We start from the raw sequence: 72,089 nt of genomic DNA, 5'->3' as shown, positions 1-72,089 counted from the left end.
CTGCATTGCACATAAACAATGAGTTATGTCTTATACAATCATACAGATAGTTGAATTATTACCAAAAATATACATTTTGTACTTCTAAGCCAAATCAGGCATTCTTGGCCGAGTGGTTGAATTCGCCTATTTAAACTCACTCGCCTCGCATCTCACCGTTTTGGTCTCCATTTAGGTGTATCACAGGATGTCATTCAACTGGTTGCTGGAACGTCGATGGTTCTACCAAGGTGTATGTCCATATTTTAAATGATGCCCGGATGGTCATTTGAGGTCTTTCACTATGAAAAGCTGGAAAGTCAACATTTTACCTATATTTGTGCAGGGGATGCGTTACACTCAAAAACAGCAATTGTTTCAACCAAATTTATTTGCCGGAAAACACATTGGATATAAAATATCAAATTACTTTAAAGGAAACAAACGCACGTAATTCTTCGGATAGATTATTGTGGAGTGTCATTCTTAATAGTTGGTTTGCTAACTGATATCATCAAGTCTTTCCTTTTCATTCTTTTGGATAAGTGATTTAGAACAGTTTTTTTTGTATGAAAGCACCACATTTCTATTATTTCTTTCTTTCACAGTTTGACCGTGTCCTTCGAATCCCTTCTACTGTACGTACAACATTGTTCAAATTTTATAACGAAATACGAAGTCATTGTATGACAATGCTTAGTTATGCTCAATTGTATTAGAAGGAAGAACGGAGAAAATAGACTTATAAATACAATATTAAATAAAGCGAAAACTTCTTACCATCATTTTGCTGTATGTGACAGTTTATGACATTTGTATTGACTTTTCCTTTGTTTCATTTGTTGAAATGTGATAATAGTTAAAACATTGTGAGGATACAATTGAACTGGTTTCAAATAGATTTTTAAGAACTGATTTAATTCTTGAAAATATCGGGGTCCAGTTGAAAATCTATGGGTTTAACGTCGCACAGACAAAATTGCAAGTCTTTTGGCGAATGTCCGGCTTTGATGGCGAGGAAGACCCCAGGTGCCCCTCTGTGCTTTATGTCACCACGAGCGGGTACCTTGTTAAAAAAAAACATCGGCCAGATGGATGTAGAAATTGTCATCGGAACCTGCAACGGGCATTTCCATGTTTTTCAACTTTATTTTGTATGATGCATCATTCTTACGGATTTTATAATTATGTTATTTTTGTGTGGCTAATAATGTTATTTTCTTAACTAAAAACTAGCTAAAGATTGTTCTTATTTTTATATTGAACAATAATATTGTTTTTGCTTTAATGCTGACTTGTATATCCTGAAAGTGTAATCCATTAACAAATAAATGCAAACTTTATATTTAAAATCTTTTTAGTATGCTTAATACCCGAAAAACCTTATAGGACGACCAATTAACTCTAAGGCAATTCAATGGATTCTTTAAAATAATTAACGATATTATGGGTTTCTGTATTCAAATCTTAACTGAGTGAAAAAACTTTGTTGAAATGGTATGGACATGTATTTTCACGCCTGGTAAACAACAGAGCTACCTCTTTCAGCGGTAAACGGTAAACTTCTGAGCTAGTAAATGTCGCGATAAAAGAACGTCAGCGAAGTCGAGTGTCATCATACCTTTGGTCGTTTTTAAGCATTGTATCCAATATTAAAAATCTGGGAATGGTAGACGATGTAGATTCGATTTAACTTTACAGAATACTTAAAGTTAATGCTGATTTATTGTCGATTTGTGACCGTAGCGATGTTAACCAGCAAGCTGATTAAGCGGTAAACTGAGCCGTTTCGTCATAAAGCACTTTCGTTGTCACATGTGTGCATTTAACTGATATCAAAAAGCAAAACGAGAAGCCTTGAGATAGCTGTAAGCTATACAATGTATTTGGAAATAAAATTTGTACCTAAAACGGTTAGGGTGTAGAAGTGTTGATTTTTTGTAAGAGACCTTGTGAAGGAGATAGTCATGTCACCAAGCAGATAGCTCTGTTTTTGTAAGAGAGCGCTGTGTTAATGACTTTTATGCTATATAGAGATGTTTACAATATTTACGTTGGGTTGTGCTCTTTTGAAATAATATGCAGTCAGTGTTCCATTGAACATACATAATGTATTAATTGGCCTTGACTCGTCTGATGGGTTTAAATAAAAATGGATTGGTGGAAATGAACATAGCAATATTAGAATCCTAATTATACAGAAATATCTAACATTTAGAAGATCGATCACTTTACTCATTTTGTCAGTGACGTTATGTTCATTTGCGGTTGCTATTGCGTACGTTGTTAACACACTAAATAAATCATGATAAGCTTCTGCGAGAACTTGTCCTATAAATTTCATTTAGCTGATAAATCAGCATGACTGTTTAAAACTTCAGAGTTTACATCAAAGTACATTGAACTTACGTACAAACAAACTGGTTGTATCCTCCACGAAAAGTAATTATGGTATCACCGTATTTATATTTTATTTTACAGGTGGAAAACGAGTTGTTAACATGATTCAGAAACAGGAATATACACTTTAATACTTGTTACTGTAACAGGATACAAGTCATCTAGATACTTAACACTATATCATACTAATTTATTTATTTAAATCGCTCTCAAATCATTTCTTTCATATTTTAAAATGTGACAACAAAAAAAAAAAAACAGTTATTTGCTGATTATCAGTACAGGCATTCTATTTTTTAGAAAGACGCTGAATTTCTTTTTTTCTTCTTTTTTTGGCATAAGCATTTTGATGAGGTAAAATGTCATAAACTTGATCTACAATTCACAAAAAATTAGTAATGTTGTGATAGTTTGAATTGCAACGCTTTATGTCTAATAAAAATGTTTTTGTTCTATATCTATTTCATTTAAAAATCGTAATCGATTACTTGCAACATGTGACCGTACCATATATTACCGTATTGGACGAATGTTCGTACAAAACAAAAATGTATTTGTTCCGTATTTGGATGGTTCAACAGTTCCATGTTTAACATACGATAAAGCCCAAAATGCGTTGAAATGTTCCGAATGTAAATCGGGTGAAGTAGGCGCTCTCTGTTCAAAATTTGATTGCCGTCTTGAAATCAGAAAAGGTAGAAATACAATATTCAGTGAATCATTTTCAATTTTAACTAAACTTTAATAGATGTAGAATACTCTGTCTGAGAGAAACAGGTATCTATTTCTGTTGCCAACTTCACGAAACATTACAAAGAAAACATTTGTATGATTGTGTAAAAGGCCATTAAAACACATAAAACGATGTGTTTGTTTTACGCAAAAACTAGAGAAAAGAAAAAATACGGTGGTTTCTTAAGCATGGCTAGCAATTCTAAATTAACAATGTCAGCATGCAGAACGAAAGTACCTTTTGGCTTATTGTTGAGTATTGTGACCATCCATTCGGTTATATTGTAGCAGTGTTTAATATCAGTCAATTGAACACGATACTTGGGTACTGTGTAACATTATATAGCACAATATGAATACGGGCGACACAACGAAAAAAGTATTTCATGGGGGATATTTCTTGTTTCTTGTTTTCTTTTTTTCTTATTTTTGGTTTTATTCTTATTTGTTTTGATAACAAATTTACCATTTAGAATTAGTAAGTATTTTATCAATAAATATCGTCCATTGTGTGCATATTAAGATATTACTTGTATTCTGGCTACATATTCATATGAACAGTTGAGCAGTTAGATTTCGAATAAATATTTTAAATGCAGTATTTGTTGTTGTTTTTTTTTTTTTGTTTTTTTTTTTTTTTTGTTTTGTTTTTTTTGTTTTTTTGTTTTTTTGAGTTATCTAGTGATAACCCGTTTATTTTCCATTCCATATGAAACAGTACATCAATTTATACAATACAATATGTAAACAAGGCTGCGTAGTGAAGAACTTAAGGGCAGAAATAAAAGAAATATTAACAATTTATTAGTAGAGAAATACAATCTTAATCTTAGCCTGTACTGCTTATGGATGGTTGATTTTTTTAAGATCTTAATATTTTAAACAAAAAAAGTACATAGTGAATGAAGTGAATGGAGGTTATATTTAAAAATGTTTCTTAAATACCAACATCTTCTCTCATAGCTCTATACGATCCCATTTCATGCTATGTGAAGCAAGTTTTCCTTTTAATGTCGCAACGTGTCTTTCTAGCTCTTTTCTTTCTTGAAGGAATATTAAAAAGTTCTCAAATCTGGGGACAGTATACGTTAATTTATTTTTGAAAATAAAGTATTTTGATAAAATTATCATATAATTTACCAAACAACGTGTTTGAGTTTGAGGGATGTTAAACAGGCCAAAACTAATACTACGGAAGTTTAAATCGATTTTCAAGTTATGTTGTGAAAGAAAATTTAGCAAGTTTGACCAAAAATTTTGTATACATGTACAATCCCAAAATAAATGTTGAACTGTTTCTACATGCATGTTACAAAAGTCACAGAGACTGGACTGAGAAATATTACATTTATGAAGAAAATTGTTGGTAGGAATAATCCGCATAACATATTTATATTGAAATACTCTCAACTTAGCCTCAATAGTAGTCTTAAAGGGTATCATATAGATACTCTTCCAAATTAAATTTACAAAACATTCGTTCCATTTTTGTTCTGCTGTTACGATTTTATTATTATTATTTTCTAAATATTTATTGTACAAGATTTTGTTAGGTTTTTTCAACTGCATTATTTTATTAATAAGATAGTGTGTTTCTCCCACGTTTTCATTTACCTTTTCTGATTTTATTTTTTCTTTCCAGACAGAGGGTATACTTAATATAAGGGAATTGTAGTGAAGATAATATTTATTTCCAATTCCATAAATAGTTTGAAATTCCTCAAATTTATAAAATCGTTTGTTTTCATAGCTATACAAATCTTTAATCATTTTTATCCCTTTCTCCCACCATGTTTTGTAGAAAATAGTTTTCCCTGATATTTTGATCAACGAATTATTCCAAATAATTTGTGTGGATACGTTTTTAATATTTTTTTCAAAATTAATTTTTGACCAGCTTGAAATAACATTTTTAAGGAAGGTATTCTTAATTTTAGAAGTAATATCGGAGTTCATGAAGTTGCATTCAGAAAGCATTTTTCCACCGAGTTTATTAATTTCCATTAAATAAGACGATTTCCAAGCACCTTTATTGTCTGTGTTTAAAATTCGTTTCACCCAGCTAGCTTTTATTGCATTTACAAATGATTGCACATCAATCATTTTTAGACCACCATCCTTATAATCTTTATAATTGTTTTTCGAGATATTTTGTCTGGCTTTCCATCCCAAAGAAACGAATAGAGGCGTCTAGTCAATTCAGAAAAATAATTATCTGGTGGATTTTCTAACACTGTTAAGGGGAAAACAATTTTTGGGAGAGCAAAAGTCTTTATTACTGTTATTTTTCCTAACAAGCTCAGTTTATGTTTTTTCCATTTATTTAAACATGCATATAATTCTTCAAATTTTTTATCATAATTTAATTTTATTCGTTCAGTTTTTTTAGTTGTAAAAACAATTCCTAGAGTGGTAGCTTGGTCTGATGTCCATTTAAATGGTTTCATTTTACAGAATATTTTTTCAGTGTAACGCAAAGAACCTGCTCTTAACACTGTTGATTTTTTTAAATTTAGTTTTAGCCCTGATATGAGACTAAAATTTTCGATGACGCTGATAAGTGTAGAGAATGACTGGTTTGAGCCATCTGTTATAAATGTTGCATCGTCTGCAAATAATGAGTTTTTTATTTCTTTATCTGCCATTGTTATACCTTTAATATTTTTTTCATTTAAAATGGCTAGAGACAAAATTTCTATTGCAATTATGAACAAGTAAGGAGAAAGTGGACAGCCTTGGCGGACACCTCTTTCAATATTAAATAGTTCTGACAGATGTCCGTTATTTGAGACACATCCTTTTATATCGTGATAAAATGTCTTTACCCAGCATTTAATTGAATCGCCAAAGTTAAAGTATTCTAGTGTTTTCAAAAGGAATCTATGGTCAAGACTATCGAAAGCTTTTTCAAAATCTGCAAAAAATAATAACCCGTCTTTGTTGTTGTCGTTTAAATGATCTATTACATCATATATCAATCTGATATTTTCTCCAATGTACCTACCTTGGATAAATCCTGTTTGGCAGTTACTTATTACAGATGGAATTACTGATTTTATTCTATTTGCTATTGCTTTGGTGGCTATCTTGTAATCTATATTTAAAAGTGATATTGGTCTCCAGTTAGTTAAAAGGTTTAGCTCACTATTCTTTTTTGGAATCAGGTTTATAATGCTTTGTTTTTGTAATTCTGTTAAATTTCCGTTATCATAAGAATAATTGATTGAGTTTATAAATGATGTTTTTATGTCCGGCCAGAAAACTTTATAAAACTCTGTAGTCAAACCGTCAGATCCAGGGCTTTTTTCATTTTTCATTTCTAAAAGGGCCCTTGCACATTCTTGCTCTGTAAGTTTACCTTCGCATGATAATTTTTGTACTTCGTTTAGTTTAATATTATTCTCAGGAAAAAAGTCATAGTCTGTAATATCAATTTGTTTCTGTTTGTAAAGATTTTGATAATAGCCCTTAATTTCTGATATTATTTCATTTGATCCAGTTACCTCTGCACCGTTAATCAAAAGGTTTGAAATGACCTTACTTTCGCTTTTCTTTTTTTCAAGATTAGAGAAATATTTACTATTTTTATCCATTCCTTCAATATGTTGAGCTTTTAATCTAACATAGTATCCTTGAGCTTTTAAAAAAGTAAATTTTTCAAGGTCGCTTTTTTTGCTTTTGATTAACTCTTTTAAATCATTATTTGTTGGATCGTTTGTCAGTTCCTTTTCTAATCTATCAATGGTTTTAATCAGTTCATTTTCATTTTCAGTATCTCGTTTCTTTTTATGTGAACAATATTTTATCGTAGTGTTTCTGATAGATCCTTTAATTAATTCCCATATTACATTCGGATTTGCATTTTTGTTATATTCTTTTATTTCGTTGATGTTATTTCTTATTTGCTGTTGGTAAATATCGTCTAGAATAATCGAATTATTTAGTTTGAAATACCCTGGTCCTCTTTCTTGTTCACACAGATCTATTTTTAGATACACTAAAGAATGGTCGGATCTTATTCCAGTTGTTATTTTACACGATTTAACTTTGTTAATAATATTGGCTGATATAAGAAAAAAATCTAACCGGCAAAATATTGGTATTCTGTGATTAGAATGCCAAGTATATTGTTTTACATTTTCGTTTTTTATTCTCCATATATCATTTAAATCATAGCTGTCCATAATATTCATTAGCTTAGCTCTTGACTGTTTTTTCGTATCATTTCGTCCATTCTTTTTATCTTCACTAAAATTGAGAACTATATTAAAGTCTCCGGCAATAATAAAAGTTTTATCGTCATTGCTTGCAATAAAACGTTCTAATGTATTGAAAAAAATAATGTCATCATTGTTTGGAGCATATACATTAACCAACAGAATTTCCGACTCTTTTATTTTAACACTAATACATTGAAGACGACCTTCTATTATTTCTATGTAGCTGTTTGTTTCAATGTTATCTGACACTAGTATACCTACACCTGTACTGTTTGAGCTATTTCCGCTTAAAAATATTTTCCCGCCCCATTCATTTTCCCAGTTGCAAAAATATTTTTTCTGACAATGAACTTCCTGTAAAAAGCAGATATCATACTTATTTTCTCTAAGCCAGTTAAATATTTGTTTTCGTTTCTTAGTATCTCCTAATCCTTTTACATTAAAAGTACATATTTTATTTAACATGACTTATTATATAGAAGATCAGGCAATAAACAGACACAATGCAACAAAGTATTACGGGATGTATTGAGAGCTGAATTCGGTTTGTAAACAAATAAAGTACATTTATCATGAAACCTCCATTCGTACATACAGGAAAAAAACGTCACTTTCATTAATATGAAGAAAAAGAAAGAGCATTTGGATATAACGTATGGAAAAAAACATAATCTATTAATATCCATTTTTCCTTTGACCATTATACGATAAACATATTAATTTTGATTACAGCAATGTGCATACATATCACATCAAAACCATTCTGTCGAGTCAATATTTCGTTTAAACAATATCAAGTCAGATCGTTTATATGTTCACAGTCCTGTTTTACACAAAATGTTTGTATAAATGTATTCTTCTATAATAGAAGGAAACTTACCGTTTAAACAGATAACCTTTTAAATCTGATTATAAATTATTCTTACTCTTTGTTAAAATTTTGACTTCATCTGTACGCATTAAACGTATATCTATAAATGCTATTTCTACAGTAAAATGATTAAGAGCAAGTTACATATTCTTTTCCATTTGTTGTATCTGAACTTACAGTTACCTAGTTATTTGTGAAAAAAACAACAACAAAGAAAACAACAACTGCGTAATATTAATAGCTTGGCACCTCACTTATCGGTTGAAGAAAATTTTCATTAACTTGTAAAAACATTTAAGACGACAAATATATCAAATTATAGACGGAATACAATAAAATCTGCCCGAAATCAACGTTCTTCAATTATGAACAAAAAAACATCGAAAACGATTAAACTGAAGAAGCTTTAAGTAACAGGCATTTCCATACCAAGCATGTTTACACTTGACCATAATTAAAATATACATGTCTACAGTCTTAGTATATTTGCATTGTCTATATACAGTTATATATCCAGAGGTTAAAGTGTAGTACGTTGCTATTCAAAAGCTTGAAAATGTAATTTTATTTAAGACGATAATATAACTCGTGCCGTGCCGTACCGTGAAACTAGGACATTTCATTTAACCCCTGTATTATTTTTGTCTGAACTTTTTAGGCGAATCGAAAGACTAAAAAATTCAACCTGTATACAGAAAGAACACAACAATTGTTTTATATGATATTAGATAATTCATCAACAAAGAAAGTCCGTTTTTATGAGATAGCCTGCTTTATACATTTGCAGACCTGTATATCATGTTTTAAAATGAACTTTTCAGTAACGAAACTATAATGAAGTACACAACGCACCTAGTATATATAATGGTGGACAAACAAAAAACCTTAACACAATTCACTGTTGATTTAAAATCGGTTTCAAAAGGACATTTATATAAAAAAAGAGCGCTTAGAACCAATCTGGCAGATGTTATAAATGTGTTAAAGATATTGTCAAATAGAATAAAGGAATAGTTTACCTGAGTAAAGTTCAATTCAAAATCAGAGATCATTTCATGGTAAAATTATGTGATGTATGGAACGGTTTTATCTACACAACAGGAAAAAAAACTATTAACTAACTGCAATATAACATAATAGGATACTATACATTTTCTGGTATTCTATTTGGAATGTGCATAACTCATAAATTCACTCATGTATTGATATATACAAAGTTTAAATGTATTTAAACATTATTTAATCCTTTAAAAACAGTCTTCGCAATGACTGAAAGATAAGGTGACAATCATGAACATGCACGTTTCAGCTGTTTATTACTGGCGTTATCAAATTAGTTGTTTGCTTTCCCTGCTTCCAAATGAATTTCTTTCTTTTTGGGCCAGGGCTTATCAAGCCATGACTGATAGTCTTTGTATTGGATTTGTTTCGTGTGGTATCTGTTTTTTGAAATAATAAATCTGGCAAATAGTTTTCCTTCAGAAGACCAACACTTGTCTATAAGTTCTGGCTCCTTGAGTCTCAATGCCGCAAGGACTGTATTGTTCAGTTGTGTTAGGTCCTCGTTTATGTATATGCCACTGTTCGATTTTTTCAATAATCCGCGCCTATTTAAAATTTCAATTTTTGACTGCCTCTGGACAAATTTGATAATGATTGGCCTGTTTTCCATTTCCTTGTACTGGCCAAGTCTATGGGCGATATCGACATCCCACGCCGATAGCTCTAGTTTCAATTGATTATTGAAGACGTCTAAAACCTGTTTTGTTGTTTGAGCCGGCGTCTGTTTATCCGAGTCGCCAATAACACCTGTTATACGGATATTATTTCGTCTGCCATTTGTTGTTAGAGGAATAGGTCCGCATTGTGTTTATAGACTAGTAAAGAATTTATAAACCGAGCGAGCGGGGATTTCAAATCTCTTCACAGGTAAAAACAAGAAGGTAGGTCAGAAGGTCAAGGCCACAGTCAAGTGACCCCTCATTACTTGGGGTCATCAGGTTATTATATTTAAACAATCTAGGAAATATAATCAGATAATTTTTAAAGTAATATTTCCTATATAACTCATACACAAGTGACTCCTGGGGCGGGCCTCTTTTCACCTCAAGGGCATTATTTAACAATCTTGTTTGAGAACCACTAGTTTCAGAACAAAGTGTTTTTTTCTAGATAAGTCTATGTAAAACTTGGTACCCCGGGAGTAAGGTCTCATTTCACACCAGGGATATAATTTGAAAATTTTGGTAAAGCACCATAAGACAATGCTGCATACCAAATATCAAGGGCGTAGGTCTTGTTGTTTTATAGTTTGTTTTCTTAACTCTGTATAAAATTGGGAATCCCGGGGCGTGGCCTCTTATCAACGCAGGGTAATAAATAGAAAATCGTGTTAGAGGACCACCAGACAATGCTATATCTAACGTCTTGTGGATAAAGACAAGAAGATTTTTATAGATTTTTCCTATACATGTCTATGCAAAGCTTGGGACCCACGGGGCGGGGCCTCTTTTCAGCCCAGAGTAATAATTTGAACAATCTTGGTAGATGACAACTAGATAATGTCACATATCTAACATCAAAGCCCTAGCCCCTGTGGTTTTTGAGAGGAAGATTTTTAAAACTTTTTCCTATAAAAGCCTATGTAAAAATTGAAATCCACTTGGTCAAGCCTCGGTATGCATCAGAAAAACAATACCCTTATAGTCCCTATGTATCTGTCCGCTAATTAGACCATTTAAGAAAATCATTGCGAATTCACTTTCTGTTATTTAAATGTTCAAGGTTTTTGGCTTACGTCCAAGTAGAATAGTGTAGCAATGGATCGATGTATCATGCTGTATTTCCGTAGTTAACAACGGTGTTATTTCTGTTGTACTGTTGACACGCTTAATGCGTGAATGCTGCTTTTTATTTTTATATGAACAGTGTTCAGTGAGGGTATGTCTCTCATACACAAGATGACCTTTTAAGAAGAAGCATAGTCTCTAAACATTGCCGTTTTATCTTAAGGACGATATCTGGAGTTAAGCATATATACCCATTCTTGCAAAAAAACAACACTTTTTTCACTGGATCCGCCCATGTATTAACGGGAGAAAAAGTCTTTGCAAACAAGGCAATTCACGTGCTGTTAATACCCGATTTTTATTTTTGAAATGCTTTCCCAGGAACGTATGTATTTCTACGCAGATTGACATCTGGTATCTACGTGTTGTGTATTTCATAAAAACCTCTTTTTATAGCATAAAAGATGCGCTCTAAACCATAGAATTTTTGCTGTATGACTTATCAACGCCAAATGCTCCCCCCCCCCCCCCCCTCGCACACCATGTTCGTACTAGCTTCTTCCCTTGTTTACTCCCTTTTTAGAACTCTGCGTCATTTCAATTTTTGTAGATAGGCCGGTGGTCTAGTGGTAACACGCTTGACTGTCAATCCAGAGGTCCGGGGTATGAATCCCGGTCCAGGAACTGAATATTTCTGAGATGCTATTATGTATCTCCCACCTAACTAAGAGGTCTGTACTGGTTCTTCCCAGGAAAGACGGCTTCGCGTGTTTCTGTGCAGTACACCGGGCACGTTAAAGAACCAGGCTGTCTATTCGCAAAGAGCTAGGTTAAGTTAGCCGGGCAAGCCTGTATCTCTCTCTGTTCTCTCTGTCTGTTCTGGGGGCTTAATCTCACTCTGTCCCTCTGGTCAGATCGCTCGGTGTCTGTACTAATATAGGATAAATTTCGAGCCCTGTGTGACTGCGTTTGTTATATGTAAAGTGCCTTTGAACGTGTTTATCATGAAAAGGGCGCTATATAAATCTGGTAAAATAATAATAATAATAAAAATAATAATAGATAACCGTGAATACTTAAGAATCCCATGTAACTCGTACGATTGTTTCTTTTAGGAATCATATTTATGATTTTGGTAAGTATCAGCCGAGATGTTTTTTTCTAATTTCTGGAAGAATTTATGTAAACAGTTTGACATTATGTACGTACTCAAAATAACTCGAATGTAAAATCATATATTCTTGAAATTGGGCTCCTGTTTCCCAAATGTTGAAGCTATATGAATGCTTTTGTAATTTCATGTTTGTAATAACGGGAGATAAACAAAAATCGTGTAAAAATCTTCACTAGTAATGTAATGTGCTCTTAGTAATGCTGTTGATTTTTGGACCCTGGTTATGGATATTTAAAACATGTTTCCATGAACAACAGACAATACACGTTTGGTCTCGGTCACACAATCCCGTGGGCTTCTGCAGACGTTAATACAAAAAAAAAACGTGTACTATCCCTTCAGTTGTATGTCAGGTAAAAGATATGGGTAGATTTCCTGAAATCGTATAGCACAGAAACACAGCTAGAGAGTCATACACTACAAAATAGACCCGCCTCAAATAGAAACTCTAAAGGAAAGAAAAGGCAAAACGGTGGGTCCTACAGAGTCATTTCTTACAATGTACACTCATGACGAAACAAGCTGGCACATTCCAACTTATTGTGTTAGCCTGTGATAATGCATGCTTTGTCAGAGGAAATTATTTGTAAAATATGTGCATTAAAGATTCCACTAAGTTTCTGATGTCATCAACTTGAAACGAGACTGGATTTCCAGGATGTGTAAACATTGCATCATCACCGTACTATTGTAACAGTGTCAATGTAACACGGTACACTACACTTGTATACTTGTTTATAATTAATAAGACGCAGTATGAATTTTTGTTTCAATTATTTCTTATGTTAGCAAATGTATCTGGTAGTATATAGTACTTTATTATGGCACCCACAACATCTTCGAAGTTATAGTGTTTTCTATATGTTGGTAATATTTGCTTTCTTACTCAAAGCAATCATTATTTAGAATTCTCTATTTGATGGTATGATTAATGAACGTAGACAGAACAAAATAAAGATAACAATCATATTATAGCTAATAAATTTGCTCATTCAAACATCTGCATGCTACCATTGGTTATTTTGTTGGCACTTGCCAAAAAAACTTGCGTAAACCTTGTAAAATATTTTACGAAACAAAAAATCACAATCGATGAGGTCAAACGTGTCAGTATCGTCCTATTAATAGACGTTTAAGTGAATAATATCTTTCGAAAGATCTTCGTAGAAATAGTTTAAAATGTTGGCGTAACCTGTCAAAAAATCTAAGATTGTTGATGTGTTTAAATTTAATCATATCTTTTAAATTGTGACTGACGTATCTTTATCTTTACAGATTCCTAGCAAATGGTCTTTTAGTTGTTGGTATTTTGGTACACGCTTTATACTTTTTTTTCATTTGTTTAATTTGGAATGTAGTTTACCTGCCTTCAGAAACGTACGAATGAGAAAATTAACTGTCAATATCAGTCATTTCGTAAAAGTGCACTTGAACCGACTGCGGTATAATCACCAGCTGACGAAAATATAAAGTAATAAATAAACGAATTAGAACACATTTGTCTGTTATGAAAGATGAACCCCGGAATCAAACAGGTAACAACTGTAATTGTATATACTGATATTGTACTGGTAAGGTTCGTTCGTCTTGAGGGAGTGCACAATAAGTGACGATATGATTGCATTTTAAAGCATTTGTCATAAATAGCTGTTCATGTATTTTGAGGCTTCAATCTTGACGGTTGTGTGTTATATTAAAATTCAACAAAAGAAAGAAACTGTAGTTGAAAGATACAGGAGACGGGTCTAAAATCTATATTAATTTTCAGGTATATGCAAGATTCAAAGATATGTAAGCAAGGTTTTTTTTTGTTTTTTGTTGTGTTTTTCAGGAATAAAATATCTCACAGGGAATAGGGAAAGCAGTGTACCAAAAACGCAGTCTCCCTACACCACAAAATCATAATTTCAAAATATTATAAAGCTATCATTCATATTTATGGAAAGTTCTTTTAAGTTTTTAAACGGACAAAAGATAATCGGTAAGGGTAGATCTCTCGGAAGCACAGAGCATCAAAAACACAGCCCCAGAGCCACGCATTTACATAGTAGGCCCACAACAAAAAGAAGCTGTAATGGAAAAATATTTCAGACGGGTTGCTTCAAACATCCAACAAGTACATATTAATATAAGCTAAATATTGATAAAGGGGAAGGAATTGGTAAGGGGCGAAATGGGGTCGGGTGTGGGGGAGGATTCCGAAGGGGCAAGTTGAACAAGGACGAATATACAAGGGAATGCCATGTTCTTTAAAAAACAGTCGCAGACACTCATATACCAAAGATAAACACACAACGACGATCAACTGAATAACATAAGAAAAACTAACAAGCAACACACAAGAAAACAGTAGGGCACCGGTATAGTCTCACAAGCTTACAAACGCACCCACACCAGTAGGAAAAAACAATCAAGTACCGTCTTGAGATTCGGCTGCCAAAACAAAGAGGAGCCACGAAAACTTACTAAAAGTAAAGGGGGAGAGGATGCAAAAAATAGCGTAAATGCAAGGGAAAGGAAAGGGCAAAAGGGGGAGTGGGGCGGAGGAAAAACGCTTACAAAAACAAGAAACCATACGCAACACACAATACAAGACAGACAAAACAACCTGTTGGAAATAGGGGCACCGCCTTGGAACGGTCAGTAACCTAAATAAAGGAAACTGGAGGTTTAAACGCGTTTAGGACATGCCAACCTCGCACTTACCCTACTTTCAACAAGTTAAACAACACAACGTAAATAAAATCCCCGCTGAGAAAGGCTCTAACATTAGTGCAAAAGTAACAGATAAATTAAGCAAAACATAAAATTAAGGTAAATTTACACCAATATACTCAACAACTTGTCTGAAGTCAGAGCAATAAGAGCCTAACTTTTAAGGGCACGACTAAGAAAACTAAGACAAAAATCAACTTCCTCCGTCCGTTGAATGTAGGATTTAGGAGAAAAGCATCATGGAGTCCTACGCTTTATTGATCATCGTACTATCAAATAGAAAAGCGTAGCAATTAACTGTAGAGTGGTCAATCAATAAACATGCACTGTGCTTCACGATTTTCACATCTTTTGATAAACGTTTTGACCAGTTTTACAAATATTTGATTAAAATAAGGGGTATGTTTAATTTTCCGAATTTTATAAACTACATCTTCATAGTATTCCGGGTGTATAAGTTTTAAAACTGTTTTAAGGGGCGTATTGTATTTTTCTAATAGTTTAGACGATCTGTAGTAAAATTTACTAAAAGCTTTCCGTAGCTTATGATAACGGTAACCCTGTTGTTACAATTTCTTGGTGATACGAAGATTTCTGTCATTAAAATCATCTATCTTTAAAAAACGTTAACCGTTCAAAGTCCTTTTAATTTAAAAAAAAGTTGCTGGCACGCTATCATCGTTTTTAAACAAAAAAGCAGGAAGTAAAGAAATTTATGAAAATAGGAACATTCTCAGTGCATGTAACTGAAGTATTCTATTTCCTTTTTATTTATCCTGATGTTTTGCGGTTAGTTTCAATACGAAAAACGGTGTATCATGACAGTGACTTTAATTGCAGACAGATTACACAGCGTGTTAACATGGACGGAATATCCAGAGAATCTACAATATCCGTGAAAGACTACAAAAGACTTCTAATAACGATCAGGACTCTTACCCTAACTCCATACTTGAATACCTGTCCAGTGGTGAGTTTCGTTTGTTTGTTTGTTTCTATCTATAGCTTTCGGTTGGTGCTGAATAATATAACACTCGACAGGCATTTTTGTTTAATTGACATTCTTTAAACCTGCAGATGTTTAATTATTACTAGACACTGTGTTCGGTATAATAATACGAAATTATTGCAGGAGTTACCTAGTCCAAATTTAACAGGGCTCATAGTAAGAAGAATAAATCCAGAAGAAAGATCTAATAATCATTACCTATATGCAAGACCTAATGGTCACGGAACATGGGCTCCGTTGAGTAATGCTCTACCCGTATAAGCTGATAAAAGAGAACGTGAGAGGCATTGCAAGTCCAGTAACTCTAATAAACATTAAGTTATTAAATTGCTTGGCTGCTAAGTTGACTGCTAAGATTCCAATGGCTTTCGTGTAGATGGGATTGCATCATCGTAAATCGACGACGTGCAGTAACTGATTAAATAAGGATTACTGAGAATTAAGAGACGCATATAACCAAGGCATATAATTTATGACTTCTTTAAAACATTAATACCTACAGACCTGAAAATTAAGACAAGAGTAAAAATATGTATAGTGTGTTTGAATGAAGGTTAAGGCATTAAATAATTTCCTTTTTACACGATGGACAAATATGAGGAGTTATGGAACATTGATAAGGTGTAATTAGGGATCGTTGATTTTACTTTTCTTTGATTTGGTAAAATTTTATGAGTTTTTACGCATCTTGAGAAAACAATTTATTTATTTTCAAAATACTTTCTATGACTCTGTGCATTCAAGAACAAATTAAGGTATTTGTTGAAAAATTCACAGGTATATCTACATTTGAATGAATGAAGCCAGTGAATAGACCCCTACTTGTGAAACACCAGAAGTTACTATATTCCGCCCGTCCGTCTGAGTTAACATTTGCATATTTTGGTAATATATAGAAATTTTAGGTACCAGCACATTTTTTTGCTATGTCATCCATTCCGTAAGCTTGTGTGGCTACTTTTGTTTTACTACGATAAAAAAAAACAAAGTAAACATAAGAGTAGCCACATAAATACCTAAATTTTGGAACGTCCGTCCGTCTGCGAATATGGATCCTGCTTTAACTCAAAAAGTGTTCAAGCTAGGTTCACAAAACTTGGTGAGGGCAATATGTTGATGCACGTACATAACTTTTGCTTATACGTTTCAGGTCAAAGAAACTATTTTTTAAATTCTAGTAAAAACTGTTTCTACCCTATAACCTTTATATGAATTGATGGATTATCTTAGTGCTACACACAAACGTTCCCCGTGATGAGGCTATGAGACTATGTGCCAACGCATGATCTATGATCTATGCTTGTCGGTTAAAGGTTAAGGTCACTTTTCAAAGTCAAACAAAATTTTGTTTCTACTACATTCTTTTAATTTCATTGAAGGATAAATTAGTACTACACAGAAATGTTCCTCTTGATTAGACTATGTGTCGCGCACATGAACCATGTTTGTCAGTCATAGGCCAATATTATTATAGAATGTCAAGTTTTTTGTCACTGGTAGGGGACTTCTGTTTTACACTGCAATCCTGTATATAATTTATAAGACGCAGTATGAATATGAAACAGGTAATGCGTGGGAATATTTTTGTTTCAATTATTTGTTATGTTAGTAAATGTATCTGGTAGTATATAGTTTTTATTATGCCTCCATCCCCTTTCAAAGAATGAGGGGTATACTGTTTTGCAGATGTCAATAGGTCTGTCTGTCGGCCGGTTGGTATGTCGATCGGTATGTAGACCAATCGGTTTCCAGATAATAACTCAAGAACGCTTAGGCCTATGATCATAAAAGTTAATAGCGAGGTTTGTAATAACCAGCAGATGATCCCTATTGATTTTGAAGTTAGTAGGGCAAAATTCATGGTCACAATGACCTGGAACAGTTTCCAGATGATAATTCAAGAACATTCGGGCCTAGGGTCATTTAATTTAATTAAACGTTTGTCATAACCAGCAGATTTCCCTGATTGATTTTGAGATAAGTAGGTCATGGTATAGTGACCCGGAACAGTTTCTGACCGATAACTTAAAAACGCTTTGACCTAGGATCACGAAACTTGAAAGAGAGGTTGATCATGACCATCAAATGACCCTTATTGATTTTAAGGTCAGTAGGTCAAAGGTCAATGTTGCATTGTTAAACCATTACCGGGCGATATCTTGAGGACGCTTGGGCCTAGGGTCACGAAGCTAAAAAGTCTTAATCATGACCTACTGACCTACTTTCTTGTTTTTAAAATTATAGCAAAGAAATTGAAACACATATATAATGTTTGATACAGATTTCAAACTTATCTTGAATAGTTTTAATCTTGCCCTAATGACCTACTTTCTTGTTTTGAAGGTACAGCATAGACATTTGAACAACATGTGTAACTTTTGAAACAGATTGTAATACTCATCTTTAATATTCTTAGCCCTGACCTTCTGATCCACTTTGTTTTTGAAGCTACATAAAAGAGATTTTGAACCACCTTTATTTAATTTTCAGAAGTTATCGTGAATAATCTTTACCTTGATGCTCACCTAGCTTTATTTAATTTGTTCAAGCAAGCAACTTAACTCAGGTGAGCGATAGTGTCCGATCATTGCCCTTTTGTTTAGTAAAATTTGGATATGCCGAGTTCAAAAATATATGTTTGCCATCAATAATTTTATAGGTCTAAATGGCTTAAAAAAATAAGATATTTTTCATACAAATCTGTAAAAGTATCACAGTTACTAAAGATAATTTATGTTTATGTTTTATTAAAGTAATGTGTAACATAGTAATATATTAAATAAGTAACACTTTTCAAAGATAATAGCTTTTGATCTAAATGTGTGCTCATTCAATAGCACAGAAGAATAAATAAATAAGAAGAAAAAAAGTGTCTGTTTTTGCCAAAATGAAATAACTTTTAAACAATAATTATTCATCTTGGTTTTTGATGTATACATTACTATAATTTAATGTTTGGAATCAGTTTACATCCATAACTGTTTACACGTATCATATAGTCATTAAATATATAGATGGAAATATTTTAACCGTATGCTATGCTATCAAAGTTCTATTTCATATGGTAATTTACTGCCTTGAGTTCATGCAGTAAATAATGCTTTTGACACATTAACATAAATCTAGTGCCGAATCAGCTGAGAATCCTACATCCAGATGTACACTTGCAAGCAATTAAATCCATAGAAGCTTAAGAAATGGGATCAAGGTTGATAAGAACTGACTTTATTATTGTAGGGACTCTCATGATCAGTACTTCTGTTAGGAATCTATCCGTCAATTGTATTTGCAAGAAGTGCTAAATACTTTGACCAGTTTCTTGGTAAGAATACTTTCAATTACTCTTCTAACTGGCTGATATGTCCATAAGCGTTGTTTCCTGCAGTTTGATTTAAAAATTATTGAGTAATGTCTTAACGGTCAAACACTTGATCAATTCTTTCATAATTTTTTCCTTTGTTACAAAACTGCATTAACATAGGTTTAAATCGGCATACTGGCTAAATATTTTTTCTCCTTCGTAGTAACGTTTGGCCCTCTTAATGCTGAGCGCCAAGCTAGGAGGCTAATTGTACTATTTTTCTGGTATAAGAGAGTAAACCTACGACCGGCCGCTCTACCACTAGACTACTGAGGCGATCGACTAATAATGATAATAATAGTGTAAGCATTTTCCCTTTTAGATATTATTCAGTAATTTGATCGTGGGCAAAGTAACGCAACCTTGAATTACATTATTAAGCATACACATATATAATTTCTCAAAAGTATTATCACATGAAATTATTAGAAATAATTCAACTCATGTTTATTGTTACAATAGAATATCGCTCAAACCCGTACCCATCAAAAGTGAAATTGGAAGTAGACTCGGGCTATGAATAATGCCAGCCGATGTTTACATTTTACGATTACAGCAAATACCGGTCTTTTGGGATGCATTACCAAGGGTAGCGGTGGACTAGTGGTAAGGGTGTCGGCGGCTCAACCCAGGGGTTTGGGGTTGCGACCATGACTTCTCATATGACACCAGTACTGTTTTTACCAGGAAGCAGATTCGAGAGTGGTTCAAATAAGCTAAAAGCTTTCATCTAAATCGAGCTAAAATAAATAAGTATAAACTAATGTCCCGGTGAGTATTACTGTTCATCAGCAGACATCTGTACACGTTTTCCTATAAGACACAAAATAAATGTTTTTTTTGTTGTTTTTTTGGAACTGCTTAAACGACAGCCCGTTTATTGACGATTATTACATATAGACATATATTTTTAACAGTTTACATCAAGACACTCATACTTTTCTAACATATTCTTCTACTTAAGTTATTTCTTTTCAAGTCAAAAGTGTCTAACAGTACATGTATTTTAGAAAGTCTTTAAGAACGTGTGTACATAAATATTTGTTTTCGAGAAACTTAATAAGTATTAAAATATCGGTATACAAGATATTCCAAATGTTCAAATGTTTCATTCTTCTTTCACTCAAAAAATACGATTTATATTTGCAGTATGAAATTGTGTTTAATAGTAAGTTAATGTCATTATACTCCTTAAGTTCTATCTTATAACCAACTATTATGCTTTTTAAATTTTTGAAAGATTTATTAATTCCACATTTTCTGAAAGTTTTGTCAATTTTAGACCAGAATGAATCTAAGTATTTGCAATTGAGGAAAAAATGGTCATAATCTTCGAATTCATTGCATAATTTGCAACAAGAATTACTTTCAATATTCCATTTAAACAAGTTTGAATTAGTTGCGAGTATTCTGTGTACGGCTTTATATTTGAATTGTTTTATTTTGTTGTCAACATTACATTTATTCAAAATATAGTAGAATGAATTCCAGTTATTTTCACAGGACAGAATATCTTCCCAGTATTTATGTATATATGGTTTTGTAAATTTTGAAGAAACAAAGATATTATATATATATCTTTGTTCGTGGTTTCTTCGAGAAGTTTGCCTTTGGTACGAATATCGTAATATGTTTTAACTTTAGTATGCACAGACGTTTCGGATTTCATATTATGTTCCATGCATTAGGCAAAGATTGTTTAATGATATTAATTTCTGCGATCCAATTTTGCTTTCTGGTAAATTTTTCATAGATAAAATTTGGATCTATTTCGCCATTGTTTGAAATAATGTCATTTACAAAAATCAAATTAGAGTCGATCCACGCTTTGAAAAACAGACACTTCCCTTTGTGTTTAATAAATCTGTTTCTCCAGATAAATTGCTTGCGAATGTCATAAAAAGTGTGTACTTTCTCTGTTTTATCCACATATTTTGTTTTATTTCTATCCAAGTTTCAATTAAATTTTTATAAAATAATGGGATTTTCAAGTTTACGTTTGGAAGGCTTTTAACTGAATCTATGTTAGTATTGAATATGAGAAGATTTTTACCATACTGGTTTAAGAAAAAAGATGGTATTACTTGCCAATTTGCATTTTCTGTTGTTTTTAAGTTTTTAACCCATTTAACTGTCATGGTTTTATAAAAGGAGTAAATATCTATCATATCTAACCCTCCATCTAATCTGTGACCTATTGTTGTCGTTCGTTTTACTTTATCATTTTTTCCATTCCAGAGAAATTTAAAGAACATTGAGTTGAATTCACTTAATATTGTTTTAGGTGGAACTGTATTCTGTAGTAAATATGTTATTTTTGGTAACAAGATAGACTTAATTATCAGAATTTTACCATACATAGTAAGATTTCGTTTATTCCATGCGTTTATAAGTGATTGACATGTGTTTAATTTTGAATCCCAGTTTAACTTGTCACATTCTTTTGAATCATTTCCGAAATGAACTCCTAAAGATTTAACATATGAATTAGTAAATGGTATTTGTTCAAAAAAGTCAAGACTTTTTGTTTTAGAACGTCCTATCCATAAACCATTTGTTTTACTTTTATTTAATTCTAAACCAGAATATTTTCCAAATTCATCGATAATTAATATGGCTGTTGAAATATCAATTTCGTTTTTTAAGAATAAAGTGGTATCATCGGCTAATTGAGTTAATTTTAGAGTTTGGTTAAATTGACTGTCTTTAACGGAAATACCTTGGATATTTTCACATTTTCGTATCTTTAAAGCTAAAATCTCGGCAACGATTATAAATAAGAGGGCTGACAATGGACAGCCTTGACGAATTCCTCTAGATATTTTGAAGGAATCAGATTTCCATCCATTATTTAAAATACAACTTGAAATATTCGTATAAAGCACTTTGACCTAGTGTAAGAATGATGTTTTAAATCCAAATTTTCTAAAAACTGTAAACATGAAATTCCATTCAACCGTGTCGAAAGCTTTTTTAAAATCTAAAAATAGAATAGCCCCGTCAATATTTAAAATATCTGTATAGTCTATAATGTCTTGAATCTGTCGAATGTTATATCCAATGTATCGATTCTTAATGTATCCTTGTTGATCTAAACTTATAATATAAGGAAGAACTTTTTGTAGTCTTTTTGCTAGGACTCTAGCTGCAATTTTATTGTCAATACAAAGCAATGAAATAGGTCTCCAATTCTGCAATTTTTCTAGGTCACCTTTTTTGTAAATTAATTAAAAAATACCTTGTTTTTGACTGTTTGAAAGTTGACCCTTATCGTATCCTTCGTTTAATGAATACGTAACAAGTTCTCCAATCAGATGCCAAAATTTCAAGTAAAATTCAACAGTTACTCCATCTAAGCCCGGGCTTTTGTTTAGCTTCATATCTTTTACAGAACTGAAACATGCATTTATTGAGAATTTGCCTTCGCATAATTCTGCCTGTTGGTTATTTAGTCTTATGTTTTCTGTAAGCACTTCATTTATGTAAGAATCGCAGTCTTTACTATTTATATCTATTTTTGAGTCGTATAATGTTTTATAAAATTCAACTTCTGCTTTTAAAATACCTTCAGTTTGAGTTACTGTTTTGTTACTTACTTTTAATGATGTAATAACTTTTCTCACTTGTCGCGATTTTTCTAAACTATGAAAATATTTAGAATTTTGTTCTCCTTCTTCGAGAAACTGCACCCTAGCTCTTATTTGGGCACCTCGAGTTTTGAAATTATATAATGATTCGATTTCATTTTCAAGTCTATTGATTTGTTTTCTTATCTCATCATTTAGTTGATTCTCGGATAAAGAAAGTAGAGATTTTAGTTCTATTTCTAGCTTTTGGATTCTATTATTCCTTTGTCTAGCTTTTAATTTTGAAAACTTTATAGAATATTCTCTTATATCTAATTTACAGAGTTCCCATTTTGTTTGATAATTTTCGGTATGTACAGATTTTATAGAATTTACTATTTTAGTTATATTTTCTATATATTCATCGTTATTTGATAGGGAGTTATTAAACTTCCAAAACCCTTTTCCTCTCCTATTTGGTATTCTAAGTTTTAAAGAAATTGCCGTGTGATCTGTACACTGAATTAGCGCAGGTCGTATATCACAACTTAACGTCATTGGTATTAAAGTTTCGTCAATCAGCCAAAAATCAATTCTACTTTTTTCGGTACTGTTTTTTCTTCTCCAAGTAAACTGACATTTCTCACTGTTTTTGAATTTCCAAATATCTTTTAAATTATGGGATTTTATGAGACTTTTTAAGTTTGAAACAGGTACTGATTTAGGTTTATCTTTATTGGATTTGTAAATACGATCATTCACTGAAAGAACATCATTGTGATCGCCTCCTAGGATTTTTACACCTTGACTAAAATTTATCAAGAGCTCAGATATTTCTTTGTAAAAGGAGTTTCTGTGCTTTTTATCATTTGGCGAATATACGCATAAAAGTGTGAAAACATTTTCATGGAGTTCAATGTTTAACAAAATATATCTGCCATTTGTATCATAAGAATCATCTATTTTACTGTACTGAAGTGATTTCTTTATTAAGATAGAACAACCTCTACTATTTGAATTTCCAAAAGAGTGAAACAAATCCCAATTACGAAACTCATCTTTCAATAGAATTTCTAAGTCACTCGAATAGTGTGTCTCTTGTAAGAAAGCAATATCTGTTTTCTGATAACTCAACCACTGTATTAATCGTAGTCTCTTAGTTCTGTCTCTCAGACCTTGCGTATTTATCGAAACAAAATGTAAAAATGGTACATTATCTTTTGTAGTCATTGTGCTAAAAAAGGTTTTATATATCATGCATGTGCATAACATGCACGTAAATTGAATATACATTTTGTGTACACAATAAACTTACACAACAGATATTTGCAAAATACACTTCCATATATAAATATAAGTACATGCACACTATTTTCCTATTCAGTATTTTCAATATCAAACTAAAATCATAAATGATGTCTGGCACGAACTTTTCGTGCATCACAAGAAATTTCATCTCACTATATAATATATAAAGATACTTCCGACTACAACTGTAATCACTATTAACTGGCATGTAACCTGAACACAGCATTCTCATAGTAGTCGATAAAATACTTGTATAGCGGATAAACTTGTATTTTGTTAAAATATTCGAAAACCTTAAAAGCAATTTGGTCTTTTGATGTGCAAGTTTCACGAAGCAAAAAGAAAGCTTTTACATCCAACCATTGCTTGTTTTGAATTTGTAAAAAACACACACGACAAGTTTATTCTTTTTTTAAAAAAAAGAAAGATCATGTTACATGTGCATATGCCTAAAATAAATGTGCATATCTTGATTAATTTTATGATAAACATTCTTAAATATTTTCAATAAGCACTCATTTCTAAACATATCTATTTTGTATGTAAAATTCAACGTAATGTTAAAGATAAATGGTAATAACACAGTGCCAAGGTCGGGCAATGTGCAATATAGGATCTTATTACGCATGTATACTCCCATATTTATACTGAATGAATAGTACTTTTTTGTGCAATACTAATTAATCAATCGTTTCATATTTCACACATATTTATTTGTCTTTAACCTCTATAGGTTATTTTTATTTATAAATACTGTTCTATAACAACAGTAACCAAGTTTACTGAAATCAGAATCGATTTTCAATTTCATAGTCCGTTGAACAAAGTATTAGTAAGAGAAAAAAACAGAGTTATTTGCTTTTTTTCTTCTTTGTTGCAGACGCTGCCTGTTGCTTCTCACGTAGCTCTTCAGGGGGTGTTGGGCGAGTTCTGTCCGTTACATTCCGCTGTCGACCTTGATTTGGCGTGATAAATTTGTCCATGGACTGCTGCACGCTTTGATTGAATACAATACTAGTACCTCGGCCTGCGCATAACTTAGGCTGAGGGCTTTTTAAGACACAAAATGTAAACTTTTATTCTTTTATGGTATTGTAATGCTTAAAATATTTATAGGTTATGAGTTTTGCAGCGGAAATATTGCGCGACTTCATGAGCACAGTATTGTTCCGAGAAAAAAACGAGTATACAATACAGATATTTTTAGGAAAGACAAAATAATGCGATTGCAACCAAGATGTAATACTTATTTCCTTTCCTACTTCAAGTTATGTTTATGTCTCGTATGCAAAACCTCCAGTCCAATAAAACCTGCATGTATGACCGGAAACTAAGAGTCATGCATGAACATGTTACAGGAAGATATTGGACTGTAAATAAGCAGCACTTTAACTTTAATCAGATAAGTAGAAGTCAAACCTCTTAATTGATGTTTATTAAACTGATATTTTCAACATTTTCCGAACAAAAATTAAAGTTTAGAACTATCAAACTAGATCCTACGCTACAACATTATATAAATTAAATTAAATAAATCTATATCATTCAATATTCTTTTTCGATAACAAAAAGATGTATTTTCATTACCAAAATATAATATTGCAGTATAACGAAAACAAGCAATGTAGTCCTAAAACAGACAATATGGCGTATGATACTTGACTTGGTGGTAAGTTGGGGTGTATGGAACTGCATCAATTTAGTTATTCTTAACGTTATATCAGTCTTATTCATTTCAATACTTCTCTTAAAATAAACTATGTGAAAAGTTTTTCTTTTGGGGCATAACAATTATTTAATTTGGGACAATACGCTGCTTTTTTCTGAGTATCATTAAAGGTTTCATGTCACCGTAGTATTGATACATATGCGGGTGTCTCTTAATCATTCTTGTATAACATGTATAAACGTTGACCCGGTGCTAGAATTACCGTCCATAAACAGGCTTAGTCAAACCGAGCCTGCAACAATTTCTTTTATGTCATGTTGGCTGACTCGTGGTTTTCCACTTTTTCTCTTTTTGTTACAGTTGGGTTATTCCAATGCCTATATTTAGATTTATATACGAAATAACTAAACACGAGGGAGACTATAATTAAGAATATCGACCAACTGGTTGATGGCTAACGGCTTATCACATTTGACCAGATATCAGAAAATGTTTTTTATATATATATATCATAAACTGTTATTACGGCCTAAGGTATCTCATAAGAATACACATTAAAATAATGAGTATTGGTGAAGAAATGAAGGAATAATATTTACAAAAATCAAATTCAGAAGTATATTGATAAACCTATCCAGCCTCGCCAATAATATCATGGTTGAACCGATGTAATCGAGATCAATAATTTAAATGACATTCTCTATTATGTTAACATATATTAAAACTCTTGAGGGGACAATAATTATGTAATATATATTAAATACAGTACACTTAAGACTGTCGAGTTATGCTATTTGCTAGACTGGAGTGCTTACATGATTGTGAAATATGGCGTTTATTTATGATTAATATATAACGCAATGATTTATTCTCCCTCCGATATTGCAGATAACAAAGCTTGAACTAAACCTTAAAGGGAAAGAAATGCATAAAATCAAGCTACTTTCACAAGAAAGATATCCTAAAACCTTTCATAACGCTGAAAGAATTTCCAAAGTCGGACCGCTATTAAAATGATATGGCAGCTTAAAATGTAGGAAAATATCTGATCATAAAGGCAACCATTTTAGTTAGTTTTACGCTCTGCTGTATTCTTTATTTAGCTGATGACCTTTTAAACATATTAATTTCATTTGTTTCCTCAGTATAAGATGTAACATGTGTTAATTTCTTTCACTAAAGCTGGAAAAGGAGAGGAATTATTTTACATAAATAAGTAAATGCAGTTCATATAATTATGTACCTTGACATTTAATAAATCTGCCATGTTGTTATTCTTGTTGCCATGGAAACAAAATAGCAGCCACTTTTATCAAATATTTAAATGCTCAAATTCACTCATATTTAAGCCGATTTGAAAATGCTTTCACCTCTTTAAACTGATATTCAAGCAGACGGAATTACAAGGAACAACATTGCCTTTTCCCTTAAAGGTGCAAAATAAAGACAAATGAATAGACATAAATCTTAAAAAAGACTACACATTTTGTAATATAGTATTAAACATTATGATAGCCGTGCAATATTCTCTTGAAATCAACACAAGAACAGAGAAACAAATTATTGTTTCTGTATTTTCTTAGACTGACATGGGTGGTCATTTTGTCCTACTTTCATGTTTATCGTTTTTCCGTAATCGGTCGGAAATTCTTCGGGATCACGTGATTTTAAAATTGTTTCAAACGAATATCCGTTTAAAGACGCGCGACAAAATAACTGTATTTCCATGATGGTAATTATACAAGACTTGCACGAAAAATATGAAATCAGTGTATTTAGGTAAATTTCAATAACATTTTGTTTCGGCAGTGTAAGACAGTTATTCATTTATATTCTTAAAACTATACTGAAAAGAGATTAACTGAAAAAGTTTGCAGACGAAGTTGTAAAAACACTTTTATTCGGGAAGGGCCTGAATTGTCCTCCCGCAAACTTGTGTTGTGTTGAGCGACCTGTGGAGTTTCTACTTTTTCTATTTTGTAGTATAGCTGTTTTTTACCTGTATTATAAGAATGATTTTGTGAGTTACAAAATTGTTGAATTCCATGTGCTAAGTTTGTAAAAATCACGTTATCGTTTGGGCATATAATATATTTTGCATCTATTTATAAATTATAGCCTCGTTTCGGAGGATTCTTCCGAAAAAATCCGAAGATGCTCGACGCGTTCGTAAGCAGTCGGAAAACATACTTTCGGTTTGACATAGGCAACATTTTTTTGTTTATTTGTTAGTTATTCTTGAACATATTCATGACTATTTGGTCAGATCTGATGCAGTGGGCCACATTTTCAGTAAATAGGAAGTCTCAGCTACAAACTCTGGTTTTCATAAAATACTCGTTCGGGTTTTAGTAATGGACCTTTAAAGATATCCACATTCTGTGTTAATACGGTTCCGATTGGTTGCTAGACTAGAAAGTTAATCTGGTGTAATATGGCATTGTTTACAAGTCGTTGACACATGATAAAGATCTGTTTCTCCGATCGGACTAGAAAATGAAAATAAAAACTCGATCTTGTATATATGCACATTTTGTAATAATATGATAAGGAGTAGAGAAGAAATGAATTGACAGAATGTAAATATAATACGTAAAATATGATATTTTTGACAGAATTAAGGCAAGAGAATAAAGCGTGGCTTAAAGCTGTTCCATTATAAAGTCGAAATCTTACACATTTTATCTAAATATGATTAGAAAAGGGTGGCCACTACAACGGCACTAGGGTGTTAACAATTTTAACCATAGCATTTCGGATAAAGATCATAATCTAAATAGCCATTTATTTTGTGTTTAAGTATAATTGAAGTTGTTTAAAGAATGGATATTTGTTTTAAATTAGCAAATAGCAAAATTAAATGTTAAAGCTAGAAGTCCGAGTTTTAGGTATCTTAATAACTAACATCTTATAAGAGTCCCGTGTATGGGTGCTTTACACCTTACACACTAAAGAACAAGGGAAGCTTCTGGTGTTTGAGCGTCATCTGTATTTTGCTTTATTATCAAACTACGAATTAGCTTACAAACAAACACAGAATGCAACCAAGCAAAGCAATAGCCTATACGATTTGTTTGAGTCTTTTCATGAGCCAAATTCTTACTTGTAAGCGCTGATTTGATATGTATGTATTTGATTGTACTATAATATTTGAGGTAACTATGCGTGAGTACTTTGAACAAATTAAAGAGACGTTCATATTTAAAAAAAATACAAATGTATTTACGATAGAGGGGAACAATATTTATGACATGAGTGCAACAAATGCGGAAAGACTCTAATCAGTGACTGTGCTCTACATTGTAGAAAAAAAATCATTAAAGCTATGTTTTTCTTTTAAACTCCCGTAATGAACGAAATCTTAAATGATATTTCGATTCTTTTGATAAATGCCTCAAAACTCAAAAACATGAAGCACATGTCATGGTAATTTTTTTTTTGTCGAATTTTCACTCTATATTCTGACATTTTGAACAATTAGGGCTTAATGCAGTGGACTCGTAATGTTGATCGGCAAAATACGTATTTTCCATATGTATATTCGGTATTCTTCGACTTTTACGAAAAGACATGAACGCGTTGAGCAATATATAAGTCAGAATAATGCCGAATTGCATAACAAACGTACGTAATCACACGGAAATTACCAAATGTCATTACGGATCGACTATCTAAAACACACTGAGTTTTCGATTGAGAAAATTTAAACCCATTTTCCATGGCCCAAGTTTGAACTTTATTCAAACACTGTTGTAATTGGCGTTCAGTCATACGCATATTTTTTAACGATAACATATCGTCAACATATAATAAACAGTCTGTCCCTGGTAATAAACAGTTCACAATATTATTAATTTTGATGCTAAAAAGCGTGGCAGATAAAACACCTTGTGGAACTCCCTGTTCTTGCTCAAAAGAGTCAGAAGATGTATCACCAACACGTACTTTAAAACTTCGATCAGATAAAAATTGTGATATAAATGTTGGCAGACCAACCTTTTAAACCTATGTCGTTAAGATCATTCATAGCCCCATATTTCCACGAAGTGTCATAAGCTTTTTCTAAATCGAAACCGACATACACTAGATGCTATTTTTTAATAAATGCATCACAAAAAAAATTCCAGTCAAATAAGATGATCAGTTGTGATGCGTTGTTTGCAAAAGCCGCTTTGAAAGTTTGTAACTAATCCTTGCGATTTGAGATACCAAGCTAGTCTAGAACTGATCATACGTTCTAAAATTTTACATAAACAGCTTATAAGGGATATCGGTCTATAATTATTTGGGTTTGTGCTATCTTTTCCGGGTTTTTATATGGGAATAACAAAAGCTTCTATCCAGGAGTCTGGAAAGAAACACCAGTTTTTCATGTAATATTGTAGATTTAAAGAAGAAGGTCTAATGATTCGTGTGGTAAGTGTTTCAAAAGTTGGTATTTATTTGGTCTGGACCAGTTGCAGTATCATGATATTTGTCTAGAGAGTCAAGTAACACTGTGAAAAAGGTTTACTAAAAATTATCCAACGTATAACTTTATAAATAAAAGTTCAAAAAAAGGCTTCTGGTGGCGCATTGATTTTACTAAATAATGCATATCCACATACAGAAATTGTTTTGAATATTACTATTCAGTCAGTTATAATACATGTAACTATGGATCGACCTATTTCATTTTGTTTAATATATTTATATTTCTAAATTTAAACTCAATCTTGAAGACCTTGACAGCCTAATCAATCAACTACCGCAACAAAAATTAGAAGTCAGATAATAAGCGATGATATTTCTTTGAAACGATCAAACAATGAAAACGTAATACTTACACAATGGGATTATAGATACCTTTACAAATAGAGTAAGTGTAGTCTTAGACAATTCTGTTTACAGTTTGAAGTTATTTGAGATATCTGTCTTGAGATATCTGTCTTAAAATGTTATGGTTGAAAGACAGGAATATACATATTTATGCATAATATTTTTATACTATTTAAAATTATTAGAGATCAATCAAGCAAGCCTTTCTGCTTACACGGTTACATCCAATTTATTTAACCTGTCAAAAAATGGACCCGGCTTTCATTATATTCTGTTCGAGCCTATATGAAGATTAACATGAAAGCCGGGAGCATGTTTTGACAGGTCAATAAAATTGGACAATATTCATGTGAAAAATTAAATAATAAATTATCAGTAAGGGACAAGGTTTATGTATGCTAAACAAACATTGCTGCCTGCGATTGATTTTGTCATATGGAAAATAATTCACTTACCATACTATACCATACCCTTTCTAAGTTTATCACATCTACTAGCCTAATGGTATTTGTCAAGTTATACTTTGTACTTTGTTCTGGCAAAAAAGCGCCGCCTTCAAAACGAGGTTATACCTATAAGCACGTTTTCCCGCAAGACTAGAAGAATGGACTCGATAGCGGTTGAAATATTTTGAAAGTTGTGACGCATAATAGCTAAACGAGTTGATTTAAGTCAGTTTGCAAAACTAACTTACATTACCAGGTTTCGGGATTCTACGAAGACAACCTAATTTACCTTTGAAATCATTATCAGTTATCATAAATATGTTCTTAATCAGAGAGTAATAATTTCCCAGCGCAAATTACATCATACTAAAGAAATGTCTTGTGTCAACGCTTAGTGATTCAATTGACAGCCCATTTATATGTTGATTGTTCAATTACATGATACGTATACGAACGCTTGAACTTTGTCCCTTTTGTATGCAATTTCGTATAACTTGTAACGTTAAAACCAATGTCATGACCGGTTTTAAGAAATGTAACAAAATATCTAGAAATTTGGGCATTGCACGGGAAAATCGTCAAAATCCTTTCAACTTCTAACAAAAACAAGAATTTTAGTCGACCTGTCTCGAACGAATTAGCATTAACTTTAATACCCCTAAAATAGACTAGTGTATTACTTTTTTCCAGTGAAATGAATGACAAAAGTCAAGCTTCAGTTAAGTGTATGTTTTACATTAACCGAGACTGATATCTGGTTGAATAGGGAAATGAATATTTACATTAGTTATATGATACACAGAAGTTCTTCAATAAATCATCAAATCATTTTTTAGGAGACATATTGATTTACTCTGCCTGCAATCCGTCTATCACACTTCATTTATGGTCAATAACTGGAGAACCATTTCATACAGAACCTTTAAACTTCATACGATGATTAGTTTGTTTGTTTTGGGTTTAACGCCGTTTGTCAACAGTATTTTAATCATGTAACGGCGGGTAGTTAACCTAACCAGTGTTCCTGGATTCTGTACCAGTATAAACCTGTCCTCCGCAAATAACTACCAATTTCCCCAATTGAATCAGAGGTTGTTCTTGGCGACGCACCATCAAAGGTTAAGGTCACACGGATCTGAACAAGGAAAACGGTTTCCTATCAATAACTTGAGAACTTTTTAACCAAGAATGTTGAAACACATGATAATTGGACATGCAGAATAAACTTTTTCTTTGAGATAACTTGATTAAATGTCAAGGTCAAAGGGGCTAGAATCCGTCACACTTCATTCTGAACAGAGAACCATTTAGCCTAGAACCTTCATACTTCATATGGTTAAACGGTGACAGGGCTTATGGAGTAAATGACCTATTTTGTTTTTGGAGTCACTTCATCAAAGGCCTAGGTCACATAGGCGTTAAAATGCAAACCGTTTCCAATAAAAGAATTTGAGAAACACTTGAACCAGAATGTTGATACTTCATAATATGATTGAACATTCAGAGTAGATGACAAATATTGTTTTTGGGGACATTTGATCAAGGTCACAGTGATCAGAACATTGAAAACCGTTTCTGACCATTTGAACTAGAACTTTCAATTCTCATTGACTAATAGGGCTTACAGAAAAGACTACCGTTATTGCTTTTTTACGTCACTGTATCATAGATCAAGGTAGCAGGGGTCTGAAAATGGAAAAAATATTTCCAATCAATAACTTGATAACCAGTTGACTTAGAACGTTGAAACTTCATGGGATGATCGGACATGCCTAGAAGGTGAACTTTATTCATCTTGTGGCTATTCTTTAAGAGGTCAAGATCACAGGGGCAAGAACATGAACAACAGTTTCCAACCAATAACTTTAGAACCACTTGATCAAGAACCTTGAAACTTCATGAGGTGATTGAACCTGAAATATCAATGATCCCTATTGAATTTCACTTAATATTCCAATCATCGGTGACTCTAACTTTTACTTATGCACCCCCCCCCCCCCCCACCCACTCCAACCCTGACGTCTCGCCTATTAGTACTATGATTTGGGAGAGGCATGTGCTTTTTTACGAAAGCCTCTTCTAGATATAATACCCGTGTATTATTGTATAAGAATAAATATACTATGAAATATTTTGCGAACAAACTTGACGTGATGAAGACTTCGCTGACCTGGGTCGCACAGCATAAACCTCACATAGACAATTGACAATAGCACAAATTTACTGCATGGCAACAATTTCAGCTTTGGTACAAAGCAGAGTCATGTTGCAAAATAACACAAAAATTGAAACTCTTCATTGGCTAGTTTTGAAAAAACATCGCCAATCTACGTGTTAGTAGACATTTGCGAATTAAGTAGAAGTGGAGTGTAAACACCTATGCCGATCGAATTTACACAGGGGTCATCTCAACATCATTATATCGTGTGCGGTAGAAAAAATGAGTGAAAAGTGATACGCCTAACTTATTATGCCCTTTCTATGCGGTAGTGGATGTAGGTTTGGCTTCGTCTGTCTGTCAGAGAAAATTGGAACAACGCATATTACAACTAGAATGTGTCTGTAGGACACAAGGTGTGCCCCCACCCCACTGGTACATTTGTCACAAATAAGGGGCAATAAGTCAGATGTTTGCAGTCTTAATGGGGGTAAAGCCTCAACAAACATTTTATGAAAAAGGATTCATTATTATAGGCGATATACATTTTGAGCTATGAGCATCACTAACACAAAATCCGCTATTTTGTCTATATCAAGGGCTTAAACTCTGTAATAAGCGCTGTTAAACACTTTTTGAGCTAGGCATATAATCAATGTGCATTTTTTACTATTTCAGAGGCCATAAAACGAAATTGAAAATAAGCGGTGCGCAAGTATATATCATGATTAAGACAGTGCAAGATTTCATGAATCTATATCAAATACTTTTTGAGCTAGGTGCGTCACAAGGTAAAAATGTGCATTTCTGACTATTTCAGGGGGCCATAACTCAAAAGAAATAGGAGACGGAGTAAAACGAAAAATAAGAGGTGCGCAAGTTCATATCATTATAAAGGCTCATGCAAGATTTCATCAATTTATATCAAATTCTTTTTGAGATAGGCGCGTCACAAGGTGAAAATGTGCATTTTTGACTATTTCAGGGGCCATAACTCTAAAAATAGGGGACGAAACCAAACTAAAAATAGGAGGTGCACAAGTTCATATCATTATAAAGACACATGCAAGGTTTCATGAATCTATATCAAATACATTTTGAGCTAGTCGCGTCACAAGGTAAAAATGTGCATTTTGGACTATTTCAGGGGCAATAACTCTAAAAATAGGGGGCGGAACCAAATGAAAAATAAAAGGTGCACAAGTTCATATCATGATTAAGACTCATGCAAGGTTATATGAATTTATATCAAATACATTTTGAGCTAGACGCGTCACAAGGTGAAAATGTGCATTTTTGACTATTTCAGGGGCCATAACTCTAAAAATAGAGGGCGAAGCAAGACGAAAAGTAGAAGATGCGCAAGTTCATATCATGATAAAAACTCATGCAAGGTTTCATCAATTTATATCAAATACTCTTTGAGCTAGGCGCGTCACGAACTTCGGACGAATGTTATTCAACATTAGGAGTTGCGCAATATATTTCAGCAGATAGTGCTCGAAAGGAGCCATTGTGGTGGGACAGTGTCGTCCGACGTCGTTCACAATTTCAATGTTATCTTAGAGTTTGCAATTTAAGTTCAATCTCGATGAAACTTAGTCAGAATGTTGTATTGAGAGAAAATTGACAGAGTTTGATATCGGGTCATGATTTGATAAGGTCAAATCAACCTAAAATGAAATCATATAAAAACAGTCTTTACACTCTAGATGCCATATTTTCTATATGAAACTAAGGCAGGCCATTTCACTTTAATAGTATTTTCTAGGATATGATATGTAATAGAAAATATACTTAAGGCTCTCCAAACCTATTATCTATGTCGTCAGTAATTTTGTTAAGACAAAAGATTCTGAACAAGTTGCAAAACAATTGGGCCACAACTGATATCTCTGGAGTGTTCAAAGAAAGGCTGTTTACGTCGGACGACGATGGACGGACGAAGCACAGAGCGATCATACTAGCTAAACCTGACTCTAATGTTGAAGAACATTTCAATAAAGCGTTATGAAGTTTGACCGCATATCTGACAGACAGACGGACGGACAGACAAAAACAAATATATAACCCCACCGCAAAATGGTGACATAACAAGCAAACTTAGTAAATTTATATCCCTCGTTAATTTTGGAATGAGGAGAGTATATTTTGAAAGATATTTCATTTACAGATAAACACAAGTTATGTACAAAAGGACCGTGCAACGGTTTGTTGTTTCCTATTATATGTATAAGTCAAAGAGAAAAACTGTGCTCTGTAGTGATATATAAGTTTTATGAAGATGTTTTTATGGATAACATGTATTTTTTTTTATTTCTTTTCTTTTAAACAATGACTTTTTAAAACAATTAATTGGCAATAACTCTGCAGTTACTTAAGAAATTCTGATGAAAGTTACGCATACATCACCTCCCTATAGTGTTCTACATTTTTGTTAAATTTCATCAATTTACTTTATGTCGGATTTTATGGAACGTATAATAATCATAAGGCAATTAAAAGATCCATGAATAAAGTACTCAGATACTGCCAAAAATTGAAACAGGGTAAAATTCTATGTGTAAGCAATGATTAAGTGCTAATTAATAGATGTGTGATGTTTGGTGATTCAAGCTAAAGTTCTTTTTGAATTATAAGCATTTTCATTTTTTTACATAATCTAGAAAAAAAAACACGCTGCTTTTAATAGGAAAAAAAATAATGTGTGAGCAATGATCATGTGCTTATTAATACTTATTTGAGGTTTGTTGTTCTAGCTGAAATACTTTCTGAATCATAAGCATTTTCATTCTTATTGCAAAAAAAAAATAATGGAGGGGGGAAATATGTGTTTTGACTGGGTCAAGGAGAATAATATTACGTGTAAGCAAAGTTCATATGCCAATTAATATTCATATATATCTATGTTAGGTTTGGTTACTGTAGCTGAAAACTTTTTTTGAAATATAAGCATTTTTTTTTTCAAACAAATGTAGGGGGAACTCTGTTTTTACTTCGTCAAGGGGAATTATTCTACGAATAAGTAAAGGTCGTTTGCCCTTCATATTTGTTGATATCTAAACGCTTTTTGAATCATAAGCATTTTTAATTTCGGGCGTACCTACGGACGCACAGACGGACAAACATTTGGATGGATAACGCCAAAACAATATATACTCGCCTTCGGTAGACCATATCGTTATTACGGTAATGCATGATGCGTCTGTACATAATATAATTTAAATGTTGAGATGTCCCCCTTTAAATATCGATCGTCCTAGGTGTCCACAGTCCACCTCGTCTTAATTCGCAAATGTCTTATTGAACGGTCTGGTATATGGTTTTGTCATAATTATGTCCTGATACTATTATCATAACGACTGTGCACCAAAGTTATATGATATGCCATAAACACTCTCCTATCTTTGGAAGCGATTCATGGAACAGCATAGCTATCTTATGTCGTGATATTTCATGTTTTCTTGTCACTTGTCGAAACAGTGTCTTATTAAGTTAAAGAGTTCGGGTATTTTGTCAAAGTTTGGTTTTAATTTAAGAAAACAGTGTCTTATTATATTAACTAGCAATGTTATCTTGTCAGTGTGTAGTATAAACATGTCGAAAAAGCATCTTATCATGTTAACCAGCTACTTCTCATGGCAAAGTGTGACGTTAACTTGTCCAAATACGAATATGGAGAGTATATTATTATATTAAAATGTTATGGTTTGTTTTTTTTTTTTCTTTTTTTTTTTTTTTTTTTTTTGTTAACGTATCGTGATATCTTGTCTACATAGCTTGTTAAACATCCTTGTTATCTTGTTAAGGTACTATGCGGTTTTTTCTACGAAGCGTGCTATTATGTTAAAACGCTATGTTATCTTGTCCAATGGTTATGTTGACAGTAATGGGATGCAATGGAACAATATGTCGTGCGTGTTTGAAGGCTCGTCTAAATTAAATTATTTCCAGATAGTGCAATTGAATAAACCCTTACCCACAGAAAGTTTCATTAAATCATCTATTTTTTTATTTAAATACAATTTCTAGTAATACAATTGCATTTAAGGTTATAACACTCTAACAGTACCTACGGGCCCCGTGCGATCTTTGGGTGATGCAGTCGTTGGATATCCGTACGGCACACATAAGGTGTTTGCATGGTGTCCGTGCGGCGCGACATGAATAAAACAGTTCGGAAACGTATGAAAGAAAATCCATTTACATTCGTAGGATATCCGTAAGTACATCGCAGACAAGTCGTAGCGAGATCGCAAAACCGTGCGATGCCCGTACGAGCTTTTCGGGGCCTGAGAGTTTCCCGTACGGGGTTCTTGCGAGCAGTTTCACGGAAGAAAACTATTGGTGCATTAGTTTATTTTGTCGTCATCCTAACATGAGTGCATGTATACAAAACAAGAATAAATATCCAACAGGGAAAAAGCCACATTCCAAAAACGCAGCCTCCCTAAACGGTACCCCATATCTCGAAAGCGCACACGATCAGTCACACACTTACACAAAGTAAACACACTAGTTTAAAACGAACAAATAAAGGAATACAGAATGACACCGTCTTGGAACGGTCAGTGGCAGAACCACCAATTGGGAGCTTAATTCGGTTTATGGTGTACCTAACGTCGACGTTATCTCCACCATGTTCCAAAATCACAAGTTAGTGTAAATAACAGTTATTTCTGTGAAACACCAACATACGTTACTGTAACAGAAAGCATTTTACGTAAAGCACAAAAAGTGCTCTCCTATATTTATATAAAAAGCAATCTTTAAGAACGTAAAACGTATGTTCTCCATACCTTTCATGGTTCAAAATTACAAAAGCATAGGAAACACTTTGTTTAAATCTTTTTGTATTTCATTATACAACATGCACACTTTTCTCATGGTTTACATTGACAGTAATTTTATAAGTTGTTGTGAGGCCCTGATAGACAGTTTAGTACTGCATGAAGATAAAGTAAAATAAGGCATATATTCCTTTAAAGAAATTGTACGACTTTAACGGAAACATTATTAAGTTTTCATGTTTAAGCCAAAGTTATTTATTTTCTCAATGGTGATACATTGTTTTACACAAAAGTTTTACATTAAAATGTTATATATTAAAATTTAAAATGCATATCAAGGGCTCAGAGCGAAACTAGTCTATCTGCTTCTATTTCTATATACACTTTGTCAATAGTCTCGCTCTGAGCTCTCGATATATCCAACAATGAGAAATAAAAAGAATATGTTATATTGGGATCACGTTTGTGTAACGAAGTAGCTTGACTGCTTTTAGGTCATATTTTGTCTGCCTAATCAATGGTTGGAAAAAGGACCTATCTGACTTTTTTCACTTTTGACCAATGTTTTATGGTGGCTTTAGCTTATTGACCAATTCAGAGTTTTCCCCTTAGATTTTCTTGGGTAGGTACCATCTCTAATAAAAGCGACTTTTGAAACATATCTACACTCTGAATAAACAGATATCTAAACTGTTGATGCATAGAACAAATAACTTGAGTATCTATTATGTTATAATCTCTAATGCATAAAAATGTCATAATTACATTCTAATCTTGGTGTAAAACAATTGAACTTTCGAATTAAAAAAAGAGTTTTTTATTCACAAATAAGTAGCTGTGAATTAAGTTCTAAAACACTAACGTTGCTTCTTACTGCTGGATGACAAATTATTTCAATTGACTCTTTTATTTGTTATATCTTGATAGTTAATATTAAAGTACTCTGAAGTAAGCATGTTTACAAATAGTCTTTAATGTCACGTCGGGTACCCGCCCGCTTAGCTCAGTAGGTAGAGCGTCGGGCTACGGATCGCGGGGTCGCGAGTTCGATCCTCGGGCGGGGCGTATGTTCTCCGTGACTATTTGATAAACGACATTGTGTCTGAAATCATTAGTCCTCCACGTCTGATTCATGTTGGGAGGTTGGCAGTTACTTGCGGAAAACAGGTTTGTACTGGTACAGAATCCAGGAACACTGGTTAGGCTAACTGCCCGCCGTTACATGACTGAAATATTGTTGAAAAACGGCGTTAAACCCAAAACAAACAAACTTAATGTCACGTCGAAATGCTGTAATGAATAAAATGAATTAAGTTGTTCTTGTATAATTGTTTGGTTATTGTTACAGTAATTGGCAGATCTCCAGGTATGTCAGTGGTTCAATGTCACACAGGCACACCTATATTAACTATGTTTTTAAATATACTAGTATCTCTTATTGAGAGGTCATAACAATTTACATACACGTTTGTCGGGAGCTCTGCTTTTTAAGTGGAATTACTAACTTTTACAACAATTCTGTAACAATAGTCAAGTTGACCATTTTGATAACAAGCATATACCACAGAATGTTTTAAAAAAACTCACTTTTCAATCCACGCATAACGTAGAAAAAATATAGCATTACAGGTGTGTTAGCCACTGATTGGGCTTCTTCTAGAGTACCGTCAAAAGATTTCCTTCGATGGATTTATTTTAGAAAGTTGTACTAGAAAATTAACAGAAATTGGGAGCCTCTATGAAACTTGACGCTTATATAATTTTGTTCACCCTCCGAAGATGTTTTATTCTGCTTGATCTAACACTATACGGACATATTTGCATACTTAAATAATTATTAAGGCCAAATATTACACATACAAAATGAGCGTAAATGTATTTCACAGACTAAATAGAACTATCTTATTTGATTCTTTTCTTAGCTGTTTACCAATCTCATTTTTGTACGGACAGGTGACATAGAATAATAGGTCAACACATTTAATTATATTTTGCTGAAGGTTACTTGAAAATTTACTTAGTCTATCAATAACAAAAGGTAAAAATGGAAACACATCTATTTATATTTTGCTTTTATGTAACGTGCAATGTATGAATACGTATAAATATGGATAAAGATGCCAATGCACAGTACAATTTGCGGCAAAACATTACCATGAAGTTTAGTATCGGCTCTTTTAATATTGGGTATCAACCCCAATCTTTTTTTCGAAATAATAACAAATTTCCAAAATGATGTAACATGTTAATCGCAATGCCCACGAATCATATACGCATTTACTCAATGCCTTCGTAGAAGTTGGAAGAAGAGAAACACGAACGAAACTTGACAAAAACGAATAATAAAGCAGGTCAGACCTAGTGAACCTTATATGATTCAGAATACAGATCTAGCCCTATGCCAAAGAGTTTCGATATATACAAATATATTTGTGAAAAAAATTATTTGATGGATCTAAAACAATTCAATTAAAAATAAAGTTTGACTAAGACATATATATGTGATATTGATTTTTTTTAACTATGTAGCTTAAGAAGAGCAGTACAGCTTTTTGAACTCTAAAATTTCTGTCACCCTATTTCTATTATGTGTTTTTTTTGTTCTCAGTTACCTATGTATCATGCAAAAAAGAAGCTTTTAAACAAATCTGTAACAGTAATATATATTCTACAATTACTAACAATTACATGATTTATATACCGATTTAAACATAAAATTAAGTAATATAAACGTGTCATGCATATAAATCTTTCATTAAGATAGGTCTAAGTTTACTTTAAGCGGTCCCAAAAATCATCCAGTTTTACTACAGAATAATTTCATGTGTATACTCCATATCTATATCTTTTGCTCAAGAGTTGGTTTACAGAGTTTAACATTTTCGTTTGAAACAAGTTTTGTTTACATTTAGACATGTGACGGATATGTATGTGAATGATGAGTCAAATCACTCTAATCTAATTTGAATACCAATGTTAAATATTGCATTCTCGCTACCATACTTTGTCTTCTGGCCTGTTTCGTCGGGCCCTTAAGGGTGTTTCTCTTGTTGCTCTGTCTTCTGGAAAGGCATTGAGTACATACGTTTTTGGTTATTAAGATTACTTTGCTTTTTATATATTTATACACGAGCATTTTTGTGTTTTACATGCCATGCCTTTTTGTTTCCATTACGTGTGTAAGAGATTCACCTGGATGGGATTACTTTTATTTACACTGTCCCGTGTCTTTGGAACATGGTGGGGGTAAGAGTGAGGTTGGGTGCGCACAATAAACCGGTTTAAGCTCCCCAGTGGTGTTTTTGCCACTGACCGTTCCAAGGCTGTGCCCCACTGTGTTCCTTTGTTTGTTCGTTTTGTCCTGATGTGTTGGCTTTGTGTGTGTGTGTGTTCCTTTGTTTGTTCGTTTTGTCCTAATGTGTTGGCTGTGTGTGTGTGTGTGTGTGTGTGTGGTGCACGCGTCTGCGTGCTGTGGGTTTCGTTTTGAGGAGGCTGCGTTTTTGGTGCGTGGCATTCCCTGTTTGATATTTGTCGTTGTTTTTTATTGTGATATAGTGTCAGATTACAAGAGATATGCTATTCCTATTGTCAAAGGCTATGGCAAAAAGTATATCGGTTGCACCCTGTGGAACAGTTTGCCTCAATATATCAGGGATTCTAGAACTACCTCTTCTTTTAAATCCAGAGTCAAGGAACATTTTTTAAATTATATTTAACTTTTTCAACATGTGCTATAATTTGTTCAGATAGATATTCTAGTCATTTAAATGTTTGTTTTTTACATGTGCTTTAAATATCTTTAGTATAGTATAGTCATATCCTAGTCAATGTTTCACGGTAATTCAGAATAATTCTCAATCATTGATTCTTCCTATGTCACACAACACTACATCTCAAGGACCACAATGGAAATAAGAGTTTATTAAAACTCTTTTTTGTGTTATCCTTGACATATAATGTGGATTGACATAGCTATATTAATTCATACATTGTTTATTGTTTGTTGTTTGTATTGATGCCATACTTGCCATGTAATTGGACATTTTATGTTGAAATAAATCTATCTATCTATATTAACTGTTCATGAATATCTATTATTATTGGAGTTTCTTCGTGAAAATTAAAGTTAGAAAAAAAAGAAAACAAAATAAATGCCTTATTACCTACCTACCCTAATGTTTAGTGAAGTAACCTTAAACAGGTAAGGTTAAATTGCGCCTTTTGAAGTAGACAATGATATCGGTATTAAAGAGTACAGTTAGACAGGAAGTATTTTAACACGTAAATCACCGCATTATCCTCATTCAGGACGGGCGGCGAGGCGTGTGGAGGAATTGAGAAAAAGGTAATAATTAACTTGCAATTTATATAAAAATAAACAAATTTATTGTTTAAGTTTTATTTATGAATTCAAGTTAGAAATCTGGTATTATGACCTTCGTGTTATTGTGGTTCATTTTATGTTTATGTTTATCTGTAAAGATAATAGTATGTATTTGATCTTTGTTCTCGACGAAATAAATCAACTACCGTTACAATGAGTTTTGTGTAACGATTGCATTTGGCTGAAAGTGTTCATTGGAGTTATGGTTTGTGCTATATCTCTCGATCTCCTTAGCACCTGTTTTAGTGAAAGGACCAGCATATGTAATAATTTTATTTATTTGGGTTTTACGACACACCAACACAGTATAGGTTATATGGCGCCAAACAGGACTACAAAGTTTGGTTCCACATCTCATTTACATCGAAATAAAAACATGAGGTATGGAATCAAAATCTGCATACCTGCTGGAATCATAGAGTTACTGCAAAACCAGGTATTAAGACACTATCAGTCGCCTCTTACTATCATGCAAGAGTAAGGCAGTGGTTTCAATTCTTTTCATACACAGATCGTCCCAGAGCCATATGTAATAAAGAAATAGAATACGCTTTGGTTTAACTGACAATGGAGGAGGTTTCTGTACATGTAATTATATGAAATGATTTCAATCATTTGGCAGACAACATACAATTCTGTCGATTTTATTAAGACAAACATAAACTTATACTAGTATTAATGTTTAAGTATGTGTAAGTAAGTGTAGGTCAAACGCAGTATTTATCAACCTTTTTTGAAAGACGAAATGAGAAATTCATCTGAATGTGGAGGAAAACACTTCAAATTTGATATTAACGATCTTTAAAACATGTTAGTATATAAACAGGCAATAAAAAGGTTTGTGACATCTTTTAGTTTAATTATGTAAATACTATTTAAAGTATACAGGAATAATAATAATCATAACAATTAAAGATATTTAATTATAATAATAATATTTTAATATATATTTTCTTACTTTAGCATTACCGTTTGGAATATTATACCTACATGTATACTATTTGTAACGTAAATTGTCTAAAATGTTAAGAGAAAAGTACAAGACAAATTAAAAAGTAATTTATTGATTCAACCAATCACTTAGATTATATCACCAGTAAATGGTAATGGTATGTAATATCTGTTTTGCAAACTGGGAAACATTAAATTTTGTGAACAGAGTTATATGATACTACCACGTTTGCATGTCTTGTAACTGAAAACTAGTATACTGCAATGCTATACCCAAGTAAAGTGCATGCAGTTTGTGTTTATGTAAGAATATCACAGGTTATTAATACATTTGTATATAAACTGCATGCACAAATCCAATTACATCACTTTAAAATCAGAAGAATTTGTCAACTGAAGCAGGTATCAAAGCTTTTTCCTTGAGCTTTAGAAAAATAATTCGTAAATCACCTTAAACAGGGACAAATTCAGTCAGAATGTATGTAATGAAACTATTTGTTATTAGCTCACCCTAAGATAAATGATTCATAAACAAGAGGGCCATGTTAGTCCTATATTGCTCACCAGAATTGATCTGGTCTACTGACTTAGTTCTGACTCCACATAATCTAGTTTCGAATCTGAGCTAGAGATCTTCAAGATAAACATTCTGACAAAGTTTCATAAAAATTATATTGAGTATCAAGACATATTCTGACCAAGTTTCATAAAGATTGAATCACAACTGTGGCCTCTTGAGTGTTCACAAGCTTTTCCTTTGATCTGGCCTACTGACCCACATAGCCCAGTGTCAAAACTGACCTAGAACTCATCAAAATAAACATTTTGGCTTTGATCTGGCCGACTGTCTTAGTTTCATGAATATTGGGTCAAAACTGATTCTAGAGTGTCTTTAACCCAGATTTGAACTTGATCTAGTGAGTATCAAGACATATTCTGACCAAGTTTCATAAAGACTGAGTCACAACTGTGGCCTCTTGAGTGTTCACAAGCTTTTCCTTTGATCTGGTCTACTGACCTAGTTCTTAATCCCACATAATCTAGTTTCGAACCTGAGCTAGAGATCTTCAAGACAAACATTCTGACAAAGTTTCATAAAAATAGGGTCACAACTGACACTTCTAGAGTGTTCACAATCTTTCACTTCGATTTGATCATGTGACCTAGTTTTGGACCCCACATGACCCAGATTCAACCTTTTTAAAGATCATCAACATAAATATTCGGACAAAGTTTCATACAGATTGAGTCACAACTGGCCTACTGACTTTTTTTGTTTTGATTCGACATTACCCAGTTTCGAAATTGACCTTGACCTCACCAAAAGAACCATTGTTGCCAAGTTTAATAAACATTGTATTACAACTCTGGCCTCTACAGTGTTCACAACCTTTTCCTTCGATTTGACCGGGTGACCTAGTTTTGGACCCAACATGACCGTATTCGAACTTGACCTATATATTATCAAGACAGACATTCTGATTAATTCTCATGAGTTTCAAACTTTAATTGTGGGCTCTAGAGAGCTGACATGATTTTCCTTTGATCCGGCGTAGTGACCTAGTTTTTAATCCCACATAACCTGGTTTCAGACTTGACCTAGAAATCATCAAAACAAACATTCTGACCAAGTTTCATAAAAATTGAGCCACAACTGTAGGCTCTAACATATTCACAAGCTTTTCTTTTAGTTTGACCGGGTAATATAGTTTTAGATCCTACATGACCCAGATTTAAACTTGATCTAGGAATTATCAAGACAAATATTTTGAACAAGTTTCATAAATATTGGGTCACAACTGTGGCCTCAAGAATGTTCACTATGTTTTCTTTAGATCTGGCCTACTGACCTATTTTTTGACTCCACATGACCCAGTTTCAAATTTGACCGAGACATCAACAATACTAACATTCTGACAAAGTGTTTTAAATATTGGGTCAGAAATGTGGCCTCTAGAGTGTTCACAAGGCAAATGTTGACGGACGACGGACGCCGACGGACGCTGGAAAATGACCGGTCACAATAGCTTACATGGAGCACATGGCGTGGTCTGGAATTAAAAATCCTCTTGTATGAAATTGCTGGCCCAGTTTTGAATTAACTTCACAGAAATTGTCCTAATGTTACCCTCTGTTCAACTTTTTACGATTCGTTGAAACAAAAAAACATGGCTGCCTCTCTTTTCACTATATACATGTAATGGAAATCCGAAAAATGTTCTCGTCCAAAAAAAAACAGATTCTATGGCTTTGATATTTTGTATTTAGAATCATCTAGAAGTCCTCTACCTATATTGTTCAAAGTATTGCCCTAGGGTCCTGGGGTCACATGGATTATATAGACTTACACAGGGATAAACTTTGAAAATCTTCAGGTCTAACATTAATGGTTTAAAGCTCTGATATCATCTAGCAGACATCTACCAAAATTGTTCAAATTATTCTGCTACGATCAAATATGACCCAACCCTGGGAGTCACATGCTTTATAAAACTTCTATAGAGAAACATTTGAAAGTCTTCTAATCCGAATCCACAGGGTCTAAGGCTTTGATATTTTGTATTTAGCATTGTCTAGTTGTCCTCTACCAAAATTGTTTAAATGAAATCACAAGACAAACATTGCCCCGCCTCAGTTGGGCGGTGTGGGTGGGTACATATTTTCTTGTAGATTTATATAGTCAAAGAAAACCTTGAACGTGAACTTCTCGTCCAAAACCACACGGCCTATGGCTTTGATATTTTATATGTAACATTATCTTGTGGTCCTTTACCAAGCTTATTCAAATTATTTCCATGGGTCAAATATGGCACAACAATCACTTAAATCTATGATAGAAATTGCAACTTTAGCTCGAAAATGTATGGGTTTTTGTTGTTTGTTTTTTAATTAATAAAAAATTCATTTAAAAGATGTATATAATTTTATGCACATTTCTAAATATTTTACCTTCTTTTAATAGAAATAGTCTTATTATTTATAACTTAGCAAAACAAACTGTCAGAGTGTTGATATCAGTCGAAGTATTATCAATTAGCATAAAACATAAGGGTGCAAAACTTACTTGCAATTTATCATGTTATTATAAATTATTTTTCCACAGTAGAAAACAACTCAAGTGTAAAATTTCTTAATATTTATATAATGGTGTAATAGTGTTTTTTTTCGATTCTGTTACCCTTTGAACTTCTATTTCTAGAACAATGAAACATGGCCGAGGCCCGGCCGGAGGAGGATGGCAGTCTGCCAATACCAGACTTACCGTCATAAATATCTAATATATATGTTGATGGAACCAGCGGTACCTCCTTCGTATCGCTATCCATGCAGTCTCAGCGCCAAAGCATTACAATAAGAACTCAACAAGTACACCACATTGCAATCATGGTAGGTTGATTGTAAAAGTGTTTATTGCTTGAGTTGCCTAGTAAAAACGGTACTAAAGCAAGAACCTGTTTCTGTCTTGGTTAAACAAATCCAGTTTAGTACAGTACAGCTGAGTCTGTACCATATGTATTTACAAAACGATATCACTAAAATATCAAACCTCAAAACTTCCAGTGTCAGACACAAAATATTTACGTCATGCCTAAATGCGAAAACGCCCACAATATGCATATTAAAGTTACATTTTAGACCAAACATATATGTGATCTCATAACTTTCAAATAATATACTTATGACAGTATAAAAAATTTGTCACAGAGTCTCACATGCCATATTTGCCTGGCTGTAAAACAAATGTTGTGGTTCTTTAAGTTTTAGCTATATGTGCCGAAATGTAAATATGCTGTTTGTATACGCCATACTTGGCTGGGTGTATAACAAAAGATGTTGTTCTTTTAGTCTTAACTATTTGTGCCGAAATAAGTATATACTGTTTGCAAAGTTATACATGTGACACTTTAATGAACAATGAAGTATAAACTCTGATCAGGAGCCTTTGCCGTTTGTCATTTTCAAGAAATTGCAAAGCGGTTCTATTCGCATATGATCGGCTACCAGACTCAAATATAACTATACCATGAGCTACGTGAAATGGACTGGGCTAAAAAATGATCATGTCTTTAGAGTAGTTATGTATCAAAGGCGATACGTCGTTATATAAAAATATTGAAGGAAAAGTGCGCTGATATCATTCAGCAACTGTATTTTGCTACCCGCATGAGTACATCTCCAACTGTGTAATTTAGTCAGTAAGCAAATCAAAACTGTTGGTTTGTTTCGTAGATTCTGCGATATATGAACATTCTGTCGACTGTTCTTGAATTCAAGGCACTCTTTATTTTTCTTGATCTGTAACCATCATTTTCTATCTTCTTATGTTTCGCCACGATTCGATCCAAATATTATCAGTTTACACCTTCCACCAATGCAGAATATTCATGAACAAATTGTGAGATCCCATCTCTTAATGCACGAGTTTCCAGACACAACACTAAATTATAGAAGGCAAGAAAGCAGTGAAGATAATTACAGAAGAAGATTAAGAACATTTCGTCATTGGCGTGTATCTTTTCTAGATCCGGAAGTTCTTGCTGAAGCCAATTTTTGTTACACAGGTAATTGTTTCTTTAGTATTTAAAGAAATACAAATATTGAATAAGTTATGAAAATTTCTTAAAGCAGCATGCCTCCAGCTCGTTCGACAAAAAAATAATTATATTTAGATATCTTGAGATAAATGCTATATTTCTTAAGAATGCTTTAAAACTTAATTACTGACAAACTTTATGTTACGGAAACACTTGAGAATTTGCTGTTTTTATTACTTTTTACGTTTTTCACACTTTAACTCAAGGTAAACCGCCTCAGTAAATATATTTTGAAGTCATTATTCACTACTTCAGCTATAGCGCTGTTGGTTACGACGACAGGGAATTGTCTTTATTTTGTTTATAGAAACAAAATAATATGATCAAACTTCAATTTAAAAGAAAGATTATTTTTAGCCAAATCTGGAGGCATGCTGCTTTAAGTCTGTAAAAGCCGCATAGAAGTTAGGAGTAGTACAATAGCAACTTTGTCGCCATCTAATTTAAATGCATTTTAACCTGAATGAAATGTTATGATTGAAAATTTATTCTTGGAATTAATTAGCCGTTAGAAAGGTCTCTGAATATCTGTTTAAGGAGCAGGAGACACTGTAAGATGTACAATATGCGGAGGGGAATTATCGAACTGGCAGCCAGGGGATAATCCAAGACAAGAGCATTTCAAGGAATTTAGATTTTTCTGCCGTTAAATGAGTTTTGCCGTTTTTCACAAACAAATTAGTCTTTGATTAGCCTAACCTTAATGGATATGTTATTTATAAACATTAACATGTATGTTTAATGTTTTGCCGTTCAAAGACTTAGTGACAGTCAGTTTTAAAGTCCACAGAGTTTTATCTGCTTTGACACTAGCCTTCTGACTGTTGTGTTTTCGTTGCTCTGTGTACGAAAAAGACATTGAGTACATGCGTGTGATTATACTTTTTTTGTTTTTTTTTTTATATATACATTAAAAGAGGTTATGTATGGTTTATATCTCATGCTTTCTATTTACATTGTGTAAGAGGTTCGCCAAGCAAGAAGACTCTATTTGTATTGTCCATAGATTGGTATGTTCGATAGACAATTACGCAGCAGTTAGGAGTGTTTTGGTACTCAAACTGGCTTCGGCGTTGGCGCCGGAGTTGGCGTCGCCGATGCTTTCAGGTAAAGTATTATGACAAGCTTTTTTATTTCATTGTATCTTCCTGGTTGACGCATTGGTCGAGAGGGCTAAGACGCTTTCCAACGGAGGTTAAGGCCAAGGGTTCCGATTCCTGGCAGCTCCCATTGCGGTTTGTCCTTGGACAAGGCACTTTACCAGTATTGCCTCAGTTGACCCTGCTGTAAATGGGTACCAGCAAATTGCTGGGGGTAAGATATAATTTGTTTAAACTGTTCTTAAAATAGGGTCGCTCAAATGCTCTACAGAGCTTATGTTCATTGTTTCACAAAGCGACGGTAAATAAAACTTACCTTTACCTTTACCGTTTTTTAACTACTGATCCAATAATTATAAAAAAATGGACTTGGTAAGGGTCAGATATCTGGTTGTTTAGAGCAATAGTTCCGGTGAAAAGCTTTTCAATTTCTCTGCTGTTCTCCTCAAACCGCGAATGTACTGATCGTAGTAAGAGGCAGACAACAAATACGAGGGGCGTTCAATAAATAATGCCATTTAAATGATAAAAATCGGTACATCCAAAGTAAAAATATAATACATTGTCCCTAAAAGACTAAAATGCCTTTTCTTGAAATGTGGCTGTCAGTAAAATAAATGCTTGTTGGTTATCAAATCCATATCAGATCATTGTTTTCGCTAATATTTATCAAAGGCTTGAATACTTGAGGATACAGCAGACAGTGTATTGAATTTATCGCATTTGTTACCTCCCTTTATAGCTTTAACATTCTGGCTTATCACTTTGAAACTTGACCTCGTCAAAAGGAACAAAAACACTATTTAAAGTAACTATTAAATACAAAATATTAACACTTTAAGAAAGAAAACGCCACGACTCTTTTGTTTAGCATGCGTTGTGGATATTCAGCAGAGACTTATAGCACCCCGTGTATCGCTCCAATTATTTCTCTTAAAGATATATTTTCTCTAGATTAAATTACATTTACGCTATTGAGAAACTTTCAATCTTGTTTCTAGGTCGAGGTAACTTCATCCTTAGCTTGTATACTTAACGTTTAGATTAGTGCCAAGAGATTAAATGATATGATTGTATCCTCAAAAGCAGACATAACTAAAAATCTTGCATTAAAGTACTATAAAGAAACAATATAAACATCACTCAGTTATAAAGATATGTGAAAGTCACTGAAAGAAGTGGCATGGATAAGTGTAACAGACCAATTATTTCAGCTTTGACTGTGAATCGAACCCAAAACGTCTTACACCTAAAGTGGTCAGTCTTCCTCGCCGTTGAAAAAGCTAGCACCTTAGCAACAGAAAACAGATAAGGGTAGATTTCTAGGAAGCACAGAGCACCAAACACACAGCCTCATAGCCACACATTTGCAAAGTAGGCCTGCAAGAAAAAGAAGACGGGGGATTGCTTAAAAAAATTAACAAAAACATAATTTTAGATTTATTAAAAATATATAGATAGAGGGGTGGTGGGAGTTGTCAGGGGTAAAATTCGGGTTAGGGGGACTTGAAGGAGAAAGTAGAATAAGAATGAAGTTTACGTGCACACTTATATGTTACCCTACTACTTACAGCCCCTCCATCTTAGAATTCATCCTCGAATCTCAAGAGTTTGAACCTCTGTAGAACGTTCCAATGTGTCCATTCATATCCACTGATGAGGTATTTACGTTGGGCACCAAATGTAACACACAACAATTACTTCAACGCCACCTAAGGATGCATTTTAATCAGCTTAACCAACAACTGTATATCTGAACCAACTTATCATCTTTAAGCATCACTATTAGTCCTAGCGTAGCTCTATGGCTGCATTGTTTTTAATACTTTAATACTGAAAATCTTTTATAAGTAAATCGTAAGACTCTAAAATAATTGGCAATAAAAAAGGTCAATACAGAAAGAACCCGTTAAATATGTCTTATTTTCTTTCTTGAAATAGTACCATGCTATGTGTATAAATCTTTGTTTTGTTTTCATATACACACAATAATCATGTCAAATGAATTTGTATAAATGTACTGCATTGTATACTCAAATAAATGTAATGGTTTTCAGTAAAAAAAAGTAATGTTCTATTCAGTTCTGCTCTGATAATTATATACAGAAATCAGCCCTTATCATAAAACATTGTACCTGATATTAAGACGGTCAATGGGTTACTAACGTTAAAATTGTGTGGTTGAATATGAAGTGGTGCGACTGGTGAGATAAGAGTGTGCGATTGCAAGGTAACAAACTGGAATAAATATACCAAATGCAATTTGCGGTTCAAATCTTTTAAAACTCTGGAAGGTAACTTTAATTAAATTTAAAGCGACTGAAAGAATGTAAGCATTGTTATTCTCGTGACAGCATTTCGATACAGAACACTTAACTTTGCACCTGATCCAAATTTGAAGACTGTAGTAAGAGAAATGTGAAGTAGATCACTAGGTCAAATTCAAAATGTGGTTCAAATTTGAAGGGTGTAGCTTAAGAAATGTAAAAGTAGGTCACAAGGTCAAAATCAAGGTCAAATTTCATTTCAGAACACAAAATAATGCATGTGGTCCAAATTTGAAGCCTGTACCCTCAAAAATGTGAAAGTAGGTCAATGTCAAGGTCCAAGTTAATTTCAGTACACAAACCCATGCATATGGTCACAATTTGAAGGCTATAGCTTGTGAAATGTGAAAGTAAGTCACTAGGTCAATCGCAAGACCGAAGTTCATTTCGGTAAAAAACATTTTGCATGTTGCCCACATTTGAAGTTTGTAGTTTCAAGTCTAAATCAAGGTAAACTTTCATTTCGGTACACAAACCTATGCATGTGGTCCAAATTTGAAGCCAGTAGCTTGAGAAATGAGAAAATAAATAACTAGATCAATCTGAAGGTCGAAGTTCAATTTCGAACACAAAATTGCATGTGCTCCAAATTTGAAGCTTTTTACCTTCAAAAATGTGAAAAGAGGTCACTAACTCAATGTCAATGTCAAAGTTCATTTCGGTAAACAAACCTATACATGTGGTCCAAAGTTAAAGGCTAAAGCTTAAGAAGTTTAACAGTAGGTCCCTAGGTCAAAATCAAATGTCATTTCGTAACACAAAACTATGCATGTGGCCCACATTTAAAGGCTGTAGCTTCAGAAATGTGAAAGTAAGTCAGTAGATCAAATTCAAGGTCAGATTTCATTTCAGAACACAACATTATCCATGTTGTCAAAATTTGAAGCCTGTAATTTTTAAAGTTTAACAAGTAGGTAACTAGGTCAATGTCAAGGTCAAAATTAATTTCGGTACACAAACCTATGCAGGTGGTCCAAATTTGAAGCCTCTTGGAAATGAGAAAGTATGCCACTAGGTCAGTTTCAAGGTCAAAGTTCATTTCGGAACACAAAACTATTCTTGTGGTCCAGATTGGAAGCCTGTACCTTTAAACATGTGAAAGTAGGTCTTTAGGACAATGTCAAGGTCAAACTTTATTTTGGTACACAAACCTATACATGTGGTCCAAATTTGAAAGATGGAGTTTGAGAAATATAAAAGTAGGCCACTAGGTCAAAATCAGGGTCAAATTTCAAGTCAGAACACAAAACTTTACAAATTTGAAGCCTGTACCTTTAAAAATGCGAAAGTTGGTCACTTGATAAATGTCAAAGTCAAAGTTTATTTCGGTAAACAAACCTATGCGTGTGGTCCAAGTTGGAAGCCTGTATCTTGAGAAGTGTGAAAATAAGCCTTTAGGTCAATCTCAAGGTCAAAGTTCATTTCGGTACGCAAAAAAAATATGCATGGGTCCCAAATTCAAAGGCTGTAGCTTGAGAAACATGAACGTAGTGTTAGGACTGGTCAGCCCGGTGTCAGTACCATGTGACATGGTGAGGTTTCATGTCACATGTCTACGGCGTGATATTTCAGTGAGGCAGCACTATGAAGTTGGGCATTATGCTCACTGCTTCGAGTAGACACCGTCGTTTTTATGACTGAAAAATTGTTGATAAAGACGTTAACCCCCCCCCCCCCCCCCCCCCCACACACACACACATACCAAAATGAAAGCCCAAGACCCGGAGGTTTTGGACAAGAAGAATTTTAAAGTTTTTCCTAAAAGCCATGTGACCTCCCCGCTCCCCCCACCACCACCCCCCCCACACCGCTCCCCACGGGAAAGGGCCATATTTGAACCTAGTGAGATAATGAGATCAAACTTGGCAGAGAACCACTACATGACTCCCGGGTTGAGACCATATTTGACCCTAGGGAAATATTTTGAACTTGGTAGAGGACCACTAGAAAATGCTTCATACCAAATATCAAAGCCCTAGGCCCTGTGGTTTTTAACAAAACGAATTTCAAAGTTTTCCCTATATAAATCTTTGTAAATTATAGTAATAAACAAAGGGACATAACTCACTCAAAATTTGTTGAACCAGTCTGATTTTCAGTGGGGTGGGGGATACAATTAGGGTATCAGTACATCATGGCAAAGTCTGGTAAAAATTCTGAGGAGATGCGTTGACGAGAATTTGTTAATAGAAGGACGGAAGGACGACGGACCACCGATGCAGAGTGGTTTTGAATAGCCCACCATCTCATGATGGTCGGCTAAAAAACTAAGAAGAAATAAAAACGGCCTTGAAAGTAAATAAACATATCAGGCTGTGCATTTAGTTTTTCTAAAACTTTAAAAATGAAGATCTTAAACTTAGATCAACTGGACTAAGAAATTGTCCTTCTTTCGTTTTTCTCTTCCCCATGGAGATATTCAATGGTCACTGACAATTAAATCTGTTTGTATGTATGTATTGATTTATTCAACACTTCCAGCAATTCCAGTTTCGTGTATCTGATATGAAGCGGAATTAAACAATGAAATCAAAACAACGGCTACGGTTATCTGTACAAAATATTATAAATGTCATAATGTATATATTTTTTCCTAAAAATATAAGACCAACGTTATCATTGATAACGGGCTACACTGTAGCAATTACGCGAATATGATTGCTGAAACAAAAATAATTATTATAGTTTTCACTTCATATTGTTAACGAGTGCTTTACCTTCTTAAAGATGGTGGATGTAATTATAATAAGAAACTGTCGCTGGTTCTGCTGCTAAGATACGGTCTTAAAACAGAAACTGTTGAATTAATCAGTATCTTGAAGATTGATTTATTTACGATTGATATCTAGTTATGAATGAATATTCATATTCTTCAAATTATACACTAACATTACATTGTCATTTTTTTAGTATTTCTTTATAGATTTAAATATAAACAATTTCAAAACTATCTTTAATAATCTCTGATATGGGTCGGTAGCATATTTCTTGCTTATACAAATGACAACTTCACAAATGTGGTAACTTTTATAGATTTAGTACATTTGCACCATTTACATTATCTTTCAAACAGAGATAAATTTAAGAGTAGGACATCAGTCTAAGTATTTCTGAACTATAACTTATTTACACTAAAGGGATAGCGTGATATGTCAAAAATTGAATTGAAATCTATAGCGGGAATTTCATTATCGACATTCATCATAGATTGTACTATGTAATAAATCAATTAAAATTGTTTTCAATGAAACAAGAGAGTACCAAGCTTGTTAAACTATTACAATTCACAAACTTAAAACAATCACCATCGTGCCTTTATACAGAATCTTATAATGATAATAACCAAATTGTAAGACTTCACACTGCAAGAATACTAAAATTTCTAACAAGTATTAACGAAGTGGATTTTATCTTAAATAAAGAACAGCCAGATTAGTGGTGTTCAGCATTGTTCTTCAACTAAAGGGAAGCAAGTATAATTAGTTCTACAGTATATCATCAACAGTTATCTTTCTTTAACTGTATTGAAGAAAATGTATGCAGACCAAAACACACTAGCACCAGACCAGAATGAAAATGCCCCTGTACATGTTATACCCTAACCTTAAGTATTCTATAAGAACCATGGTCATGAACGGGAAAATAAATATACTAACCCACTTCAATCACGCATTTCTTACCTAAACCGCATAAATCGGTAAATTTGTACTATGGGTATTGAACAAGTGGTAGTTTATCTTTCATTGTATACCGGTCAAAAAAGTCGCGATTTCTTATCTTAGAATTTTTATTGTTTTCTCAACGTTGTAGAAAAACCTTGGTTGAACTTCCCTGGTGAAGCTCTGGGCTAGATTATAAAACTATTCTGATTGGTTGATGTGAAAATGTATGTCAGTCGTCGTTTATGCAGCATAAAATGTGCTATATGAATTAAATAAACAGTACAGAAATATACTAATGTATGGCTTCAAATTCAAAATCATTTCATTCATCACTTCTAGTTTTATTGTTTAACTGAATATTTTGCATTCTGATTATGTTTGTTTACATTTCGCCAAACATGTGTACACTGCTGTGACCTCTAGACCGGATGTTCATTAGGGATATTCACGCAAGTTTTTTCTGTACCCTTGACGAAAACATAAATGTGTATAGTATCTCTGTAACATGAAATATTGAGACTGTGTGACTGGTGCACGATGGAAGATACATAACCGCTTGTTCAATATGTTTGGTACCCATCTATCAAACTGCGTGTATTAGGTGAGAAATGTATGACTGGGCTAGTGCAATTTTCCGTTCATGACCATGGTTCTTATAGTATACTTAGGGGCAAGGTATAACATGAACAGTGGCATTTTCTTTTTGTTCTGGTGCCAGTTGACCAAAACACTTAAAACGTTATTTAAACGTATTTTGTAGACATAGCATCATATTTCATATTCTACAAATATATTTAAAAAAGACCTACCTTCTAGACTATAATCCATTTTTCAATATATAAAATCCAAATGCAGAATTATTCACTAGAACACAAATAATAAATACAAAACTTTATATAACACATCACTGAAGCGGTATACGTCCATTTTATTTATGTAGAAATGAGTGTGATAAAAATATCATATATTATCGAATCGTCGTAAATATGCAGTTTTTTTCTCTTCTGGCAAAACATTGGGGTTATAGGTGACAGTAGAATGCTGAATGTAACAAACTATACTTGGTTTTGTTTGTTTCTGATTGTGGGCATACCGTTGGACAACAGGAAAAGTCAATGAATGACCAGCTGTTAATATATTCAAATGAACCTTACCAAACAGCAAGGACACTTCAAATAATGGTACTTTTCACCGCTTCGTGCAAGTTACATTATTTTTATCTCCGGAAAAAACACTGTTATAGATTAACTATGTGTTGATTCTTTATATTTCTAAATATGCTTCACTTTCGACTCCCTCATATCAGGAATTGTCACATAAATCTTGAACGAACGTCACCTCTTGGAAACCGTTACCTTAACTAAGTGTCTTACCTCTTTTGTACTTGGTAAATATTTCACCTGAAAATCGAGTAATACTGTTTGATTTAGAGTCAATATTCTAAAACATGTTTGTAAAATTCCGAAGTTTGTTTTCAAATTCTTTTATTTTACAACTATTTTTATGATTTAGCATAACATAAATAATTTCAATTTTCTTTTACTACTACAGTTATCGTAAAGTTGTTACGAATTTCTTTCGGTTGACACATACTTAGGCTCAACGTGATTATTGTTATAAATACAATGGAATTGATTCAGAGATCCAAGCGATATGTACTAACGGGTCGGGGGTTGACGTTAGGGTGTTTACATTATTTTACAAGGATAGACTGGTTTTCCAAAACTTTGCTTGATCGCATTCTATGCTACCAAAAAATAAGCTAACATATTTGATCAACCTTCAAAATATCATTCTTTAATGTGTGGTGGTCATAAAATACCCTCCAAACTTGGAATCAGTTTTGCAATTACTTCTGGAATTCATGTAATGTAAATACATAATAGAGTTGCTTTTAAGTCGGTGATGGGGTCGTGAGGGGTGTTACATTTTTATCTTTAATAGATATACCCATTAAAACCCAATCTGCTTTCATGTTGCTTGGGGCATTAAAGGATTAAGGTAGTTCTAGACGTTCGATTGACCGTAAGTAATGAAGTAACGTCATTTATCCAGATTATACGGTATATACCCTTGAATAAGCATACGGAAACGAATATCATTTGGTAAAAAAGGCGACTTTCTATTCTTTGTCATGGTAACGTTACTAATTTTCGAAAGGTAACATATGATACTTAAAAGTTAGTCACATTAGATAACCTATATACTTTATCTTTACTTAAGAGGTGATAAGTTCCCAAGTGTCTTTTATCGTAGAATAGCCCGTGTTTAGATTTCTTCTGCGTAAGAATATATCGCGAAGGACGTAGATCTGATGACGTCATTGCACGCGCGTGGTTTATTGCAGAATAGCCCGAGATAGAGTTTAGGTTATTCGCTGGTCGTGTTAGAATTCATTATATTTTGAGGAAATTCATTAAATCTAAATTTATAGAAAACTTTTTATTCTAGTCATCGAAATTGTGATCATCCCCACTGAATCCGTTAAAAACTTGTGTGAGGTCCACTTTTTTCAAATCATTGTGGCAAACGATCCATCTTTCTTTTTGCCGAATTTTCTAAGTATTTTCTGAAGTTTCAGAAAGTAAATTTTAATCAAACTAAACATTGTAGAAAACTTTTTAAACCGAACGTGCAGAATTACCTTAAGATGATTTTATTTTAGGTGATGCGTTAAAATCTAACGCACATGCATGAAAAATGATTTTCTCCTTTTATTGCCTTCTGTGTTTACAAGAAGCTTACGTGAAATCACGAATCACTATCAAAGGACAAGATTGCATATATTTGACAAATGCTGCGAAATAAAACATAAGAATTTTTTCGGTTGTTGATACCATACAATGATAGTATCTCTTCTAACTTAATATACAGTAAGGCTTTTGCACGATGTTTGTTTTCTCATTTGCATCGTTCGTTCGAAATCCGTTTCATATGAAGTTGACACAGGTTAGTGCTCACATACCTTATATATAGTCTCGCTTGCCCGCTCTTATTTCGTGGTGATATGAACATATTGTGTAGATCTGATCGGAATTGCAAATGAAATTTGTATTCGTCTGTCTTGTTTCTTCACGTATTATCACCATTTTGATTTATAAGACAGTCATCTGTTCCGACGCATTTTCTTACGTACTCTGGTAAGTATTTCTGTATAAAATACCGCTGCCCCCTGGAAAAGAAATATCATATATTACGTTTTGTTTCTGTAAGGTTTTGTTCTATGAAACATCCGAAAGACATTTTTGTTTTATCATTACTGAAACCTTTTCTGTTGATTAGTGGAACGATGATATTGAACTTCATGTGTCAACGATTATAGCAGAATGTGTAACTAAAACTGTATTGTAATTCAAAATAAGGAAGTGAACTACATTATTGTTAATATAAAGGGTTTCTTTATGATGGATATATGAGTAAGGTGTCCATCAATCAAGTATGTTTCTGTTGAGTCCGCTTGCGGAAGCGAAGACAAAGCCGCAAAATGCTGTTCAGTGGGTGTGCGTGCGTGCATCCGTGTGTGCGACCCTCCGGATCTGTTTGTCCGGACCATAACTTTGACATGCATGGAGCAGTTTTATCTATACTTGGCATAAGTGTTAACCCCAGTGAGACGGAATGTCATGCGCAGTGCACAAATACCTATCTCGAAGGTCAAGGTCATAGTTGAAGGTCAAAGCTTGCCGTGCCTATACCTTTGACATGCATTGAAGGATTTTGTTTATGTTTAAATCAATGGGAGGGAGTGTCATGTGCAAACCCCTTGCTCCTTTCTTAAAGGTCAACGAAAATGTTATGTATTCTATCAGATAAGATATAACTTTAACGGATGCACTTAGATATCCGGTTACCTGTTAGATAATCTATTTTCTTACCAGAGCTAATGATTTCTATCCGACTCGCCGCTGCTTATTCATTGCGTTGGCGAAAGGAATACAATATTTTTGTATTGGTCGAATTTTGCCACTATGTGTACTCTTTGTAGTGCAACTGCATATTATTTCCTCCTGTCCTGTGTCTCATGCAAAGACGCTTTTCTATCTTGTTTTATACTAACCAGAAAACGAACGTCTGTGAATACTTATGATTTTTGATGTCCCTGGCGTCATTTTGTTACCTTCTGAGTGGTAATACATCAACTATAACAAGAAAAGACAGAACTTTTTTAATTACATGAAGATTATTTCGGATAAAAAGTTGTTTTATTTTCGGTATGTTAAGAACGACAGTGTGTGTGTGCTCTACTTAGTATAGTTTCATTATTTTATCACAAAAGATAACAAATTGTTGTTAAAGCGTATATACAAATCGTTTTCCTCGTCAGCACTATTACTAACGATGACATGATGTATTTTGTGTTTAGGGTATCCATATCACATAAAAAGAGAATCAACAAATATAGAGAGCCGTCAGAAATGTAATATTTCCTAACTTAATGTCTATTCTGTATGATTTAAATAGATGGATACACCTTACATAAATACATGTTTGTATGATTCAAAAAGTGCATTCAATATTATACGCATAAATAAACACATGCCATACAACTGTTTCTCAAAAACATTCACGAAAGACGTTACTGCATTAATTAAAGGAATATAAAAAGGAAAAAACGAGCAGATTAACAATAAGTCTGCTTGCGGCAAGTAATTCTGCCTTTTAGTTCAGTGCACATCCGTGTAGTCTGATCAAGATCTGCACTGTTCGCCATTCAGTCAGTACCTTTTTTGGTTGAACACCATTTTTAACAGTTAATGGTACCGTTCAAACTGAAAGATGGACAAGTTCATTATAGAAATTTAGCACGATAAGGGTTAAACAGCTATATAATTATTTCTTGAAATATACGTAAACAACCGAATCTTATTTCTATACAAATCTGGATGATAAAAAACTATGTCTTGTACGTGAAAACTCCAACATATTGCTCAGCCAGTTCCGAAAAGATGATTGAACGATTATTCTAAAATATTGATTTACATTCCAAAACGTCGTAATTGAGTATCACCATTGTAAATAATTATTTTTATTGGTATGTTTTAGTGATTCTTTTGAAGAAGTCAGTTTCAGTATTCGAATTATATCTACGATGCTGCAAATTGTATTCAAACTAAAGATCGACATTTATGTACCGACCTTCACGCTTCATTGCATGAAGGCTTTTTCCCGTGTGACATAAACCCGACCAGCAATATAAAAGCCCAAAACTTCTTTTTTTTCGCAATGTTACGAAACCTCAATGCCATTAACCCTAATTGTTAAAAACATTGAACGGATATCAATAAACAGTTTGGCAACAGTTTAGTAAAGAGAAGCATGCTTCGACACGTATATATAACTTGGTTTACCAGATTTTTGTGAAAAAAACATACTACATATAAAACACACACGCACACATACACTCACTTCTATGTTTGCAATTTTCGAATAAAATTGTAATGACAGAGATAAATAGTTTATTTCTTTGTGTACTAAAGCCATAGCTTTCATTTTTAAATCCGCAGATACAAAATAAATAGGGCATGCCCGAAACATTGTGAACTTCCTTGAAAAAGAGAAAGAGGAAGTAGATTAAACAGGTTTAAATCAAAAGTAACTTCACCTCGTAAGTTTATTTTACTCTTATAATATTACATGTAAAATTGAAACGGTTATTTTATAGTTAGTATATAATAATTGATTAATCAATAATAGTTCTTTACAATGTGGAAAGTCTGATTTATACAAGTGTTAGACGAGTATTATCTGTCATAATAATACTTGATTGAATTGTAATGATATATATACAAGAGAAGATTAACCAAGTACTATTGCTGGTAATATATGCAAGTTTCAACCAAAAGTATAGAATCGAATTGTGCATCATATTGGTTATCGGTGTAATTATTTTAATAAACAATAGTCTATGGGTTTTTTTTTTCTCCAAATAGGAAGTAATTTTAATCACAAGAATGTAATCACTCCCTGGAATAAAGGGAGGGAAGTTGTTTTATTGCGAAACGAAAACTTATGTCTGTTGTTAAGATCATTTGAAACTAGTACAAACAAGAATCAAGGGTGCAACTGTTAATATTTTATTCTTTTGGACCTTACAGAAAAAATGTTTTTTATACTGATATGATATAGTAATTGAACAGATCATGTTCCTTAATATATTTCTATATCTGTTTTGGGATTTTAAGACACACAGACATAGTGTAAAATCATACAGTATTTTACAGATTTTGAGTGTAGAGGAAGACCAAGAAGGTTTCAAATCCACAGTATCTCGAACGCAACCAACTGAACCACTAAACATTCATTAATATACCAGATAAGAATGTATGCGCGCAATTTATGTATTTAAGTATATCATGTCAAAAGAACCAGTTCTCCTAGTAGCAGCCATTGATTTTGGCACAACATACTCTGGTTACGCCTTTTCATTCCGACACGAGTTTGAACATGATCCACTTAAAGTATGTGCTAGTTCATGGACAACAGGTTCAAGAGTATCGATCTCACTTAAGACGTCTTCCTGTACTCTCTTCCGGCAAAATGGTCAGTTTGACTCTTTCGGGTTTGAAGCTGAGGACAGATACAGTGACCTGACCCTGGACAACGAACATCATGACTGGTTCTACTTCAGAAGATTTAAGATGATGCTGTATAATTCAAAGCTTATTCTTATATTTCTTTCATTACCATAACATTGAAAAGGAAAACGTTGTTTTATTAGGGTCATTATGTCAAATTGTTTACATTATTGGTCAAAAATACGTGCAGTTAAATAGAAAGAGTGTTTACTAGCCTACTATGAAATGCACAGGTAAATGGCGTATTAAAGGGGGACAATCACATTTGAAATACATTTTATGGCATTTTTCAGTTATCTTACATTCAGTTAGAATTAACATAAAGACCCATTACAAAAGGGTGGACCCCTTAAGTAAATCGAGGGTTCAACGCAATAGAGGCATTTACATATAATAATTATATGTAGATACGCCCCTATTGCGTAAAATCTTCGAAATGTACATTTTATAACTTTTCGTGAAATTTTGGTATTAGATCCCTTTAACAAAAGTATATAAAAGTGCACTATTTCTTTAGATTTCAATATAATTTTTAGTTTTACATTTGCATTTAATAATCTTAGAATCTGGGATATTTCTACTATCTGAAACAAACACAAGTTTTAAAACAGTGCCTAAGTTTGAATTCACCTATTTTCTTTCTATCTTTGTTATGCTACCGAGATAAGCAAAGGGAGGTAAATATTTTATACATGGGCACCTCTAATAAATTTCTACAAATATATACGTGTCTATGCAAATACTTGGTAACTTTAATACAGTAGTGCTTATATTCATATTCTATCTTCGGATAAATGTGTTTATTAAATCTAGAATAACGCTATCTTGGTTTGGCAATCAGAATAGGAAAATAATATTTTAGACATACTTCGAGTGAAAAGCTTAAAGTTTTGAACAATTCCTTTTGTTGACCAACCTTTAAATCTATTTTTGATATATGAACAGATTGTCCGTCATTCTGAAATATGATGTCTCTCTTAACATTGCACCGACGCAGGAAAATGTTATAGAGCGACGTTCCAGTGAGGCTTAACCTTTAACTTGCTGGCGGCAAATGAATTTACCATTGCGACTAGTGCAGACCAAGATCAGCCTACACATCCTTCCGTGCAGGCTGACCATGGTTTGCACTGTTCACTTTTCAGTGAACACCCATTTGAATGATAAATGGTACTGCCAACATTGAATGATAGATTAGTCCATTTTAGAAATTTAGCAGGGTAAAGGTTAAACTAACATTGGTGAGGGGCAAGTTATTCTAAGTCACTCGGCCCTTCTAATTTCCCTACATTACATCTACCATGCATCAAATTTTCAAGTTCAGTATTATGTTTAAAAAAGGTGTTTGCTAAATAATTAATTCAGTAGATAAGGAGATAAAACTAAAATAGCCGCCTCTATGTTTACTTTCTTACTTCCTTAAATTTCAAACTGTTATTTCTTTGTCCCTAGTGGTCTGGTTTTAACAACTCTTCATGCTTATGAATGGCTTGATGATGGCTTCTTTATAAATTCAATTTCTGTTTAGGCATTCTTATTCCTTACAATATGTTTATTTTAGAATGTTCATCGGACATCAAAAAAGCAGACGAGACTGGAAAACAAATGCTTGCGATAGATGTATTTGCTGCAGGCCTTCATTACTTAAAGGACCACATGATGCAATCTTGCAGTGACAGAATGTGTAGTAGTAGCGTTGATATACAAGATGTAAGATTTTCTTTCAATCCCGGCTATATGGGACGACGGTGCCAAACAATTCATGAGGGAAGCCGCGATAAAGGTAATACATGCTTCTATTAATAACAATTTAATTAACAGATATAAATTAACCTTTAGTCCTTGATTCAGGCACGTAATGCACCGTTTGTAGACAATACGTAGGTTTAAAACATAAAATGCATGTATCAATACATAGAACTACTCAAATTCGTCCGCATTCAAGGGAACAAATAAAAAGATACAAAAGGAACACTTCCAGACTGAAACAATCCCGAGAGAAGTTTTTGTATGGAAGTAAAATAAATAGACGACAAGGACATAACAAACAGAGCAAGCGGGCAAATTCACCGCTAGGCAACTTAAAACTGGTTAATTGTGTGCAGTTTAAAACATGTTTAAATGTGTCACACGACTAGGGAAACGGATTTAAGACGTATGTAGTCATGTAGTGGAATCGCATGTTCAACTGATTGCAATCACACAGTCACATTCACTGAACTCTTGCTACAGCTATAATACTTTCTGAAGGATATTCGATAAATCAATTGCAAAATTAATATCAAATAGAAAAAGTTGAAACTCCACAGGTCGCTCAACACAACAAAAACGAAAATGTTGCAGGCTCGGTTTAATAGCCTGTTCATGTCTTTTTTATCGAAAAGTACACAAAAAAAGTTTGTTAGTCTGTTTTGCTTGAGGAATTAAAGGAATAAAATGTTTTAAAACGTACAATATTTTGTATATTATGAGTTCAAACCGAGCCTGCAACATTTTCGTTTTTATCGTGTTGAGCGACCTGTGGAGTTTCCGCTTTTTCTATTTTAATGAAATCAAGCTTTTTTTAACTTAGATTATTTTTGTCTGGTTAAGTTGCTAAAACAAGACTGACTAAAATATTCAACTTTAAGATACATATACCTTTTAGTTCAAAATCTTGAAATGTGAAAAAAAAAGAATATCTTACTGAAACGGAAAACATAGCAGCTTGTTATATGTTTTACCTGAAGCTTTTATTTCCTTTCTGGATCGAAGGGTAATGTTTCTGAAATTGACATTTTTAGGCCGGAATTCCGGGAGAAAACCTACTTCTTGCACTTGAACCAGAGGCAGTGTCTATGTTTTGTAAATATCTACCAGTTGAACGGATGATTGGCACCGCTGATAGAAAGATTACGTGTTATCAAAATACCTTGTTCTTGATGCAGGCGGTATGTTTGAACGTTTTGTACCCTTATTATTCGTAACACAAATTCTGCAATTATGTGAATATGCTACTATTTTGTGATAACAAATATATAGTCAGTATGAGTTTGCTCACTTGATCTTATCAGGTTGATATAGCATATCAGTGTATTCATGCAAACTGAATTATGAAAAAGGTTTTGTGGACAATAGAACATGTTTTGTACACAGTTCTAAAATAAAATTGTTTGTTTCTTACATGCTACTATTTTCACTGTGGCTACTATTCTGTTACTGTAAATATGCCGAGACATTTGCAATTCTTATGTTTAACTTTTTTTTATATTTTCAAATTATATAGTTAATATCGCCATACTTATGTTTTCTTCGTGTAGGTGGAACTGTTGATATTACGGTTCATGAGGTACTTCCGGGAGAGAAACTGAGAGAACTCTTCAAGGCTAACGGCGGAGCCACGGGTGGAACAACAATTGATGAAGCTTTCCTGTCATTCATACAGAAAATTACAGGAAGCGAGGTAATGAACCGATTCCGCGAAGAACACAAGGATGATTTTATAGATCTTCTGGGGGAATTCGAGGTGAAGAAGCGTACTGTGCAGCCAGAAATAGAATCCAAGATCACGTTTAGGATACCTATAACGCTTCACGAACTGTACAGAGATGTATGTATGGGGGAGATCAGGGACGCTGTACGGAAAAACCAAGATTTATCGGGGAAGGTAACTTTTGCGGGCGATAAAATGAGGGTTGATGCTGACGTCGTGAAATCATTGTTTAGCGATACAAATAAGAAAATCACTAATTGTTCCACATGAAGCTGGACTTGCAGTGCTGAAAGGAGCCGTGATTTTTGGACATAATAGTTCTGTTATAACATCAAGAATCGCAAAATATACATATGGAATGAAATGCCATAAGCCATTTAATCCTTCGATTCATCCTAGAGAACGAAGTGTGATGAAGAAAGATGGAGAGCAAACTGTTCGTGGTTGCTTTGACAAATTGGTAGAAATAGGCCAGGCAGTATCCCCGGAGAAGCAACGATTGGGAAGTCATATTCACCAACAGGTGGACAGAGCGGTTTTCGAATAAAGTTATATGCATCGCCAAGAAAGGAATCGTTATTTGTAGGTGAACCAGATTGTATCCGTATTGGAGATGTAACTGTCAGTTGCCTCGACAGGAAGGGCGTATCGGTTGTGCAACCTGGGGGTAACAGCAGTGCATAACACAACTGGAGAGCAAACACGAGCATTCTTTGATTTTCTCGAATGACAATGTGACAGTGCTCGACGAAAACAGTATCTTATGTTTTGAAGACAGTTTCTGCGTCTGTTTATCGTAAGGTACTTTTTAGTTATCAAACAATTCTTTGGTGGCATTCTATGTTTCCAAAGGATCCTTTTACAGATTTTATCAAGATAAGTTAAAACCTTCAGACACTGTCACGTATTTGCGACTTATAAAACTAGGATTTTGTTTAACTGCTTGCACTTTCTGGTAAAATGTTTGTATTTAAACTAAACTTAATGACAAAATTGCCCATGTTACATGAACAGAACATCAAAATTAAAGGGAATGTATGGAATAGAGGTGAATCTAGGTTAAAATTATCCTATACGACTTCATACTTAACATACATTTGAAAACAGTTTCTTATTATATGCCATTCATGGCGGACGTTTTAAGGATTTGGAAGAAATGATTGCCGTTAAGTTTTTTTTAATAAATGTTGTCGATATGTTTGCAGACGCATGTCGAAGCTACGTTAATAATGTTTTCGTTTTTTTTTTCACATATTCAACACTGCAGTTAAGACTAAGTCAATTCACATTGATTATATACACTGCTATCGTAAATACAACGCATCCATTTTAAAATCATCTTACAGATTTTATAAGAAGCTAAAAGAAAAGTTATATCTTATTCTGAAAAGAAGGTCACCCATATACTAGAAATTAAGGAGCAAAATGAAAGTTTTAGCGTCTGCAATATTGTATAAAATATCGCATTTGGATATCAGTGAACATTGCTGCTGATAGATGTTGCTATATCATCTGAAAAATAATAAATAACGTGATTTCTGATGATGGCAATGTTGAGCCGAGTATAAAACTCTGTGAACTCAGGTTGACTATTTATATTTCTGTTCTTCGTAAACCTACATATTATTTTTACAGTGTATTTGCTTCAGTCTTTATCTTAATCTAACAGTAAAATGATAAATGGTATTAAATTTTGCTTGGTTGTGGTCTAAGATTATAAAGTATCATCTTATATATTTATTATTTTAAGTCTTTTGAGGTTATAAGGTTTAACATATGAATATCCATCCTTGCCTACCCTTCCAACCCCACCCGCAATACCCACATCCCTTCCACTACCCCATCCCAATTTTGTATTTTGTTCATATATTAATTGTCTACTGTTTGATTTTGTTGTTCTCTGTGTTTTCGGGAAATCTACCCTTCTCTTTTCATATCTTCTGTCTGGCGTTGTTTAATTTACCTTCACTTGCTACTAAAACAGCTGTAACAGACAGAACTTTTACAATTTCATAAAAAACAGTTTACGTATTTTTACGAGAAATGCATTAATTAATGTTCTATACAATAAATGGAATTATAAAAGATACAAAGATTTTGTCAATGCATACATGCAAAAGGACATCACATCGCCCTCGCAGATTAAAAACTAAGTTTATGACATATTGTGATGGCTACTACATAATGCCTAGAGGGTAAAAGGACAAAACTAAGAGCGTTTTGCTACATTTCGTTATATTAGTACCCCAAGATCGTGACTGGATGACCATGTTAAAATGCAAATTAAATATATTTCATATATACTAATAGAATTAGTAGAAATTTTGATGAAATAAATTGCAAATTTTGACTGTATTTATTTTTAACTGCAGTGGAACATGTTTTCTGTATTTGCACTGCCGTAACTATTTAACTACCCTTTGGCAGTAATTTCGGGATCATTTGAAGATAATAAAAATGCATATGGGTGTTGATAAAGCTATTTCTCTGTCGTGCAAAATGTATGAGAATTGCTATTCGCCTATCGTACATTATATCCGGTATTTATACAATTTTTCAGGCATTTAACCTCCTCAAAGGGACTCTCACCACTTTCAGAAAACAGACACACCAATAATATGTCGAAACGATTGGGAACTGCCTTGTACGCAATTTGTACATCTACTCTTTCATCTGTATGTCTTCGTTGATGCTGTAATTGTACTGGATTTCATTTATTTTATGAAATTAGATTGATTTCGGCTGCACGAAAAGGGTATTATTACTGTTGTCGTTATTTCTAAATATAAACATATGACGTTTCATCCCTTTCAGAAAATTCTTCAGAAGTTTTTGTCATGATTATGGTTTTCATTCTCGTCTCATGGTATGAGAAAATCATATTTCACTCATGGTAACGTCACTCGTGAAATATCTTATTTTCATGCCATTCGATGAAATTAAAAACCATTATTTTATGAATGAAATACATGAATATCCTCTAAGTATTTACTTTCCAAAACTTTATAATTGACATTTATTTTGTAGTTTTCTACTTGTAATTATTATAAGTGTTGTATGTGTTAGTTGGTTTATATCCAGTAATGTGTAAATAATAGTATTCATTGAAAAATCATGACAAAATTTAATTTAAAGATATTATGCAGATGTTTTCAAACATTTTAATTTTTAATTAGTGTATCTGTTTGGGGTTTAACGCCATATTTTCAACAGTATCTTAGTTACGTAAGTAGTAAAGTAATTGTTTGTGCGAAGACAGTATAACCCCACTTGACCTATGACCCTTGGTCAGGACTGGTCAGTGCCGGACAATTAAAATACTTTAAAAACCACAGATTTCAAACATACTATTGTGTAAATCTCCGGTATAACTGAATGAAAATATTACTTCCTTATTTTACTCATTCATAAACTAGCGTAAATATTTACCACAGATTTCAAACAGACTATTGGGTAAAAAACACTCAACCGATAAAAATCAATCGGTTTTCTATACAGTAAAAAAAGATATACCGATATCGCTTTTGTGTTATGATAATAGCAGTACGTGAGATTTTCTGAAAATGATAATGAATTCAGTTTTATAAATAACTGACACATTTTTGGAAAACTGTAATACTGGTTTTCTGTTTACTAATACTAGAACATTCGTTGTTGCTATAGTGTTAAGTCACGTAAAACTTTGTAGCAGTTTAGTATTTGGCGTAAATGAATAAGGATTTAAAGATTAAAAATGTAAGTGTTGTTTCATTTTCTTTTACTGACTTTGAAAAAATGTGTTTTTGACAAATAAATATTTCTTTACTTTGTAGTGCTATTAAAATTTATTTTATTTATTCATTTCAGGAGTTTTGAAGAGTTCTTTAAAGATATTGATTGTCTAACTGTGGCTTTTAGAGAGAAAAACCCTAACGACTCTGATGTGCAGAAATGGAATGAAATATACTGCAAAAGATACTATGATCTTCTCATTCAACATATTTGGAATCCAGACGAATTTCAAATACTTCAAGAAGAGAACACTAGATTAAAACAAGAATTACAGACTTTAAAACAAAGTACTTCTAAAACAATGACGTCGTCCGTATCAAAACAAACGAAATATGATAAAATTAGAAAAAATATTCAACAATCATATTCAGAAGAAAGAAGGTTAACTTGCGACTGTGATTACTCTGGAGAACCAACGATTGATTTATGTATTAAAGCTTTGGGAACGTATGACAAATTGATCAGCTCGGATAAACGGAATGTAGTTTTAAATTCTGCGAACAAAGGATATGTTTTAAAAGATTTAAAAAAACTATCAAGAAAGGAAAAGAAAGGATTTATGGATATACTAAAAAATCATGGTTTCGTTTATTCATTATCACATTGCAATTTTTTAATACGTTTATATGATTTTGCAATGACTCATAATAAAATATTACATTGTGCTTTATCTATTGAGTATATTTGTCAAAATTTTACAATCATTAAGAAAATCTTTCAAGAATTGACTTGGTGAATACAAATAAGTCACTCAACCGTAGGATTATATTATAATCACATGCACGAATGAACATCATAATATTACGTTTTCTTGAAATCATTCAACCGTAGGATTATATTATAATCACATGCACGAATGAACATCATAATATTACGTTTTCTTGAAATCATTCAACCGTAGGATTATATTATAATCACATGCACGAATGAACATCATAATATTACGTTTTCTTGAAATCATTCAACCGTAGGATTATATTATAATCACATGCACGAATGAACATAATAATATTTCATATTGTCAAAATTATTCAACTGTAGGATTATATTATAATCAAATGCATGAATGAACATCATTGAAAAGTAGTATGAAATATAACGCTTATGATACATTTTTGTTAGTAGTAAAGAATATTACGTTCTTGGTACATTTTAATACATTTTAACTCATTTTATTAAAATAATTTATAATTGTTTGTTCATTTACTCTTTGATTGTTAACTTTTAGTATTTTATACAATAAATCATACAACGGTATTTTATCTTGTAACATTTTTATGAAAAATAAACAATAATAACCACAGAGTGTACTTGTTTTGTCTTGATATTGTATGTTGTTATACTTGACCCCAGGTATATAATTAATTACTTCCTTTGGTGGAGGAAGTCCAAATGGATCGAAGTACAAAGTATTCAAGTAACAAACCCAATGTGTTCCAGGTCCAGCAAAGTCATCTAAATTGATTATTCCGCACTCCTCCTTTGCTTTTGATTTTAATAAATTTAATAAATTATTTCTTCTAAATACACCCCTAAAGTTTTTAATTTTTAATTGTTTTACCCATTGTTCAATTTCAAAGTTAGAAATTGGTTTGTTTATAAATTTTATTTTTTTTTTACTATAGGAATTCGTCTGTAAGGTCTTTTCTGAGAATCAATCTGTATACCCTGGCCATGTCCCTTACCACTTAACAAAGATGTAATCAAAGGTATTCCTAGACTAGCAGCCAACATACCTAAAAAACCGCCATTTTGTTTTTGTTTTTGTGTTAATTTAATCACTCCAGATCCTACTAGTTGCTTTCTTTGATTAGGTGTAAGATATGGTGATATCATATTTCTCTTATCATTAGCTACTGAAATCATACCATTCCCAAGTAACTTACTGACACCAGTACTGGCCAGTCCAGAAAGGGCTCCAATGCCTAGAGGGGCTAATATTTTTGGAACTATTTTCGCTGCCATTGGAAGAATTGTTTTTCCTAACAAACCAGCCAAAGCTCCTAAAAATCCGCCATTTTGACCTTGACTGGACATTTGTTTTTTTTTGAAATTTTAATTTCTAATCCCTTCTTATTTGCAACAGCTTTTTTAATTTGATTAATTTGTGTTTTTGTTAATAGTAAAGGGAAGTTTCCATGTAATTGTTCATGTTTTAATCTAAAAGTATGTGGAATTTTATTATTATAAGCTTGTGCTAAATTTTTCTTTTGTCCATCTGTTAGGTTAACTTTATATTCAATATAATTTGATGTCATTATATATAATTTATATTTATTTTATCTAAACAATAACAAGTTCATTTCCAATAGTATTTATTTCAACTGTTTCCTCATACAATACAATTGCGTAAACACGAATATTAGCTGCCGGCGGAATATTTAATTTAGCTGTTAATGTAATATGCTTAGGATCTTCTGTAGTTACTTCCTTTTTATATTCTAAGTTAAAATGAACAAATCCAAACAAACTTTGAAAATTAAATCTATTTAAAAGACTTCCAGTAGTCTTATTATTTTGTTTATAATAATAATTAATTACATCATCGTATATTCTTGATATACTTGTGTATTCTGTTTCTGGATAAAAAACACCATTACCTACTTCAAGACGACAAGAGCTCAAAGTGCAATTTTCATTTGCTGCATTAATTTTAAATGTATCTAATAAATGTGGGTTATGTTCTTGTGAATTAATTTTGTCAGGTCGTTGTAAATAAACAAATACATGTTGTGGTTTTGTTACACCAGCCGTTATTCTAAAGGTTATATTAGTTTGTTGTGTGTCACTTGATTGCGTCACCATTTCCCGTAGGTATGACCATCTTGCTTTTGTAAATCTTTCAGAAATTAAATTAAGTCCAAATTCATTAAAAACCAAACGTGGAACCCATAGAATTAATTTTGTTACAATTACTCTACCAGCATCAGCAGCATTAGCTCTAAAAATTAATTCATCATCATCTGTCAGCTGCAGTGTTATTTGAATTTGACTTGGAGGTATAATATTAGTTTCTAAACCCTGAAAAAATGAATAATTATTTAATGGAATTTTAGCATTTACCTCTTTACCACCTTGGAGTAATTCCTTTCTAAATTTGAAACCTGAATTATTATCAGCGGCAGCAGTATCAGTAGTATCTAAATAAATATATTCGTTTGTTCCAGTTGTTTTTGCATAATCTTCAGATAGTTCAACCAAACTTTTTACATTTGTTACTTTGTACAAATTATTACAATCATATACA

At 33.1% G+C, this 72,089-nt stretch overlaps 1 long non-coding RNA gene across 1 annotated transcript; it reads left to right on the top strand.

Moving 5' to 3' along the window:
- Positions 1-61,902: 61,902 nt before the first annotated feature.
- LOC123556251 (uncharacterized) lies at positions 61,903-70,145 on the top strand. Its single transcript, XR_006687392.2, has 3 exons — positions 61,903-63,382; positions 64,383-64,529; positions 64,899-70,145. It is a non-coding gene; the product is annotated as an uncharacterized LOC123556251 (long non-coding RNA).
- Positions 70,146-72,089: the final 1,944 nt, after the last annotated feature.

This window comes from Mercenaria mercenaria, chromosome 5 (assembly GCF_021730395.1).
Source record: "Mercenaria mercenaria strain notata chromosome 5, MADL_Memer_1, whole genome shotgun sequence".
Taxonomy (NCBI): Eukaryota; Metazoa; Mollusca; class Bivalvia; order Venerida; family Veneridae; genus Mercenaria; species Mercenaria mercenaria.
This window is presented reverse-complemented; position numbering and strand designations above follow the sequence as displayed.